At 39.1% G+C, this 72,089-nt stretch overlaps 1 protein-coding gene across 1 annotated transcript; it reads right to left on the bottom strand.

Moving 5' to 3' along the window:
• Nucleotides 1–31,354: 31,354 nt before the first annotated feature.
• Nucleotides 31,355–56,637, bottom strand: Slc5a7 (solute carrier family 5 member 7). Its single transcript, XM_075980255.1, has 9 exons — nucleotides 56,408–56,637; nucleotides 54,966–55,200; nucleotides 51,806–51,919; nucleotides 50,943–51,098; nucleotides 45,856–46,004; nucleotides 42,940–43,083; nucleotides 39,249–39,402; nucleotides 36,648–36,865; nucleotides 31,355–35,137 (listed from the first exon to the last, which is right to left on the bottom strand). Exons 2-9 carry the CDS (start codon nucleotides 55,141–55,143, stop codon nucleotides 34,508–34,510), a joined length of 1,743 nt encoding a protein of 580 aa, XP_075836370.1. The 5' UTR covers nucleotides 55,144–55,200; nucleotides 56,408–56,637; the 3' UTR covers nucleotides 31,355–34,507.
• Nucleotides 56,638–72,089: the final 15,452 nt, after the last annotated feature.

The following is a 72,089-nucleotide window of genomic DNA, read 5'->3' on the forward strand; positions in this document are numbered from 1 at the left end:
GATTTTTGTCTTTATTTTCTATGGGTTTTGTTTGGTGCTGCTTTCATGCATTTGCCTAGTTAGTATCCTGGATGATCCTCTGCTGTGTGAACTTGTTTGTATGAAATTTGCAAGTCATGGAGTCCTATGACCCTGGGTTATGTGGCGGGCTCCAGTAATGGTGATTCACATCCCTCTCTGCATTGGCTTATTTATAAGATGTGCTCAAACAAGACGAAGGAGCCACCTTTCCTAATAACTCGTGTACATCACAGCAGTGTGGCTTGTGCTATTAATAAAGAAGGAGTACTTAATGAGCCTGATTCATTTAGCAGCCTCTCAGGGTGACAGATCATCCGCAGAATATATTAATTGTGTGCATCAAATGGTCTAGGAAGAGCAGCGATGTTATTAAAGAGCTTCTGTCAAAATGACTTCTACTACCAAGTCATAAACCTGAGGCATCGGCAGGAGATACGGTGTATTATAGATCAAGTCTACCTATAGCACTTGCCTTGAGCATTTCCTCTGCTTTATTATTTCACAGTTAGGTCTACTCAGGTGCCTCTTCCAATAGGAAAAGGCGTTGATAGTCCAAGTACTGTCTCTCTTTAACAACACTAGTAAAAGACGAAGGATGTGGGGAGGAAGATCTCATGAGAATGTTAATGTTTAGTTAGATGATCCCTTGTGGCCTGTGCTTTCTATGCTGTTCTTTTCATGGTGTCAAGGATTCTCAATGGCCAGCTTTTCTTTTGCCTTTCCTTGCTATCCTAGAGTTCAAATGAACTCATTTAATCTTTTGCCTGAGGGTTCTATAGTTCCATATAGCAGAAAATGAAAAAAATTATAGGTAGGAGAGGTGATGGCTAAAAATTACATTTATTTATTTATTTATTTTTGCACAATTAAACTTTTCACATTTGCTCTCACTGGATTTTGAGAGAAAGCTTTCAGAATGGATATTCCAATAGACACTACAATAGATAAAATAGATAAGGAAAACAAACCCACGGAGTTAATATATTTAATTAAGATTAAAGTTTACTCAATTTGTAGAACTTCAAATTTTTTTTAAACATTGCTCTTAAAATAACACATATGAATTGGGCGAACATTTCATATCTTAGAGACTGGGCCCCTGGCATTCTCTGCTCTGGCCTTTGCTCCAAGGCTTTCTTCTTCTTTCTCATTTTGAGCTCTTAAACATTCAGTAGTGTATTGTTCAATATCCGCGAGTTTCTGTAATCACTAAAGATTCATTTCCTGTTGATTTTATGTTTCATTATGGCCAGAAAGGATGCCTAGAATTATTTCATTTTTCTGTATTGGTTGAGATCTGCTTGGTGCGTGAGATCCCTGGGCAAGGTCTACTTTAGAGAAATGTGCGTGAGATGCTGAATAGAATGTGAACCTTTCAGTGTTTGGGGGAATATCCTGTAAATACATAGTTCTGGGGAGCTTGCTTGTCTGGGCTGAGGCTCAGGCTTAGTCAGGGGTATTGTTGGTGTATATTAGGGAAGATACTTTAAACTTGTTGGACAATGAAAGAATTGGAGTGCCAGTGGCTTAAATGTTGGCATGGACCTTAAGTGACTTCTCTAAAAACATTGCATATGATAACTTTGTTGTTCCGTACGAAATTGATGATTTGCCCTTTAAGAAAAGACAGGGTCCAGGGATGATTAATTAATGCAATTTGAGACATTAAGAAAAGCCTCCCTGATTCCTTGTGTTTATGACAATTTCTTCTAGAGGTGATCACAAGTAATATATGACCAATACGAACTGATGCTGTGTTTGTAATTTAGGACAGGCAGCAATCCATGCAACCAGAAGTAATTTTCCCCATGAATTCCACTGAGTAGCCTTAGCTGGTGTGCTGGCTAGTTTTGTGTTACCTTGACACAATCTAGGGTCATCATGGAAGAAAGAACCTAAACTGAGAAAATGCCCCCACCAGATTGCCCTGAGGTTTATTTTTTGATCTATGATTGATATGGGAGAACCCAGCTCACTGAAGCTCTAACTGGTGGTCATGAGCTCTACAATATAAGAGGCTGAGCAAGATATGAAGCAGCACTCCTGAATGGCCTGAGCACTTAGGATTCCGTCCTGCTTGAGTTCCTGCCCTGACTTCCTTCAGTGATGTACTATGAAGCCTAAGTTAAGCAAAATAAACAAACCCTTTATTACCCACCAAATTTCTATGGCTATGGTGTTTTATCCCAGCAATAGAAACAAACTGGCTACAAATGACGATAGCCTCTGCCTCCCTATGTGCTGTCTCTTCACCTGGGTCTAGAGAGTTATCAGGAGCACTGAAGGATCACATAGTTAGGAGTTAAGTGATCCCTATGTCAACATAGTATCAGAATTATGGAAACACTAAGGAAAGCAACTTCAACCTGCACTGAGCATGTGTGTCCATCCACCTTGTACACACCCAGTCTGGAGATCCCTGTTCTAAGGTAGAAGTCTCAAGGTTGTTTATTCCAATTAGTATAAAACTGCCTAGAGACTGCAGACATTCTTAGATTCAATTATCACTTCCAAATAGTGACTTCTAAAGGTAGTACTTTTTTTCTTAATTTTCCTTTGTATTTCTGATTTCTCAACTATTTCTCCCCATGGGATTTTTTAACTTGACTTCATGCCAGAGATGACAGTTATCCAATAACAAGATCAAAGTGAGATAGAGGATGACAAGATATTTTGTGGCTTCTCTGTTTAGGAACATAAGCATCTTTTAAATGTTTTTAAATTTTCAAGTAATTAACCAGGATATCAGGGTATACATCAAGAATGAATACTGGCCTTGGAGATGTTCTTGCCTTCACTCTTATTACTAAGGCTTCAGGACATATTTTATGTAAGCTTTATGGCATGTTTTTACAGAATGAGGACAGACTGTACATCTCTGTAACTTGTCAGAGTATTTTTATTAGATAAGAAGTGATAGGCATCAACTCCCAGTCCAGGAACTTCCAATTGCAAGGTTGGAGAACTTTGTTCAGTGAGTGGCAGCTCCCAATGCTGGCAGAACAGGGTTTAAAATAAGGCTCTCTCCCTGGGTTGGGGTGGGAACTGCACAGTGCCATTTTAATACACTGCCTTGATCCGAGTGGGATGGATGTGACTAAGATCCATTTGTGTCTTTAGGATGGCTAGAACCCTCTAATGGTTTGGGCTAGTAGAGAATTGCCAAAGGAAGTGATGCCTGAGAAAAGTGAAATGGGCTTGAGGAAAAAGGTGAAAACACGCTTGGCTCCTTATTACCAAGACGTCCACAACTGTAGAGCCACTGGGTAACCTCAAATTGCCTTTTAGAATGTTCATGGTAGATGTCAGAGAGCAGGGAGGACAAACAGGAATGCCGATGGCATGGGTGAAACATACACTCACAGTTTGTGACATGACATGAAACAAACCAACTCAATATTTGAATTTGATGTAAAATTTATTAAAACATACACGGATGCTATACAATGTTTTCTATAGTCATTTGTAGGATGTGCAAACAGGATAATCACAGTGAAGACAAGTACAAGACAAGGACTTTGAGTGTAACCAACTATACAATAATAATGAATTTCTGGAAATGCTCATGAAAAGTAGCATATGGTTTGCTACAGCCCCAAAGCCTTGCCTCAATTCTCCTATTACCAACTGCTGGTTTTCTAAGACAGGAATCGGGTATTGATGAAGACTACTTGGAAAATACAAGAATTTGGTTTCTGTCTAAGTCTTTCAGCCGAAAATGAAAATATTGTGAAAACATTGTTGTTGTACAAAATTCACATTTTCTTTTCTGTTTATTTTTTCTGGTATTAGGATTGAAGTCAAGACCTTGCTAATGCTTTATTGCTGAGCTCCATTTCCAGGTTCCCAAAGGCATCTTTTAAAGGAACAAGTTGTGTTACAGCACAGAAATGAAAAAAATTATTCCATAAGATGAATCAGATCAAGTAAATAGTCAAAGGACTCCAGTTGTTGAAGTAAAAGGAAAGAAAATATTAAAGTAAAAATTGGAAATGACAAGATGATAATTTATTTGAATCAGTTGGTTTTGCTTTTGTTCTGTAACCAATGAAGCCCTAGATTTAAACAGCTCTTGAAATAAGATTTTCAACCAGCAACAAAGAGATTTCATACAACAAACGGTGCATGTGTTGTGTGGCCTCAGAGGCCGCAATGAACAAGGTGGAGGTCAAATCTGAACTGGAGGAGAAAGAATCTTATTAAATGGAGCTGGGCTTGCATCAGACTCAGCTGTAAGTCAGAATGCCCTTCTCCCCAATGCCACTTTTCTTTCTTCTTCCCACTCAATCGAGGATAAAGAAACTGGGGACAAAATTACCAGCTTTTGGTTAAATGTGTAGACAAACATGTGTCAGAAGGGAGAGAATTACTTCAAAATTGGACTTTTTATCAAATCTTATGTAGATTAAAAGTTCTCTTAGTTAAAGATTTAAAACCTTTTCCTACTGCAACATTATTCAAAATTTTCTGAAACTTAACTCTCCTCCCATTTTCCTCCATCAGAGCCACTGTCCATATGGCTGTCACATCATGAGCTAGACTCCAGTCCTTTTATCACCACAGGCAAACTCATGGGGAGTTATGAGCCTCTGAAGACTGGAATGCATTTGTAGAAGCAAAACAACATATGAAAGCTTCCTGTCTTGGCCCTTGGGAGAGATGTTTATATTTTCCAAAGTTTTGCAATCAGGGTGTGAGGCAGTTTGTTTACTTCGTCAGCTGCCAACCTCCCCGGGAAGATGAGCACAGTGCAGAAGGCGGCCACCAGTAGAAAGAAGACCAGCTGTGTGACGAACAATCAGCACCTGCTGCTGAGACCCAGCCGCTCAGGGAGCCCCAATCATCACCGTGGAGATCGTTGCCCTCTCATTATGGCTGATGCGGTTTGAAATGAGTGTCTGAGGGAAAACAAGCAGCATCCGCAAAGTTTTTATGACCCCAGTAACTAAGATGTCTATTTATCAGTGTTCTTCGGGTAGCTGAGAAAATGAGAGTCAGGAACCTGTAGAGATTTCTCAACAAGGCTTCTTGTAGATTTTACTGAACTGCTGCATAAATGCTCTATAAATAGATCCAAGAGAAAGTACCGCTGTAGACCTAGAGTTGAGACCCTCACATGAGCTGTGAGTTCAGCTCCAGTCTCCAAGAGCAGTATGACGTTTTTACTACTGAGACATCTCTCTAGCTCCCATATTAATTTCCTTTAACTAGAAAGAAAGTTGAAGCATAGTATGTAAGTTCATACTTGTAACCCTGGGACGCAGGGAAGCCAACCACGCATCCACACATCCACGTATCCACATACTCGACAGTAGTTTTGCTTACATGATATTCCAGGCCTGCCATGGCTACTGAGTGAGATCCTATCTCAACTAAAATAACAACAGAACAAACCCAATCAACCAAACAAATCAAATCTAATCCTTCAGAAATCATCCTCCACAAAACAAAGCAAAACAGAAGAGAATTGAGGTACAAATTATTCAGCTCTACAAGTACTTGCATTTGAAAGGAAACAAGTTCTAACATTAAACTAGACTTGTGGTTCCTTTGGGAATAACAATGCTTCCTGGCCAAGAAAATGAAGTTTAAAACCCAGGGTTGACCCAGGTCCCAGGGATCTCTTCCTCTTAAGATCTGTTACATGGATTGTATCCATAAGCTTCAGGAAAGAACTTGATACTTTAATTTGTTTCTCTATCTCGGAGGTAAAAGATGAAAATGTAGAAATATGGTTTCTATTTTATAAGCGATTTTTTACTTCACTGAAGAGGAGTGCTGATTTCTATTGGCTAATATGTATGGATGAGCAAAGAAAGAGAAAATACTGCTCATGTGAAAGGTGACAAAATTGCTTCTCTGTCAGTGTGTGGAAGTCAGTTACCTATAATTTAGTCTAAATCAGTATTCAAGAAGTACTGGTGTGCTAGGCTCAGAGCTCCCTGTCTTTGGCCTTGTTCTGAGAGGAGATATTATTGTCCTCCTTTGAACTGGACACTGTTCTTGGCCCTTTGTCTTTACCAGGTAGTGGACTCTCATCTGGCATTCATGACCTCCTCACTGTTCTGTCCATTCATAGGATAGAGGATGAGGATTCTGCTTTCTTCATGATAAACCAACACACTTCTGAGTATGTGTGGAAAATTAATGTTCTGTTCAATCAAGTAGACAGGTGACTTTTCTCTGAGGACTAATAGTCTCTCAAGACTGCAGAGTGAAAGCTAAGCATCTGGATGCCCAATGCCATGCTTCAGAATCTGGGGATTAAATGCATGACTGTCCCTGACCCCATATGTAGAAGCATTACCAACATGGACAGTTATGTCTATGAAAAGCCTGGGGTTATGAAGTGATTGTGCAGGGTATGTCATGGTGGTTGGTAGGTTATGTACACAACAGTAGATGAGTATCCCAATGGCATCTCTTCACATGCTGGAGAAGCAGAGAACCAGGTAGCTAGCTGCTCAATCCAGGCAGCTCAGCAATCCCAATCTGTCACAGAATATGTATGTAGAGTTGTTGGCATGTAGTCTGCCTTGAAAGGGACAAGAAGCTTGAAGCTACTGTTAACAGAGAGCCACAGCAGCAGCAAGTGACGCTTTCACTCCAGGAGAAGAAGAAAAGGTAGGTTTGTGCTAGTTTCTTCTTCTTCCCGGCTTGTTTTTATCCAGGCCATTTGTTGGAAAGTACTGTATTGAGGGTGGATATTTTCACTTCCAATCACGATCTTGAATGCTAATCTTCTGTGGAAGTGTCTCATAGACATGCAGGTACATTTTACTAGTCTTCAATATCTCTTAATCCAGTTCAATTTCCAAAACCGCCAGCCATCACGAGAAAGACCGTAGGGACTTTGTAAGATTGGAGACCATGATGTGGCTTGATTGACTGGTCTAGGCTTCTCACTTGGCACCGTGTGTTCAGGAAATCCGGAAGCTCAGAGGTAGAGCTGGGCACACTACGGAACTGAGGTGGATTGGTGATAGAAATCTGGTGGGACCCTTCAGGGACAGGAGGATCAGTGCATAGAAACTCGTACTTATTTTTCTATTGATATAGTCAAACTCCCTGTGACCACGGCAATTTATAAAAGAAGGTGTGTATTTGAGGCTTATGGTTTCAGAGTGTTGAATTTATTGGCTAAGCAAAGGCACGGCAGCAGGGATATCTAAGAGTTCACTTCTTCATCCACAATTAGGAGACACACATTGGGAATGATATGAGTCTTTTCAAATCTCGAAGATTGCCCCAGTAACATACCTCTTCAACAAAACCATGCCTCTACTTTCTCCCAAATATTTCTACCAACTGGGAACCAAGTATTCAAACATATGAGCCTATTGGAGGCCAACCTCATTCAAGACGCCATCTAACCTTGGTTACAGCTTATCTGGTAGTGAGTTAAGAAGTAGGTCGGAGTCCTTATGTTCTCACACTTCCCAACATCTCCTCTTGAGAGTCCTATATTCCTGAAATGAGAAAGTGTGTTCTTTACTGTGGAGATTCCTGCTTCATATACAGAAATCAGGATGGCTTTCTTCTACTTTGAAGTAGACCATCTCCTGCCTCTTCTTTAGTTTCACATGCATATTTATGATTATTTTTGCACCATTCACAATACCTAAGATATGGAATAAATCATCAACAGTAGACTGAATACAGGAAATGTGGTCCATATGGTACATATATACAGTGCAGTTTTATTCCACTGCATAGATGAAAGAAGTTATAGCATCTCAAGAAGGTGGGTGAAACTGGAAGTCATAGTATGGAGTAAAATAAAGCAGACTCAGACAAGTAGTCTATTGTGTCTTTCATATATGGACTCGAGACATATCTTAATTCAGTCAAGTTGACAACTAAGACCAAAATAGATCTTGCACCAAAGGCTCTGCTTCAATGGCTCCCATTTATCCTTGCCTACTTCCTTCCATTAGCAGTGTGAGTGAGGGCATTTGTTCATATCAAACACAATCGTACACCATGACGTCTAATTGTTATTTCTGGAAAGATTCCCAAATGAGTAGCCAAGAAAGTTTGTCTCCCCTTAAGCAAGCCACACTTCTTTCTTGAGGGCAGCAGGCCTCCCTCTCTCTGTGTTCATGTGTTCCCACAGCAGGTACACTGTATAGTCATGCATCTGGGCACTTCACTCTTTAGTATAATTATCTATTAGAGATAATAACTCAACATTGGTAAGTGAGGAATTAATGAAATCCTGGCTAGGGAACAGTGTCGAGGGCAAATGGCATCATTGCTGGTACCAGTTTCAGGGCATTCTATGATGGGCTTACAAAGGATTGGCTCACCTTCTTTTTGCTTTCATTTCCGTTACTTTTCTGTCTTCTCATTTTCACACTTATTCTAGTTTGTTGTCTAGACCTGGGATAAACCCCACTATGACAGAAAGCAACTTGAGGAGGAGGGGGTTTATTTGGCTTGCATGTTATAGTCCATTATGATGAGAGGGAATAAACCTAGGTAGGAACTCAAAGCAGGAGCTTGAAGCTGGAACCACTGAGGAGCACTGCTTACTGGCTTGCTCCTTCCGGCTTGCTAAGCTATCCTTTATATAGCTCAAGTCCACTTGCCTTGAGATATATTGCTTACATTGGGCTGGGGCCTCTCATATCAATTAGGAATTGAGAACATGATCACAGGCCAGTCTGATGGAGGCAATTCTTCAGTTGAGGTTTTTCTTTTACCAGGTAACTTTAGTTTGTGTCCTTTTGAGACTAGTTGGTAAAATGCCCTCTCTTCATTTCTGTTTTTATTTTTTTCTGGCTTCAGTTTTATGTTCTGTTTGTCTTCCTCCTTCCTGTTTGGTTGTGTTCTGGAATTCCCCACTTTTCTCTTCTAATTCCCATGCAGAGTTCATCCACAGAAGCACACTCATCTTTGTTTGGCAGAGCTTGTCCCCGAGAGCCAAAAAGGCATAAGGATTTTTATCCCTGACATTAAAGCCAGTGTCGGGGTAGTTATTCATCACCTGCTTCTTGCCACTAGAGTTCAAAATGTCTTGAGAGTATTCTCTTAAAAATAGGCTTGAGAGGTGCCCTCACATCACGGGATGTCTTACAACCCCATATGAAGACATGGGACTTTCTCTAGAGGTGCCAACCAAAGCTATGACACCACGGAACCCTGTAAAAGCAGAAGCCTCCATGTTCTCTATTCCAGGTACCAGCTTGGATTTCTCCAAAGCTTTGTAGGGCAGGGCTCTGAGTGTTTACTTCTCTGATGAATTCTTAATGCAAATGGCCAGCCATCCTGGGGAGCACAGGCTTCAGTACCCACTGAGCGGGACAGCAAACAGCATGTGAGGTGCTGATGTCAAAGGCTATTAATGCAAATGAGAATTAATATTTTGCATCGAGATCTGCTTCCGGACAGGCTAATCACTGTGCCACCTGTTTACAGAAACACACTGCTAATCAGGCAGTGAAATCTTTTTAATTCCTGTGTCTCTCTGTGTACGCTTTTAAGCCTCCAAGAGCATTAAATTAGCCTCAATTAGTAAATCTAATGGATGCTGAAGTGCTGAACCTTTTAATTCCATGGAAAACAGCCCTCTGGGCACAAACATTATTTCAAATGAGATTTTCAGCATTTATTTATTTAATGTGAGGGGGATGCATGCCACCAGTGCGCAGGTGGGGGTCGAAGTACAGCTAGGTTGTGTCTTTCCTTCCACTGTATGGGTCCTAGGGATCCAGTTCAGGAGTTCAGGTCCTCAGACTTGACAGCAAGTTCCTATCCCCATTGAGACATCTCGACATCTCTCTAGCCCAGGATCCGTGTTTTTTTTTTTTTTTTCAGGAGCTGTTTGCTGCATGTCTTGAAAGGCTACTTAGAGGTTGATTATAACCCAGAACACTAATATTGATATTATTTTTGGCATTTTTTAAACTCATTTTTAGAAAAAAAATGGGTATCTTTCAAGGAATTGCAAGTCTAATGTCTGAATTTGAATTTAACCCTTTCCCCTATTGGAGCAACAAAGGAGAAGCAATCTCACTGCATGCACGCACTTTTCATGGCAAGAACAGTTTCCATGCAGATAAAACCATGAAATATAAACAAGCAGCAGTTACGAAACAGCCACCTTTTCCTGGAGACCTCATCAGCACCAGTTCTCCCATTCATTGCAACCCCAAGCTCAGCTTTATTAAAATGCCCTAGGCTTGATTTCAGTGGGTGTTTCCTGTAATAGAACACAATCAGAGTTCTGTGTCACTATGATTTAGATGCCAAATTTATTCTCCTTAATAAAAAGGTGAACAAATCATAGGTAATGAGAAAAAGCATTTTATTGAGTAGCTGCTGGCTATATATTGAATGCTAGACAGCCTTAGGTTTCCACCCATAATTATGCTTCATAGGGCCTGTGACTGATAACTTCAAGTCCTCCTGTGATAATAGTTGGAAGAAAAAAGCTTAATCATGGGGTCTTGTACCTATAAAATACACAATTACCAAGAAATAATCATACGAGTTAAATAACGTGAGCTAAAATTCTAAATAATATTATTTATCCTCATCCTTGCAACCAGTTTAATTGGTAAATAGTTTTCTAACCAGAAGAGACTCTTGGCAAATGATTCAGAAGGTCTTTTTCTATGTGCATTAATAAAATGTGAAGAAGCCCTTCCTATTGGAAGAGGAGGCTGATTATGACTTTTAGTTCGGTGGTGACACTGAGGGTAGTAACTAGATCTACACATTTGATATTGGTCAGCTTCAGGAGAATCATTTTGCACAGGTTGATTCAGTAGTCACCAATGTCTGGGAGACAGAGCAGGGAGACACAGCTTTTTAAAATCCTCCCAATACCATTTATCTAAAGACATCTGTGTAGCAAGCCAGCAGAACCACTTAACAAAAGCATGAACATTACATACCATGTAAGAGGCAGTCAGTCTTGACAATTTGTTAACTCCAAATTTAGTTAAATTCAAAGTTGAAGTTTAACAAGATAAACCTGGCATTTGTTAATGCCCCAGTTTGTAACCATTGCATCTAGAAAGCTATTAACAGCTTCAATAATACTGATCTAATTAATACATTTAACTTCATAAATTTTCGGTAAATTTAATGGTTAATAAACCTATTGGGATTAAATAAAGAAGCAAAAGAATCAATCAAGCAAAATATACTTAATATTAACAAGAATACATTAACAATATATTCAAATACTATCTTATACTAAGGGCAGTATATCTTTACCTCCATAATGGACTCAATCTCTTCCCACAGATACATTTTGCAGGCTTAAAATATTCTCCAAGGTGTGTTGGCTTTTCTTTTCCGAAATTGGGACAGGAAGAGTGCATACAGCAATCTGCTTTCTTGCAGTGCTTGGTGGTGTTACTATGCTCACCTGGTTTTGTGGTGTTGGGCTGTTGGTTGACAGAGCAGATCTGTACTAGTTATATGTGTCAGTCTATACTGCATCTCTGAATTGTGTTAATAAGCCAGAAACATTTGCTGGGCAAGTGCCATGTGATTAAGTTCTTCCTGGTGGCCCTGGTATTGACTCAGTCTTTGGAAGTAACTGATGGAAAGAATCTGGTTACACTTTGAGTGTTTTTCACTGGCTGAGACTGGCATATTATGCCATTTTCTTATAATTTTATTATTAATAAGAATTTTTACCTTGCTCAACTTAGATGTGGTAGGGAGGGCCTTGGACTTGCCACAGGGCAGGGTGTCTTGTCTCTCTTAGGATTGAAGGGGGAGGGGTGAGAGGGTAAGGGGAGGGAGGGGGAGGAGGGAAGGGAGTGGGAATTTGGATTGGTATTTTTTTTAAAGTAACAAAATAAAAGAACAATTTTTAGATCATTGGCTTAGAAGTTAAAGGAACTGAGTTCAGATCTACTTGGATTTACATTCAATTCTTCCATAATGGGCATTTCAAAAATAACTGTTCTATGCAAAAATTACACACTGAATACTATACCACAGACATGGGAAATGTGGGGTTGGAGAAAAAATCAGAAATTTATGATGCATGATTAAGTAAGAATTTAATAAAATTATAGAACTGCTTTGTCATGTTAACAGTCAGGAATGCACAATCACTACAATAGATATAGCATTAAACTTGGAGAAGAAGTCTTGTTTATGGGCTATTATAATAAAGTGGAAGAAGAACTAGGACCAGAAATTGAACAAAAAGTTGACATGAGAAGAGGACCTAGGACCAGCGATAACAGTGTGCCTCGGGTATGTTTCTGCACATCACGGTGTTACAACATTTATGTAAGCGAGTTTGGTCTCTTGCATTTACTCAGGATATCTAGTGGATGAAATCATGGATAATATGACACAAAATTTGCATTATGCTAATATTCCTCTTGAATAGGGGTTACTCTAGAACAGATTCCTATTTTTTAAGGAATCTGAAATATAACTAAGTTGACTGGACTTCCTCAAACCTATCTACCAGTCCTGGAGGCACTGCCTCATTCCTTGACAGTTCCTCCACCTTACCCATCTTTATCAACTCTCTGACTTCTTTGGTCAACCAGTAACTGAGTCTGCTGCATGTGCCTGAGCCATTGTTCTGTACCCGAGGCCCTCACAGTTCTAGGAACTGATGCTGGTCATCCATCTGCCTATGTACTTGAGTTTGAAAATATTACCCCAGCCCTGTGCTTTTCCCCTGGCTCACATAGAGGGTCATCTGTCTGAAGCACCATCATCAAATTGCTTGCACATTAGGACCAACTGGGGAGCTTTGAAAAATCAAATTTCTCACTTGGTGTCCCAAAACAATTACTGGGAATCTCTGGAGTTCATAATTAGGACTTTTAAAAAGCTCATGCAGTGATTCTGATGTACACCTAAGCTTAAAAACCACTGGTTTAAATTGCTGCTGTTCAAACTCAAATGAGAATGATCATATGGCATGTTTCCATTTCAGTAAGTTTGGGTGACCCCTCAAGATCATCGTCATCATCTTTCTCCTCATTCTCCTCATTCTCCTCATTCTCCTCATTCTCCTCATTCTCCTCATTCTCCTCATTCTCCTCATTCTCCTCATTCTCCTCCTCCTCCTCCTCCTCCTCCTCCTCCTCCTCCTCCTCCTCCTCCTCCTCTTCCTCCTCCTCCTCTTCTTCTTCTTCTTCCTCTTCCCCACTGTGTGTGTCTGTGGGTTGTTATTTGTTTGTTTGTGTGTGTGTGTGTGTGTGTGTGTGTATTCATGCGTGGCTAGGTGCATAAGTGTAGATGTGCATATGGAGGCCAGAGGGCAACTTTGGGTGTCTTTCCTCTGGAGCTGTCTACACTGATTTTTGAGACAGGGTCCTTTACTAGTCTGGAGCTTGCCAATTAGGTAGACTTCCTGGGCAGTGAGCCTCAGGGATCTGTTTGCTCCTACCACTTCAACGCTGGGGTTATGAGTGGGCACCACTGTCATTGTGCCTCACTATTTTTTTATGCGGGTGCTGGTATCCAATGCAGGTCCTTATGCTTTTAAAGCAAGGACTCTGCCACCTGAGTGAGCCATGTCCCTATCCCAAGATGCTTCCTTCCTTCCTTTCTTCCTTCCTTCCTTCCTTCCTTCCTTCCTTCCTTCCTTCCTTCCTTCCTTCCTTCCTTCCTTTCTTCTTTTCTTTTCTTTTTGTTTTTCGAGACAGGGTTTCTCTGTGTAGCTTTTGTAGAGCAGGCTGGCCTTGAAGACCCGCCTGCCTCTGCCTCCTGAGTGCTGGAATTAAAGGCAGGCACCATCATCGCCCTGCATGAGGCTTCACTTATAACAAGCTCCCAGGTATTGCAACACTGCTGATTCAAAGTCACATTTTAAAAAGCAAAAGCTTTCCAGATAGTGTCGCAGCATCTGTGACCTTATCTTTGCTTTATCTTCCTTGGCCTTGGAAAATGTATTCCATCATACTTTCTCAGCATGTGGAAATGATTGGTCACCAAGGGCCAGAAGCACCCTAACTCTGAATTCTGAAGCAGAATCAATCTTCTGCTGCTCTCTGGATCAGGTATTGGGCCCTGTTGTTTCTCAGGAACACTGCACTCAAAGACAAGCTTTCCCTATCATGGTGAAGCATACATGAGTGTATAATTTTGTTTTTTCTGCTACTGTCATTACTGCCACAGAAAATTAGTTGTTTTTTTTTTTAACCAATGCCCTGTCCTTGTGCTCATAAATGCTATAGCCATGGACATCACTAAAGAATTTTCATGTATGTGTTAAACTACTTTGGTCATTTTCTTGTTCTGGACAAAAGTGAATATTCCTTAGGCCCTGCTTTGGACAAAGGTCAGGGTTGAATTCTTTTGCCAGGGTGTCTGGTTGAGTCTAGCTAACAGGATCCAGTCCTCCCAGTCTTGGTCTAGGGAGCTCTTTTTGAAAAACTTCTATTCTGCTTTCAAAAAGCCTTCTTTTTGTGTATGAAACTACCAAGAAATACAATTTTTGAAATGATAACAGAAATAATCTTCAATTCCGGCTGTTTGTGGTCAAAACCACATTGTAGACACTTCAAGAAGCCACTTTCATGCATTCCATCCTATGGTTGGCAGTGTGTTCTTGTCCTTTGGTGGTATGAGACCTGAGGTACTACTGATGAGTTTCAGCTAGTAAGTCCCTTACTGTTCAGTGAATCTGGGTTCTAGGCAAAGATTTCACAGGCATAAATAATTAATTCCCATTGTTTCTAGCCAGCTATGCATTTGACAGAATAATCACCTCACCTTGTGTAAGTCCCTCCCTGATGAAATGAATTCAAAGCTCCGTGCTTTCTGGTCTTCCTGATACTCCCATATACACTTGGACTCTTCCAAGGAAAGCACAGAGTGCTCTGCCCTTGACCTAACTATATCTAGTCTTCCCTTCCAAGCTGAAACAAATGCTCTAAAAACACCATTTTCAAATTCCGAAGATTAAATTTCTTATTTCATTGGGTATGTATTTTTCTTTTTCTCATGAATGCCTTTCAAATTCATCCTGGCCTGGAACCTTGGCATGTGTTGAACCTTGACCTTTGCCTGGAAACAGTGCAAGGCAAATTGTTTTACCAAATTCCGCCCTTTCTTGCCATCTGTCTGGGAACTGTTGTTGTACTTGGAGATCACAAACACTGTGCAAAATTACATGAACCAAATACCATCTTCAAAATGAGATTAGCTACTACATTATGCTTGAAGATATAAAGAATGTTTTCTTTTCTTGAACACAAAAGGCTTGTATTTATAGCTTGATGCTAGAGGAACTCATTTCGTCAGCCCTACTGCTGGCATTTATGAATCATAATTTTACTTTTATGTATTGATTTTATGGTCTGCAAACAAGAAAATAAAGCAACAGTGGCAACAACAAATCTGTTTCTTCTCATTCTTTCTGTTACTCTTAGGCTGAGCAAATAACCAAGATCACCTGCAAACTGAGAAGCTATGTTCAGCACCTGTAAAGAGAAAGCAGCCTAAAGTGAGCGTGCTTAATCCTAGACCCCTGTGTTATGTGAAGATCGCCTTCTGTGTGTGTGTGTGTGTGTGTGTGTGTGTGTGTGTGTGTAAGTGTATGCACGTGTGGTGCCCATGCACATTTATGAGAGTAAGTAGACTCTCTATAAAAATACACCCTGCTGAAGAAATTGCATTTAGAAGAGAAGCATTATTTTTATCACCCTGGAGCAATATATTCCAATAAAAAAAAGGGCTGTTTTCTTCCCATGAGCCTTCTTCATCTTAGGCTTTCTTAATAGAAGATGTCATGACTGTTCCCCCACCCGACCCTGTCTCCTGGATAGCACTCACCGAAAGAATTTGTCCTCCATTATGGGAACTTACACAAGCAAACATCTGTGTTCATAGGGTCTCGCCAATAAATGTCTCTGTTGTTTCTTTGCCTGTCTCTAAGATAGGTGCTCAGGCTCTGTGGGTGATGAGTTTATTGGGTATATGCTCTTTTAATCTCTCCCAGACATCATTCTTTCTCTATTTATTATGTCATGCAGAGACTGGTATGGCTGATCAGCCCTTGCTTAGCCTCCTGTCGACTTGGGTTGAGCAGTGTTCTTCTGTGTAGCTTATGTATCAGTTGGGTTAGCATGTCCTTTGAAGTAGAGTCAGAAGGGTTGAAAGTGTACCTCATTAATAAAGTGCTTGTCTAATGATATGATATGAATACCAAAACTAATATCTCAGTTATTGGTGCTGTGCGGAATATTTTGGAAATTTTAGAGGACCTACTTGAAGCTAACAGATCACTGGGTGAAGGTTCTTGTAGGTCTCTGGATTCTATATTGTTTCTGTTTCTTTCTTGGCTTCCTGTAAAGTGAAGACTCCTTGAAGATAGGTTCTTGGTATGATAGCACAAGCCCAAGCACATGGATCCTCCAAACTGTGTGTGTAAAGAAATCTCTGATAAATGTTTATATCATGTATTATGGTGGTAACCATGAGAAACTGAGTAACATATCTGGTATGCAGGATGCCCCAAGTTCATTTTATCTCCCACCATTAAAAAGCAACAACAGACAAAGAGTCAGGGATGGAAACTGTTAGTTCAATGTGCAGGTCACTGTAGGGATAAGTCCCGCCCCTTAGGGGGCTTGTTCGCCTCGGGCTAATGTCTGCCTATAAATTTGGCGAGCGTGCTCCGAGCTGTCTCTTCTACTTTCCTGGTCTCCGCGGGAACGGTGGTTCTGTAAGTCTATTTCTACATTAAAACTATATATATTTTTACAAACTGTCTGCATTCGTTTACGCCGCTACATTTTGGCGCCCAACGTGGGGGCTGGAGAGATGGCTCAGTGGTTAAGAGCATTGCCTGCTCTTCCAAAGGTCATGAGTTCAATTCCCGGCAACCACATGGTGTCACACAATCATAATTCCAACACTTGGAAGGTGAAGGCACGCTGACCTACTTGGTTTTTATTTATTTATTTATTTATTTATTTATTTATTTATTTATTTATTTATTTTTGGTTTTTTTGAGACAGGGTTTCTCTGTAGCTTTGGAGCCTGTCCTGGAACTAGCTCTTGTAGACCAGGCTGGTCTCGAACTCACAGAGATCCGCCTGCCTCTTCTTCCCAAGTGCTGGGATTAAAGGCGTGTGCTACCACTGCCTGGCAGGCCTCAGGTAGTGACGATGGTAGTCGCCGTGCCTACCATGGTGACCATGGGTGACGGGGAATCAGGGTTCGATTCCGGAGAGGGAGCCTGAGAAACGGCTACCACATCCAAGGAAGGCAGCAGGCGCGCAAATGGTCACACTCCTGTTAATAATGGTCTTTTGATCATATTCCAGAGTAGCTGGAAGTTTTAATAATGCTAATAAATACATTTTAATTTATATATGCCTGAATGTGTTATTTTCTCGGCCTTGTCTTCAACAGATGAGATAAAGAAAAGAACAGGATAGGTGAAAATATAAGATAAGCAAGGTCAACTAAAAATAGGAAAATGGAAAAAAGGAAGGAAGGAGAGAGAATGATGTCATAAATTAGATAAAAAAGAACATTAAAAAGAAAACAGATGATGAATGAAATCCAAAAACATAAAAGGTTTAAAAATATAAAATTATTCCTGAAAGTCTGTTAAAAATCACAAAAGGATGGTGGGTGTTAGAAAATGGTGTGCTAGCGACCTGCTCTCTGGGTGTGTTTGCAAGGGTTGGGGTCAGAGGAGTGCCTGAGCTCCGTCTTTCCTGTGATTTTTGCTGTTGCTGAGTCTTTACTTTCTAGTGTCAGATATCTACCAGACCTGCTTTCACTTTAGCGATTTCTGGTCTCTGCTCTTTGTGTCCCGGGATCCTCTGCTGACCATACTTAGTGTGTTAGTCTATGGGCTTCTCTACCTTCCTGGTCTTCCCAGTTAGTGCACCCTGGAGAGGCTAATGTTCTGGCTGGCAGAGGCTTGGGGGCTGTCTCTCAAGTACACTGGAAATGGGAGACCCAAAAAAACACCGTCTTCAGCCTGTCACGGCTAAGCCTGTCTCCACACTTTTAAAATTTATGACATATTGATCCTTCTGTCAGAGCGATGCAGCTGTGGATGTCAGGCTGCCAGCGTGGCTCTGCAGCTCTCAGTCTTCACAGCAGATAGTTGGCTCCGGAAGTTGATCCACTTTTGACCTCAAATTCAAGCTATGAGAATCTAAAGTTATTTTCAGTTTATGACACTGGTCCTAACCGATGCTGAGGAATACTTTGTAAATCTTCTGAAATGTGTCAAACATTTAAAAAAATGCATGCAATGTTGACAAAATGGAAAATGGAACACAGATGAGGTAGAGGACCAGTACTTTCTTCTTTAGAGTAATATTCCAATTTTCAGTAAGTTGCCGTTGTGGGGTAGAGTGGTCAGTACCTTTTTCATAAATCTATAGTCATTGAAATGGTGGATGATGATACCTAAGTGACTGCAGGTTTGTTTTCATAGGGTTATTGCTCTGTAATACTGAGGAATTAAAGAAGTGCGACAGCATGCTCATACACTTGTTTAATGCAATATTCTTACATTTATTTGATGTAAATCATATTTTTATGTTTCCTGGCTATGACTATACCACTGAAAGCGTTTCCATGCAACTTTTATAGCAAAATCGAATTTACAAGTAAATAGTTTTATAATATGACAAAATTAATACAGGCCTGAAAGTTAAGAGTAGTTACAACCAAACCCCCCCCCCCAAAAAAAAACCAACCAACCACCAAAAAAAAAATCCACTTTCTATTTGTCAAATGGCAATCTTATCCTCTATGAAACAAAAGCATTCTGGGAAGAAGTAGCATCTGAATTAAGATGTGTTTGTAAGACTGTTGTTATCTGTTTCAGAGGATTGAATATGAAGATCTGGCAACAGAAAACTATATCTGCTGAACTGTACTAGGAGTCTTGGCTCAGTATGTTGTCTCATCTGGAGATCTGCAGTCAAGGGCAGATGTGGACAAGTCTAAGTAGACTTGGGTAGTGTTACAATCTTGCAGGAATTCAATATATTCGATATATTCTAACTGCTTCTCATCTGGTTTTGTAAAGCTCCTTCCTTGTTTCATTGTGATTTCTCCTGTTTCCTCCTATCATAAGACAAACAGGAAAGTGTGTCTTCTGGCAAATATTTGGTGTGCTTATTGCCTGACTAAGGCCATGCCCTGCTTTCATCTTCTTCATATTCTTTCCTTGACCAGCATGAGGGACCTGCAGAGAAGTTCATCAGAGGTTGGCTATTCTAGGAGTAAACATGTCACTCAGAATTCACCCAGAGCTGCTCTGTGTCACTCAAATGTCCTAGGCGGAGGATATATCCACATGAAAAGAATTTTAATAGTAAATACTTTCATGAAAAAATATTTCTTAATTCCTGAAGCAGGCTAGTTGATAGGGAAACTATAATCTAGTTGACAAATTTAGCAAGGATGAATAATTGTATTAATGAAAATATTAATGAAAATAAAGTAAGACCAAGGAATCCTGATGCCTGGACCCAGAATAAGGCTCTGTGATTAGTGAAGCCTGGAAACAAACGAGATCTTTGCATTTTACAAAAACCTCCTGTGAAACTTTGACATGCATGTCAGGGTAGGAACTCTGGTATGAGACCTTTCAGATTAAGTTAATAGAACATTCTTCCATGAAATTATCATTCTAGATATTAGACATGTATATGTGGATAAATACACATATAACCATATTTATTTATCCATATTTTACACACATAAAATTTTTCATTTATGTAAAACATTTAAGGACAGCATATACTCAAGTATGCATATTTTCTTCTTACTATATGTCAGAGCATGAATAGTATAACTATTAGAATTGGTTAACAACCTTATAAACAGAACTGGGTACCATGCTCCAAATGTTTGCAATATCCTGGATTCAAGCAAGACAATTAATTCTTGAACATTTTCACATTTCTAGGGCCCAAGAGTAGGGTTAGAATCATTCAATACAATGAATATGCAGTTGATGGCTGTAAGTTAGATTCATGAAGGAAAAGAAAACCTGAATGTAGCACTTAAAGCTGATCAGTTTAGTTCACAGTTTACCTAGGCAGCTGTTCCCTGTGGTTGAACAGTTGGTGCTGAGTTATAATGTGCTGGGTCAAAGTGCTGTGATGAGCCTGGGTTATAGCCCCTTAACAGAGACGGGTGTGCACCCACCAGTTCCTGCTTTCCATTTTACATTCTAAATTATAGTAGCACAGTTATAGTCTATTTTCATTAAAGCTAAAAGAAATCCATTTTTTTCTCTTCAGGGGGGAAAGTAGAGAAACAACGAAAGAGCTTCAACCTATGTAATGCTATGTACTTTGCGAACCCCTTATTTGAAATGTTTTATTCTTACAACATCACATTTTAAAGCTAGTGGAAGCAAATAGACTGAGTGGTACTCCTAGTGTTCAAAAGATATAATTGAAATAAATTATGAGGAAGATTAATTTATTTAAAGGCGTTAAAAATTTAACTCAGAAAAAAAAAATTAACTCAGAGGAAACCATGCTATCTCATAGCTATAGGCATTTTGTCTCGGTTTTCATTTTCTAGCAAGTGCTTTAGGACACCCAGAACAAATAGTAGTAATTCATCTCTCAAAAGAAGGCGAGCTCTCCACCATTCCATTCATGTGATGCTAGGAAGGCCTGGAGAACAGGTCTGAGGTGGGTAAGGGCAGCCAGTCAGGGCATTAAGGTTGCTCTTTAAGATGATGGACTAACTTGTGATTGCATAGTAAAGACAGTGTAATAACTCTGTAAATGCCACTAAACTACACAATGAGTGAAGGCAATCACTGGAATATTAGAACAAAGCAGATAATTTGAAAAGGGGGCCCTTCAATATCCCAAGTAAGCCACAAACTAATTAATAGGTTTTTAATTCAAGGACATTTGTAAACTTTCCAACCCTTATCTCTTTGTAGGGTTTCTCATGCTAAGGTTTTAAAGACAATACTTGTGCAATACCCTTACCTACCAATAGGTTTGGAAAGCAAGAGTCCTTGTTCTGAATATAAAAATCACAACATTTGATTGACAGTTATAGCCTTTTGTTAGATTGACATTGATGGAGGTGTCATGGAAACAAAAGAAAGATAAGCATTTCTGGAAGAAGAAAGCTCTCTATTCAGATCTGTCTCCAATGTCAATTAGACAAGGGCCACACATACCTGAAATTGGTATTTTAAACCTTCAAGTCCTCACAGGCTTAGATAATGTGACTAGTTAAAACAGTAAAGTGTTTGAATTCTCCACCTTTAAATCTTTTTATTTTTCTGTTTTCACTCCTATCCTGTATTCCTCCATTTCAACACTTCAGATTTTACAGTGTTAATCCAAAAGATTCAAGGCGAAAGACAACCTACTGAAATCATCATGGCCAAATTGATTAAAGGAAGCAATTAATTAAAGATAGAGTTTTATACCTGCACATAGGCTGTCTCTCCCTAAAAGCTGGGTTCAAGAGATCAGCACTGGATGTGAGAAAGGCAAAGCTTTTATAGCTCAGGATAGGAGGTTACCAAATGGGGAATTTAGTAGGCAAAATACAGTTATAGAAGCAGAACATAAGCATAGCAAATTAGTCATAATGACTTCCTGAAACAAAGACATGATTGCAAGGCAATATAACAAGGTAGTCATAATAACAGGTAGTCAAAACAAGGTAGTCATAACAACCTTTTGAAACAAACAAAGGGTTTCAAGATGGTTTTGAAGCATAGACATGGCTGCAATTTCCTGGAACAGGAAATATATAACCATTTGTATTTAAGATTATAGGTGGGACATAACTCAATCCTTGAGAAAAGGAAGTTTAATCATAAATAGGAATGAGCTTAGTTTGTCTTTACTATAAGACAGCTTTTAAACTTAAAATGGAAACAGTTGGTTCACCAATCACCTCAAACTTTTAAACCCATTTCCATAATCTATCTCTCTCTCTCTCTCTCTCTCTCTCTCTCTCTCTCTCTCTCTCTCTCGCCAATCTGTCTAATATAGCCCTTCCCTCTAAACATCAGAGCATATTAACTTATAATATAAACTTGTGCTGTTTAAATTGAGATTTTGTCTCTAGATGGGATTTAGCCTTCCTATTCCAGAATAATGTGTTGTTTTCCAAATCCCTGTTCTGGGTCAGGGGGGCCTCCTGACTTTGTGACTACATAAAAGAGAGCAAAATGGTACAATTCTTTCCTCATCCTGGAACTGGAACATTCCTCAGGAAGTTATTCTTCTGCAACTTTGAGAGAAAATTCCTGCTGTGACTGCAACTACTCTATCAGCTACAGACAGACTCATCTTCCTTAAATTAAGACCAGGAAATTCCTTCCCCATTTTGGGCCTACCGGCTTATGCTGTAGGTACGCTTTCCTTCTATATTCATATGAACCTACCTAACTAAGGTCTTTTAAAGAGAAGGGTGCAGCAGCATACATTAGATCTACAAAGTAGTGGGTTATATAAGGATTTGGAATTCCCTGATGAGGGGAATAGGCTCACTTTACTACAGGACTGAGTTCACCTTGAAGAGAATACAACTATGTGGTTTCTTCCCATTTTGGCTAAGGAAGGTCATTGAGATGGAAGCAACCATGTAATTTGGTTATCATCTTTGCTAATGATACCATAACGAAGGTTGACAAATATCGTGTTATTTCATTACCATTGTGGCTAGTGTCACCACATGGTACAAACCAAAATGTTGAAATCTGATAAAATTTCATGTCCCACTGAGTCTTCTGGGGATCACCACACCCCTTTTATGTTTGACTAAGAAAAAACTATCAGACCTCCAAGTGTTTAGTTTTTAATGTTGATGTTTTATTTTGTTTTAATGTTGATATGGTTTTTACTTGACACATTTTTTGCCCTCTAGAGGGGACCTAAAAGTTTTCCTGGCCAAGCGTTGCCAGCACAGGCAGATTAACAAATAAAGCTTCGAGCTTCAAAGGTGCTAACTGTTATATTAATTTAAGAAGAAGCAACTGTAGAGATTGAAGGCAGAAAGAGAGATGTGGTCTGACCTTAGGTGATGCTATGTTTATTCCTGGTGAAGGGGTATTTTGTAAAATACTTGTTCAGATGGCTAAAATGCCTACAGAGGAAGATGAGAGGTGGCCCTTTATAGAGGTGGAAATGATTTTTAGTAGACTCCAGGATATTAAGTCCGAGAAACCCAGGACAAAAGGATAATTGAGGTGCCTATTATAGCAAAGCTATGCTGGCCAGGTCTTTCAAGATCACTCAGTACCTGAGGCTTCTCCTACCCTAAACTTCTCCCTTCCAGGGGTCAGGTTTTTGTCTCCCTTTCCCCAGCCTGATCCTTATATTTTCCAGCCATTTTGACTACTGGCTACACTGGTATCTTAGCCTCTTGACCCTGGGCACCTCTCTTGGTCCATATCTCCCCCTCCCCCGGGAGCCCCCTTCTCTCATCTCATAATGTGGTTTAGTCTGCCAGCCATGTTCAGCTTGGATTCTTCCTTCTTCCTATTTTCTCCTTTATATCTGCAATTAAAATATTCTTCTTACTTCAGGAGTAACCATGTTCTGCTTCTTTTATTTCATTTGTTCATTCACAAGGGAAGCTGAGAACCCTTCAGCAAGAAACTAATTTTCCTAACTCTAGGAGAATATAAAAAATGCAGGGCAGGGTGTTTATAACTGTCATTTTTTTTCCTCTGAGGAGGGTCTTTGTCAGAGGATATAGTTATAGATCCACTGAAGGGGGGGGGGGTCCTCTGGTTATGTAGCAGGGGGAAGGTTGTAACGACTCACTGGGAGGGATCAAGTGATTGCTGTCCTTACTCCTGAGAAGACTTGGAAAATATTGTTAGAGAGCTGTAAGAGGTAAACAAATGATATTTTACAGAGTAAAACAGAGTTTTTTCAGGACGGCTGAGGAATAGTGAGGAACAGAGGCAGGAGAAATGGAGTGGGCTGGTGAGAGAAAGTGAGCATAGAGTTCAGGATGACAGTGACTAGTCTGGATGCCAGAATTACTGAAGCGAAATGAGATAGCAGAAGCATCAGTGAGCTGCAAAGCATAGAAGGAAGGGAACAGGAGAAAATAGACAACTAATGTAAAGAATTGTATTTGGCCTGGGATAAAGGGGATGGAAATCTTTTTTAGCCAGATTTTCTTCACAGCATCTAAAAGGTCTTTTTTTTTCTTCAAATATAGATGTAGGATTAGAGCAACTGGAAGAGCTTATGTGGAACATTTTGTTTGGGTATAGCATACAGTTCAGTAAGTAAAACATTTTAGAAACAAGGTAAAATCATAAATATGATGATAATAAGGAAGAAAGAAATAAACAAGGGGGGGAAGCCAGAGTAGGAGGGAACCCAAAGCCTATATATAGGAAGAAGGCTGCGGTTGATTTTTTTTTTCTGGACCCTGTCTCTAGGCTCCATTTCAAGCCAGATAGGGGTTGTTGGTTTGGAAGCAGCAAGTTTGTGGAGACACAAATCTCAACCAAGTTACATATAGGATATATTATAGCAAATTGAGATTATCTATACATTCTGTTTAAATCACACTCAATGAATTTACAAATTGTAAAACACAGAACGTTCAAGTTTCAACAAAACTTTAAAGATAGTAATGAAAACCAAGGTGGGGGGAACTCAGAGAGTTAAACACTTTGACATTTGTAACCTCTGTGAGAAATAGTTTCCTTCTCAATTGTTCTCAAGATGCAAAGTGTCTTTTTCTAGGCTGTTCTGTTTTTCCCCCTTCCCTATTACAGAGTCAGGTGGATGTCCTAACCTCAGGACAGAGACTTAGGAGGAGAATTTTAAATAACCATTTTTGGGACTAGGCCAGATGGGCCAAAATATAACCCTGAAGTCAGCCTTCTCAGTAGAGTAGAACAGCGTGAAACAATACTTCAATATTATCCATCCCTAAAATACATTTGAATGTCTGCAAGACTGAACCCAGTGATCTACATATCCATAATCAGTTTATGTGAGTCTCCAGATGGAAGTAATCAACCTGGAATGATTTTACCTCTTAGATGTTGCAGATACAAGCAGGATTTTTCTAGCCTTAAAGAGGCAGAAACACAAATAGACGAAAAGCTTAAAGAAAAGAGGCATAGGCAAAGAGTCCCATGAAGATACAAGTTTGGAGGGAAAGCGGAAGTGGTGGTATTCTGGCTCTAGATATGGTTTTAAGCCAGAGTCTTGCAAAAGATTTAAGTGAACTAAAAGTTTTATGGTGGAGACAGGCCTTGGACCATGCTGCCATCTCATATTATGGAGTTACCTAAATTAATTTAGGCATTGGAAATCAAAATTTCCAAATTTGGATTGAGTACAGATTTGTATTGAAATACTAAGGAGAGTTGCTGGCTGCCATTCTCCTAATTAGAGGAATGTCTTTTGGTATGGCAAGTTTGGAACCCACGACTTGTCCCAGGACTAAGGAACAGACAGGGGTCAATGTCCAGATGTTTTGAGCATCCTTGTGATGGCTTACCACTCATGGGGAGTGGCACTATTAGGAAGCATGGCCTTGTTGCAGTAGGTGTGGCTTCATTGGAGGAAGTGTGCCATTGGGAGTTGCTCTTTAGGACTTCAGAAGAAGCTCAAGGAAGACTCAGTGACTCATGCTTTCTTCCTGCTGCCTGTGGATCCAGAAGAAGAATTCGCAGCTCCCTGTCTAGTACTAAGGTCAGCTCTCTGAGTCTGCATCTGTGAGTTCAACTGACTGTGAATGGAGAACCTGGAAAAATGGTATTTGCATCAAACAGGAAGGCACTTTTGTCATTGTTTCCTAAACATCAGAGTGTAATAACTATTTCTATTGCATTTGCCTGGCATTGGCTATTGTAATTAATCTGGAGCTGGTCAAATAGAGAAAGAGAATACATAGGCTAATTGCAAACATTATCTTTTTACACAAAGGCTTGGCGTGTTATGAATTTCTGTATCCAAAGAGCGGTCAACATAAGGAGTCTGAGACCTAGTTCCTCATAGACACTGAGGGACAACTATATATACAGAAAAGCAAATTACCTTACCCATCAGCTCCTGTGCTCATCCTGGTAGGTTTAAATCAGTCTCTTGAGCCATATAGATGATTTGCTGTTTTCTTCTTAATTTCGCATTCATTTATTTTTCTGTGTGCCTATGTGAGTTTGAGGGCTCACAATGCTCTAGTGCATGCATGGAGATCAGAGGACAATTTGGGAAGTGGGTGCTCTCCTTCCACTGTGTGGGTCCAAGGATTGAACTCAGGTCATCAGGCTTGTCAGCAAGCACATTGATCAGCTAAGACATCCTGTGTGTACTTCCCTCTTTCTCTTTTTGAGAATCTTGCTTCTTGTCTCTCCAGGTAATTCCATCTTTTGCATGCACAAGGCCATAGCCCTAGTTCAGTCCACTCTCCTTTGTCTCTTATTCCCTTTTATATCTGCTTCCAATAAAAATTGCAACTTTAATTTCTTCCTCTTTATCCAATCATTTCATGACCTTTCCCAAATTTTGCCACCCAACCCATGGAGTAACTAAGACGACATTATGACTGAAAAAGTAAGATGGTGGTAAGACTGGGAGGGTGCTGTAGCCCGAGTCTAACCACGAGTTACATGCAGCAGTTAAGGAAAAGGTTGGTAACTCAAAAATTTATTGCAAGGTAGGTTTCTATCTTTAGAACCTTGGAGTCACCAACACAGATAAGAAACTGGTTTTAATAATGATAACATGAAATGCCTAGACCATTGGTTTTCTAAGGGTGTAGGCTTCCTGTTTCTCTCCTGAGGTCATCCTCTTCCCATTCCCCCACTGACTCACTGTTCTCTGTACTTTGCAAGGTTTCACTGCTGTTCTATTTTGAACTCTGACATTTGGGGCAGAAATATTTTAAAGATTATTTATAACATTTTTAGAAAATTACTTGAAATCAAGAAACAACAATTTATCACTTGATATCAAATAATTAGGAGACCAAGCAGAATTGAGAGCAATATCTCCTAATAACAGGAGCTAAAATAAGAGAATTAGTTTCTACAGAATCTGCTAATGGACTAGTCAGATGAATGATAAAACCTGCTTTCAAATTGAATACTGTTTTTGAAAGCTTTTAACTTTTAAAGCTTGAATTATGAAGAAGAATGCATTCAAATTATGGATTTTAGTGGTTTTCTTTTTGATAGCCATGTTTCTGAATAACTATGGTATCAGAGTTGTTTTGCATGTAATAAACAGAAAAAACAAGTTGAGCCAAAGATGGTCCTGACTAGCCTTGAATTTTGAATTTTTGGTCCTGCTATCTCTGCCTCCTTCAGCAAATCCTACCAGCATGTGTCACCACAGCCAACAAAGCAAAAAGATGTGGATAAAGGGGATTGCTATGTGATTCATTGTGTCACACTGACAAGCGTCCATGACAAGACATTTTTTCATCCTTTTTTTTCACTTTTATTTTTCTTAAATTTTATTTATTTATTTATTTGCAGGCTGTTTTGGGGAGAAGATAGGTGGAATTGGGAGGCATGATAAGAAAGACACAATAAATAAATAAAAAAAACTTAAAAAAATGAGAGGGTCCTAACTGTACTTTCCCCTTCCTGATACATTCTTATATCTCTGTTTTCAAAAGTGAACATTCTGGATCTTTGAAGTTCTCTCCAAAATGTAAAATGTGGGAAAATCTTTGCTAATCCTTTAACTATGTTAGGTGGAGTAAAATGACAAGAAATCTGCCATAAAATGGGGCTGATAAAGGTTAGATCTCTCCTAAGGGCTGGATGTGAATTTGATGTTGATTCAGACACATGGCATCCACTATGCACTTTGTCTCTGTGAACACAAACAAATGGTTTGGAGCAGCAACATTCTCTCCTGGGCTCAGCCCCATTGTTCTCTGCACTTAGTCACAGCTCATAGTTGATGCCGATGGCTATCTATGTGTGGGGCATTTTAACCTACATAGAATTAGACAATTTACAATATTTCTTGACGTTGGTTTCTTTTTAAAATTTCAAGTAATATTGTTTGTTTGCCATTGCCACTTGCCCCAACCCTTACCACACATATGCTTTAAAGGCCAGATTTGGTTAGTTGTCATATTTTAAATTTACAATATCAATCTCATATCACTTTAGCATCTCTATAAAATTCTTTAAGTAGGATATGGTTATGCATACATATAATCCTAGCTCTTGGAAGACAGGAGCAGGAGGCCATCCTCAGCTACATAGTGAATTAGAAGCCAGCCTGGGCTATGTGTGACCCATGTCTCCAATAAAAAAATACATTTTAAAATAATTTATGCTCTCAGCAATACACATAGCAATTAAACTAACCTTTTCATTGCCATTTCTCAAGTTCCAAGGGCCCTTTTCAGTTTTATATCTTCTTTTGCACCCGAAGTATTCTTGACTCAGCAGATGGTACTGAAGATTGTCTACCATATGAATTTGTGTATATTTTATAGTTTATTAATAAGAGATACATACCATCATTCCCAGCAAGTCTGAAACCCACACAAGTATGTCAGTGATAAAGAAATACAGCTGTCAATGTATGTGTCTTCTTTTGTGGTCCCAGCCTTAATAGCTGCCAAGTTATGCTATATCCAACGAAATAGGATAAAACCAAACTAAAGAGAGCCTTCTAGAACATCAAGATGCTCAAATCAAAAGTACTGCATAGCTGAAATAGACCTCTAGAGTTTCAATAATCCTAACAATCTCCTTGTGACAATAAGCACGAACGATAAGTCTTGTTTCCTATGGGTTAATTCAGCTGCATCTTGTGCTGTTTGAGCCTGTTTGTAGTTACTTCTTTGGCTGTACCCACTACTACAAAGTTCTTTCATTAAATCCAAATTGTCCTTGGTTTATGTGTTTCATTGCTTCCAGATAAGAAATGGTTAAATCAGGCCTAAAGTTTGGCTCCAAGATAAATCACACAGTACCTTTTAAAAATAAGTCACTATAGTTTAGATTTCCAACTAAAATTCAAAACAAAATCATCATGATTTATTATTTATTTTGGAGAATCTAAATCTTGTTTGAGAGACTACAAGCAACATAAGACAGCATGGTTGTTTTCATTGCACTGTGATGTATTTCATTTGTTGATGGTAAAATCTGGACTTCCTCTAGCTTTCGAAGATTCTCTAAAATTTTCACCCTATCCCAAATAATAGTGATTGAAACTGGTATTTCACACAGGCTAGGCAAGCATGGTACCATGTCAACTATATGCCCAGCCAGCTTTTAAAAATTCTCCTCTTGCAGAAAAATCTTGTCTTGAAAAAACAAAAACAACAACAACAAAAATTTCTCCTCTTGTAGACCAGCAGTTTTCAACCTGTATGTAGGTCATGACACTTGGAGGATGAACCCTTTCATAGAGGTCACCTTTAGGTATGTTTTCAATGATAAACAGCTCTATTTACATAGATAGATGATTTTCAAACACTGCAAAAAACCTACAGAATATGGTAATTAATATGTTTAATGACATAAGGCTTTTCATGATAGTGAGACAAGTCTGCTCCTGGAAGCACCAATTTACTTCAGAGAAGATAATGGGCACTGAAGAGACTGCATACGGAGTTTTCTTTTTTTATGGCAAAAACTAGCCTTTGGGTGAAAAACTGCCTTGACTTAATTACTGACAGTATACTCTCCAAACTGAACCAGAAGGACACAAAAGAAAGCAACTGCTAGACTTTGCCAAGAAAAAATAGGACAGTCTTTCAAAATTGCCTGCTTCTCAAAAAAGTCTATCAGATATATTAGGATGGTAGGCCAAAGAAAGATGCCACAATATTACAGAAGAACTTTAGGTGACTGTCCAGGCAGCCAGTTGTTAGATAACCCTGCTGTTAGATAACATTTCACCTTTCTGAGGATTTTGTTGGATTTTGAAGACTAAATAATCAGACTTAATTATGATAAAATATAAATTAAATATAAAACTTCAGACTGACAAAGATAAAACAGATAATAGGCTATTTTCCCTAATTTTGGCAAGTACAAATGGACTAGATATTATAATTGTAATTTTTACTTGAGAACTGATTTTGTCATATATAATTTTTCTATGTTAAAGTTAAAACCTTCTTCTTTCATTTGACAATAGGGCGGAAATGTAGACTATTCCTTTACACTGTGTGAATATATGTCACTGTGATTGGTTTAATAAAGAATTTGACTGGTCAATAGCTGAACAGAAGAAGGTTAGCTGGGAAAGCCAAATTGAGAATGCTTGGAGAGTCATAAGCAGATGCAGAGAGAAGTAAGATAGGCATGCTGTACTGAGAAAAGATACCAAGCCACATGGTAAAGCATAGATTAAAAATATACGTTGACATAACTATAAGAGTGAGCTAGGAACAAATCTGAGCTATTGACTAAACATTTGTAGTAATAATAAAAACGACCACCTAAAAATAAACATTTGCATTATGATTCATAACAGTAGCAAAAATACAGTTAAGACATAGCAACAAAAATAATTTTATGGTTGGGGGTCACCACAACATGAGGAACTGTATTAAGGTGTCACAGCATTAGGAAAGTTGAGAACTATTGATTTAAATAGCAACTTATTAAGTTGCCTAGAGTGGTTTCGGGGTCATTCTGTAGCCTAGGCAGGTTTTGTTTTTCAGATTTCCTGCCTTAGCCCCCTGAAAAAGTGGGAATTTAGGCCATGCAACCAGTTTGACTCTCCTTTTATGCTTCCTGTATTTTAATTTCTAATAATTCCCATTGTAATGTGTTCGAGATAAAGCAGAATTGTATGCCAATTATGGATATATGGAAGAATATCTTCCATTGGTACATGAACATGCCCTGTTTTCCTGTCAGATGTACTTTTCCTTCTTCCATAAACTTTTATATCCTTGTACATGTACATGTACATTCTACTTGTCTACAGGCATAATCCTTCTGTTTAAGGCCTAAGAGGTCAAAGTTCTGAGGCTCGATATAATTTAGATTTGAAGACGACCTGAAAGGGTTAAACAAGAAACAGGAGATGGTCCTTGGAACACACTCAGAACTAGTTGGACATTGTGTGTTGGCTCAGTGTCCTGTATCAGGAAACAGACAACTTGTTTATTTTTTTTAAAGATAAGTATTTTTATATTAATGGAATGGGCAGTTTGTTGATGTATTTAACTCAAAGGAAGGGCCTAGGTATAATGTTTAATCTATGAAAATGTACATCTTATTATGAGATAAAATGCATAAGTTGCCCCAAAACTTTATAAGTTTCAGTTTTTCTACTTGACATTTAAGTATCTTTCTATACATTGTTTATTTCACTTCCATTGTGTAGTTGTCTTTAAGTACCATTTATATGTAAAGAGAGACTCCCCCCCAAAACATTGAATCTAGACATGCTATCCTGGATTGCAACGGCATAATTTAATACATTATCATTATGTTTATACACATACATATATACTTGGAAATCTACTTATTTTGAGTATAACTTTGTATAATATTTTGATACATAAAAATATAGGTTTTGGAACCATTATATGCATTTGTCTATGCAGTAGCAAACATACATTATGACAAACTTATAATAAATTATATATGATACAAGAGTAAATTTTGTAGAAGGATAAAAAGGAAAATGAATTATGTTTAAAATATAATGCTAATTCATTATTTACAAATAAAAATTTCTATACACAGTATAATAAATTCACTCATTTCAAGCTTACATTCATATGATATTCACATAAAATTCATTACTTATTTGTTGCAATGAAATTGGATTTGGCACTGAGCATTGGAACAGCTTGTTGACATATCACTCCAGCTACAAGGCTCTGAACATGTGGAGGAATGCAATTTACCTAAGATATGTGTTACAATCACTGGTAAAGTATGGGAGTGAAACTCCTCTCTTGTTCTGATATTATTCAAGGGTATTCCCTCCCAAGTGACAGGGAAACACCTGGGTTATTGTGATTTCACTGAAGATGGACATGAAAATGAGGTACACTGGAATAACATACAGATGTCTCCATGCCAAAACAGAGCAGACCTTCTGCACCTTGAAGCTTCTTCCCTTGCTTGGAAATCGGAGAGAATTCATGCCAGAATACATGACTAATGTCTTAGAATTCTTCACTCATTCTTTTGGTATTTTAACGTGTTAAATATCATCTTGTTTACCTTCAGCAAATTTTATGGGTATGCAAGTTTTGATACCTGTTTTGACAGTATATAATTACAGCTTCAAAACCAAAACAAAAATCTACCATTTATTAGTTTATGCTATTTCAGTTTAATATTTTGGATGAGGCAAGTGTTTCTCTCCTAATTACCGTTAATATTATTTTCTTCTAATTAAATAAGGTTATTTGGACAATTGTTGACTAAGAATACTACAGAATGTAATGTCTGTGAAAAGAGCATGCTTTGCTGTGGGCTCTGCAGTATGAGTGAGGCTTCATGATGTGCGCAATGGAAGCACATAGCCCGCCCATCTGAAGGGAGATCACGTGATGCTGAGATGCTCAAAATTCATTCCTGTCTGTGTTGGGAGACCTGGTGGGTCTGAAATACCATGTTCCCCAAAATGCACCCCTGTGGTTAACATTTTTTCATGTCAAGTTTTCTCTTTCTTTGTGCTTTCCTTGACTCTTTCCTTACCCCACATTTGAGAATCTCAGATTCCATACTGGCAAGCACGCCACTGTTACTGAATTGATTCTGAAAAAACCTGGTAGATGAAGGAATCATCTGTTCCTTAAGTACATACATGATTCAATATAGAGGCTCAAGTTTTGAAACAACAAGGAGACATAGGACATTACAATATGCAAAATCATTTCACTTTACATTCTGAAAATTACCCTGTGATTTTAAGCCACATTTTTAAACAAAGGATGTCCACCTGTTGGTACTTTGAAACAGTTCCAATTGCAAACTGTAGAAAAGAATTCTAGAGCTCAGAGCACATGGTTTGTACTTGATGTCAAATATTACAGACAGGAGCAAAATTGCATTTAATCATTGACCTCTTGAAAGTCATGTGCACACCAGATATTAAAAATGATTGCTTTTTTTCTCTTCAGCACTTGTTTTACCTTTTCATTTTCTATTACATTTTGAAATTCAATATATACACTTGTGGGGATCTGTCTGGTCCCTAAAAGTGGCTTATGTGGAACAGGGCCCAGAACTGAAGCTTAATTTTAATATATTCTATTAATGAATTTCTACAAATGAGTGTGGTTTGTTTTTCAGTCCCTTGGTGAGTTGTTTTGGAACTGCTGGTAATAAACACACAGTGAACACATGCTATTGCAGCAATCACCACAGGTGACTAGACAATGTAACAGGGGTTAGACAATGGCCTTTCTTAATATATGGCTCAACTTTGCCTCCAATACTGACTTAGAAAATAAGCCAAGGCCTTATATTTGTAAGGGGTGACACCACTTCATATACCAGAGCTAGAAATATGCTTTTTCCCCTCTCCCCATATTCTTAATCTTCTTATAAACTTATTGCTGTAATGCTGTCCAATAACCATTCATGCTTTGCTTTGGATACTTTCTTTGAGCATATAGCAATTGCTGACACCCTCAAAGAATTCAGTGCTTTCTTTCCATCCCAATGTGGGCCCTATTTTCCATCAGTTACACATGAAAATGTCACTATTACATAAAATTTTGTTTGTGTTGTTTGTGCTTAGAATAATATATGGTATCACTGAAGAAAAAAAACCCAACAGATTGTGGGGCTGATGAGCCCTTATCTAACATGTGCAAGACCGTGTGATAGATCTCCAGCACCACCAAATAAATAAATAAATAAATAAATAAATAAATAAATAAATAAAATCTGAAGCGAGAAAGAGAAAAGAGAGAGGGAGAGGTAGGGAAGAGTGGGGGAAAGAAGGGAAAGAAAAAATGGAGGAAGAGCAGAGAGAGGGAGAGAGGGAGGGAGGGATAGAGAGGGAGAGCATGTTCATGCAGAAGAACAGGAACGGCTAAGAGAATGCACATTGAAAACTAAGCAAATGCCACATTCAGATCATGGAAAAGCAGGCTAATCTATACATGGAGAGAGGTGAACTGGTCAACTCACTGAATAATTTACAGTAGTGACTGAGAATAAACACAGTATACGTGTTGTAGAAATTAACCTAATGTCCAGTGCATTAGCAAGCAAAGATGATGAGAACCATTCAGACTGCTTTCCATGGGCTCGCTAATATATATTTCCTCTTTCCATAATAGAGATACGTAATATCTGGCCATTTCTTTGGCTAGGACTTTATTCATTTTTATATTCCATAACAAAGCTATTCAAACGTAAAAGTGCTATGATGAGAAATAAAGCCATTGTTTTCACACTGGATTTCTTCTCTCTGTGCAATTGCTATTTTTTTCTGAACTCGTCCATTATAACTTTTTATTTCTGCAAAGCTTCCACCCCCAAATGTTTATATTTTAATATTTGTTAGATGTATTCCAAACCTTCTTTCCAAGACCATCCTACAGCAACGCTCTGTTCTGTATACATTGGATGGGGTCATTGTACGTTATCTTCAGTCCCAGATCCCTCTGGGCTGGAATCAACATCAAGAAGGGCCTCTTTGTTGGTGAAAGTTGAGCTGAGAGTTAGACTCTGTCGAGGCTTCACAGGCGCGAGTTCATTTAATTTGATGTTTTCATTTCTGACTAGAATAGTCTTGTCCATGTTCTCCTCACTGTGCCTCGAAACGACCGCATCAAATACATCTAGTTTCGGAGGCAAGGTTCCACTTTCAAATAGATATTTGGCTAGATAAGAAACACAAATGTTGGTCAGGAATGAGGTAACCATGGAGAGGGTCTTAAAGGGGAATCTCTGGTTGTATATACCACTCTTGTCCATGTAATACCCAGGGTAGAAGATTAGGGGCTGCAAGTATAGATATGGCTCTCCTCCAGTAATTCTCAGGAAAAGTCCAAAGATGTAACCTGCAACAGCCCCATAAGTGTTGGTTCCTTTGATGAAGAGTACACAGAGCAGCTGTGGGAAGATGATGATGTAGACTAGGTCAGAACTCAGGTACCAGAGCCCATACACAGTCTTTGTCAGCAAGGCCATGGCTGTCGCAGATGCTCCAAACACAAACACAGTGATCCTCATGACCCACACGATTTCTTTGTCTGATGCCTGGGAGGAATCAATGCAGAGTCAACTTTACAAACAATGTGCTGGCTCTTTAAGAGACGAACAGGATAAATGTCTACGGTTTAACACTGATCTTATACAGTGCCTCATGTCCAAAGCTGGTGTAACCCATGGCAATTGGGTACAAGGGTTTCTTGTACCATATAAATGAAGTGACATCATGGAACCTTTCTCTGAATGTACCGGGGTAAGCTGAGAGGAGCTAGGATCAGATGTCACACATCAAATAAGGCAAGGTAAGATCTCACCCACACGAGGCACTAACAGTACAGACACCCTTAAGGCTTTTATCTGTAAGAGCCCTACCATTTGTAAAGGTAACTGTTTTTTTGGTGCCTTAAATCAGGTGTTTCTAGGGGAATTTCCTTGAAAAACAAACCTAATGGGCCATTTTTAAAAATTGCCTTTGTAGGTACATGTGTGTGTGTGCAAACGCACATGCTACTGTGCACGTGAGGAGGTCAGAGGGCAATCTGCAAGAGTCAGTTCTGACAATGCGGATTCCACGGATGGAACTTGGGTCACCAAGCTTGGTGGCAAGTTCATTTTCTCTACTGAGCCATCTCGTTGGTTCCAGTGAACTTATTTTGCTGACTATGGCCTAGGAAATGGGTGAGAATCCAAATTTTACATGATAGAGGAAAAGCTCTTGAGAGGGAGGAGTTCATTGTCCTCTAAGGACCACTGAAGCAAACTGGCCTAGATCCATTTGGCTCTGTAAGGAAAATCAAATTGAAAGGCTACTGTATGTCAAGGGTATCCTTTGGAAGTCAAAGACCACAGCAATTGTTAGAAGTGTGAAGTAGCTCACCTTGACTTATGGCTACCAGAACTTTCTCACATCCTAGCGTATTTAACCAGATTAAATGCTTCCTAAAACGCTTGAAGATACATTTGCTTTTGACAAAAAGACAAGAAATTTAACCTAGTAATATGATAATCTCTTTGGAAATAGTTACACTAATATATTCCCTTTCATGTGAAAATGAGCAATAATATGCATTGCTGTGATTCACTATATTTAAGTATGTGTGTTTAGCCAATATAAAAGCTGGATTGCAATACAGACTCAATATGTATACACAGATTGATTATCCTTTATCCAAAATGCTCGAGAGCAGAAGTGTTTCATACCAAGAGGCATTTATTTTTGTATTTTGGAATATTTGCATGTTCATAACAAGATACGTAGGAATGAAACTCAAGTTTAAAAACAGAAGCTAATTTACATTTCATATGTACCCTGTAGGTATGGCAGGAAGGCGATTTGTAAGACTGTGTTTAGTAAATTTGTGACTGGAACAAGGTTTCCTAGTATGGGGCCTCTCACCTGTGACATACTGCTGGTTTTTAAAACTTTCCAAACTTACCAGAAGCATTTCAGCCTGCCATACTATAAAAATCACACATAATATCCAATAACAGAGTGAATGCAGTGGCAATGATGAAAAAAGTAATGACAGATAATGACTGGTTAGAAGGCTGGACTTACATTTTGCCTGAAGGAAAGCTGGTAGATATTCCGAGCAAACATGGAACTTGCTGACAGGATGGAAGAGTCAGCTGAGGACATGACAGCGGCTGAAACAGCACCAAGCCCAAAGAAGGAAATGTACGCAGGGCAGAGGTACTGTAGTACGATCGGGAGGATCATGTCTCCTTCCTCCTTGGCCTTGGGATCTGGAAACCCATAGGCGGTCTGGTTCCAGTCTGTGGAGCAGAAACAATGGTCACCACTGAGAGTCCCTGTGTGGTCTGCTGAGGAGGGAAGTCCCTATGCTGGTCCTATAAGATGGCTGACCCGCCTGGCTCCTGTGAGTGTTGATAGCATTGAGGCTGAGTCACACCTGCTGGGCCCTTTGTACGCAGTAGTGCATAAGCAGAATCTCAGACAACCAACTTTCCGTAAACCACACATTTCCTTCGGACCATTTGGAGTTGAGTGGAAGCCTAAAGTTCATTCTGTAAGGCCCAGGGACCTGTGCACACAAAGAGATCACAGCTGATTTTTTTTTTCATCACTCACCCTTTCCCTGGAGATTGTGTAACAGCCTTGGAGCTGCCTTTTTGTCAGTTTTCTCCTCAGCAATTCCATCTTACATAGGGATTTCTTTAGGAGAAATAGGGGGCACATTATGCTAAGGACAGCCCCTTTTCATTAATGGAGTTTGGAATTTTTGGAGGTCTTTGAACTTGGTCTAATAGATGACTTGAAACATAAGTTTATCTTTGAATATATAGCTTCGACTTTGTTATTTATTTGTGTGTATGAGTGTGTGTGCATGTGTGTGTGTGTGTGTGTGTGTGTGTGTATACATGTGTGTCCAAGCATTTGTAGCACTCAAGTGCTACAGCATATGAATATGGAAGTCAAAAGACAATTTGTGGAAGTTAATTTGCTCTTTCCACCATGGGTTCCAAAGATGGAACTTGGGTTTTCAAGTCCAGTGGCAAGTAATTTTTACCCTTGGGCCATCTCACTGTCCTTGTGTTATCTGTTTGGTTGCAGCCTGTGTTGAAGGAGACAAGGGGCCTGGCTATATACATTAGTTAGCTTCTTTGATATTTGGTGGTCTCCTTGATGTAATGTCAGGACCAAGAAGAAGTGGTTTCCTTGGAGGCTGCCACTCCCCCACTTTCCATTAGAGTCACCACTAAAGCCATGCTTATATGCTGAGGGCTAAAGCTGCAACTGAGAAGTTAAGTCACTAGAGATCGTAACCAATAATATACACTCAATCCTAGAAAACAGTAAGCCATATGCTGGTTTTGTTGCCCAGCTTACACGTGCATGCCAACACACACACAGGAGGTGGTGGATTGGTCTGTTCTTGTGAAACAAACCATATTTTTTTTTTACAGAAGCAGACACCTTTGCCAAATGCTTTAACATTCAGCTCTTGTTTTATATTGTGTATGAACATGGAAGGGGAAGATTATGCTGCAAATCATGATTTAAAACTCCTGTTTTAAAAACTAAAATATAAATAAACCAAAATAACTCAATAAATGGCATTACTTTTATAAGAGACAACAGGGTAGATGATAAACCCTTTCTAATCTGTTTCAATTACCTGTACTTAGAGAATGCTCCTCAATATGGGTTAATATTATGTATTTTCATTCCACATGCTAAAAGCTGCCTCCCAATTACACTTAAAACAGCTGTAACTTAGTTCTGAAGTTCATAAAATGCTCCACTAACCACAGATCTCAGTTTCTGTCATTATTTTATGATCTTATGTTTATATCTCCCCTGGCTCTTTGAAACCCCAGTCCTTAAGGTAGTGTTATTGCTATTAGGCAGGGAAGTGAGTAGGATGCAAAGGTAGAGCCCTCCTGACCATGGTCAGTGCCCTTACAGGAGGTTCTAGCTTCCTCTGTCTACCATGGAAGAAACATAAGAGACAGGAATGATCAAGTTCAAGAAAATTAAAGGCAAGACTTCAGAAACGTTGCATAGAGGCCAACAGGGAAATAAACATTTTATATTGCTCTTTTTTGTTGCCATAGTATTTAGTCCATATTAACCAATATATTTACCTCTTAGTTTCTGCAGGGAAAATATATATCCCTCTTGGTTATCAAACTATTGAAAATAGAAAAGGTAAATTCTCAAGTTCACAGTGGTCCATGGAGACCAGGAGGATTGTCTCCTAAGCCAGTGGGTTGCAATTTCTGCTTTTCTCTGGTTTACCAGGGAGGCTGTAGAAAGTCTTCAGTGTCCATTTCTGCCATTTATAGTTAAACTCACCATGGAGTAGCCAAAATGGAGTGGTACTTTTACGTCCCACTGCTTACCTCAGGTTATACTGTGAGCATCACAGTTGATCTCCTGTTTGGCAGAACACAATTGCTAACATAACAAAGTTGTTTTTTTTTCCCCAAATGTTTCATCATTGACTAAGCAACAAAAGCCAGGTAGAGATCATGGAACTAGAATTCCCTTTGTTGAATGCTATAACAAAGGCATGGTAGGATCATGCAGAAAAAATTAATTTCAGTGTAGGGGTAAGCGGGCTATACGGAAGAGAGGCCAGCCTTTAGGGATTTGGGACATGACCTTGCAAATGAGACAAAGGTGCAAGCTTACCTGTGGAGGCTCCAATGGCTCCTATGCATATGGACGGTAGTGCCATCACCAGACACCCAAAAGCTGCCAGGAAGGACAGCACCTGAGCGTACGTGGCTGAGGACGAAGAGAGAACCCTCTGGAAGTAAGCTTGCCATGGGATTCCACCCAGCATCTGCAGGAGAGCCCAGGGATTCAGAGTAAGCCAAACAAAGGAGGAGGCAAATGAAAGGGTTCTTTTCTAGGAGCTTTGTAACACCACATCAATCAGAGGCATTTAGAATGCTTTTAGTAGAGTGGTGAAGTATGGAGCACACTCCACAGACCACAAATCCTAACTGCGGCAACTGTGTTTGCCGAGTCGTGAGGTTTTGACCCCTTCCACATTTGCCAGTTTAAATTCTGGTCTTCTGGGTAAAGGAATCGTATCACTATTGTGGTCTGGGTGAATTCACTGTACCATGAAAATGGAGTCAGCATGAATCTAGTTAGTGTCCTTTTTAATAAAATAAACAAAAGAGCAATAAAAAACTTAAGGGAGGTTGATTGCCTTTTCTACCAAGTAGGGATGCAGCAAAAACGTGCTATCTGTGAAAGACCAGCCCACACCAAACACAGTCTGCCAGTGCCTCAATCCTGGGCTTCATAGTCAGACATGAAAAACAAGTTCTGTTGGTTCTAAGACATCTAAGTCATGCTAGCTTCTTAAAATACCCAGAGGATATCAGTCCTACCTGTAACTGTAGATTTTCCTGTTATATATTTATGTATTTATATATTTACTTTTGATTTTTTGATACAAGGTTTCTCTGTGTAGCCCTGACTGTCCTGGAACTCACTCTGTAGACCAGGCTGACCTCGAACTCACAGAGATCCACCTGCCTTTGCCTCCCAAGTGCTAGAATTAAAGGCATGTGCCACTGCTGCCCAGCTAATAGTTATTTATTTAAAAAAAGAAAACAAATATTGGATTCCTTGCATTATTTCCTTTTGAGACTACACTAGACAGTCTTTCCTGTTCCTTAATTTATCTGCTTTGCTTCCTTAAAATTATCCAGAAGTCTTCAGTTTATATTGGGACAGAAACTCCAACCATCATAAAAAAAAAAACCTTAGGGGAAGGTTGAAGTGGGGGAGGAGAGAGACAGGGAGGGGAGCAGAGAAAAATTTAGAGCTCAATAAAAATCAATAAAATTTTTTTCCTTGAAGACACAGAATAAAAAATATATTGACGACATTGAGCTGCAGTATAATTGTCTATAAGGCATCTGCATGGAAACAAAACTAAGAAACAATTATTTGGGCTTGAGAGACAAGGAGATAAGTAGATGCCTATGTATCCATCAATAAAGTCTGCAGAGATGACATCTAAGTTGGGCATATAGGAAGATGAGAGTCCCGTGAAGAGATATGAATATGAAACACATAAAACACCATGATACTCAGGCACCATGGGACCACTGCATACATCACTATAATACCCAGACACTGTGGGAAAACTGCATATAAGGTATTAGTAGAGTTCAGGGTATAGAGTAATGGTCAGAGAGAAACTTGGGACATTATTGACTTTCCCTTGAAGTATTGATACTTCTCTTGCTGTCAGACAGGTAGAAAGTTAGTATTCAGTATGTAGTATCTGATGAGGGAATAGGTAAAGGAGCTTCCTATGACACCTTGTGCCTTTCCTTCAGAGATTTAACTCTAGCATGGCTGTCTTATTTCTCTTTACTTTGTCTTACTAAGCACAGTTCCTGATATACTAAATCCAAAGTAATTTTCTTTCCTGTAAATTCATACATATTCAGAAGTCAAAGCAAATAGTTAAAAATAAATTCCAAAATATATAATTTAATTTTTAAAAATCTATATTCTTTTTAAATTTGTTTTTATGTATACAGTGTGCGGTCTGTATGTTCTGCTTGCACACCAGAAGAGGGCATCAGATCTCATTACAGATGGTCATGAGCTGCCATGTGGTTGTTGAAACTGAACTCAGGACCTCTGGAAGAGCAGTTAGTGCTCCTAACCTCTGAGTCATCTCCAACCCATATCTATAATCTTCCAAAAACATTTTTTCTTTCTTTCTAAATCTATACATTAGTATGTCGTTAGTATTCCATGTCCATGTTATATGAATTTATGTACTTTTAGAAACATTAGAACCATCCTGAACATCCATAGTGTATAAGTAAAGTAAAATCTACTTATGCTTTCTAAAAGACAAGTTTATATGCTGCAAACCTGACCCCAGTTAGATGGTATTTGGAACTAAATTGAGTTTTGGGGGGCATAATCAGATGATAAGAGTGAATATGTTCCAAAAGGGATTGGTGACCTTTGAATTATATACTTATTCTTTACAACAAGGGAAGGCATAGTGAGAAGTTAGCAGCCTAGAACCTGAGAAGAATCCTTGACAGAACCTACCTATGTTGGCTGTCTGACTTCAGACTCTATTACTCGAGTACTGAAAAGTAAATTTCTATAAGTGGTACTTTGTTGTGGTAGCCCTTATTGCTGAATACAGAGTGCAATTTGGAAAATGAGTGTAGAAGAATAACAATAGGGAAAGAAGGTAAGAAGGCTTTAGGTCTAATGTAGAGCTAATTAGGGGTGGTGGGGCTGACAAAGGCTTCCAGTGCCATTAGCAGAACTTAGGAATCATGTTAGCATAGAGATGTATAGAAAACAACCAGAAGGTCATAGACCATTTGTATTCCAATCCAAAGTTTACTTCTCTGGTCTCTCCTTCCATTCAACATATATTCGTTTTCTACTTGTCAAACAATTGAGATCATGAATCTGACTAAAGAACTGAATATAATGTTTTATTTTATCAATGAGCCTCATGAGGACTTCAATGTGGTATGGGGGAAAGGACCATGAGATTGTGATGCTCTGCTTTAATTCCTAGCTCAGGCACATTTTGATAGACAACAAGTTGCTCGCTTCTGCTTTTCATCATCTCCGTGTACTTATAAACACATTAGCAGGCAGATGTCATTTTATATCTTACTCTTTATATTCAGATTCACAAAGTATTCCAGGAAAAAGAAAGCCAAGGGATTTCTTCTCAAGCTTTGGTAGAGAAGATTCTACTGGAAACTTCCTTTTCCCCATGTTTTCCTGTTTTTTACCGGGGAATCCTTTACCAGAAAAGACACACCCAACTTGAATGTTGAAGAGTTGTTCATTTTCAGTAAAGTGCCACACACATAAACTCATAAAATATTATCAGTCCTCTACAAAGGAAAAAAAATAACTGATTTCCTCTCCACTGTCTACAAGAAATTACCAATTTCTCTCCTTGAAATTTAATGCAATGTGTTATCTTCATACATTATCTCCTTAGCAGATTCATAAAGTCTGGTAGAATTTACATGGTTCTTCCCTCTTCCTCGGCCTGCACTCTGCCATTATTTCCCCTATGCCCTTCTGTGCCAGGGCTGTCATACCAGGGTTCTTTATGTTTCAAGCCACTTCTGTCTCTTGAGGACTCCTCCTTTGGAACTACTTCCTAGTGATGCTTCCCAACTTACCTCATGCACTGAGAGCCAAGGCATGTGGCTCCAGCCTTCCAAGACAGGAATCAATTCAGATAAGGCCAAGCATTGGCAGGTGAAGCTTAGAATAGACATGTGAAATCTTGAACATGCCTTTGATTTTATGAACAATTAGGTCACATTTCTCAGATCAGAGTATCTCTTACCAACAACAGAAAATTGTCAAGCCAGGTGTAAACTTCAATCGGTTCGATGCTTCCCAGCCAGGGACTCTGGTATTTGGCATGCACAGCAGTGAATCCGATGTCGGTGACTGCAGGATGTGACAGGGCAAAGGGGACACTGATCCACTGGAACAAAGAGAGACATTGGAGCATTGGCTATGAGCTTAACTGTCCTGGACATGCACAAGTCCTGTTCCTAGTTCATCTTTCTCAGAGCTGGCACAGCTTGAGAGTTGTTCTTTCTCAGACAGAGAAAGGCCTGGAATTATGTTTTCTATAGGATGCCATGGAACACGAATTTAGAAAGAAAATGAAAAAAACACATTGACCACTCATGTGTTTGACTGTATAGAATTGTATAAACCATAGAAGCAATCAGCTTATTTGTGAAAGAAAACATTCCTTCACACAGAACAAAAACGACCAACAAACACAATTCTGCATGCTTTGTTGCTGAGCAGTAGCGTGTGGTAGGGCCTGTGGGTTATGAGCGTTTTCAGCTTATACTGATTTCACTCCACATAGCCTGCCGTAAGCTGGATAGTGTCTGTGTGCTCCTTCTTGTCTCATTTCCCCCTGACTTCTTCAGCTCTGCCCTTCTCTGTCAGTGTACGGGCACACCCTTGAATCACCTCTTTCCTGATCATATTAATGAATGAATATCTTTGACCATTTCACAGAAAACAAAAGTATGTAGTAGTGTGAGTGTGTGTTTGTGTGTGTTCAGATTTGCTGGGCAACAAGGTTTGCAGGCAGAGGAGTGGCTTCTGAAAATAAGAGGCAAAGACTCACGAAGAAAACCTTGAGCTTCAAGCTAAATGAATTTACGTTTGTTTTGTAGGTAATTGGAAACTAGAGGACATTCTCTGAAGGTTGACAAATATTTCAGTTTAATATCATGGACACTACTGGTGAGTTTCAAAACACAGAAGCAAATGGGAGTGCCACAGGTAGGCTCTTATACCTCTGACAAAGGTCTTAAAGCTAGCAGTGACACTGGAAATTGAGAGGTGTTAGTAAGACCGGGGAGGCTGAGTCAACAGCCCCTGGGTTAGAACACAAAACAGGCGCCAGAGCTAAAACTAAGCGAACCAAGTGTTCAGTTTCAGATTTCCAAGGATGGTTAAAAAACCCACAGAATTACATAGTCTGAGAAGGAATGGTTAAAGTATAAATTGATTATATATGTATGTATGTATGTATGAATAGGAATTAAATTTGGGAAAATAAACTATATTTAGACAGCCAATTCTATAGTACTTTAAGAAACCCATAATTATGTAGTATTCCTTAGTGAATAATACACACACATGATCTAATTTAACTAAGGAATAAAAGACTAGTTAACATCCATAACTTATCCACTTAGTTATGCTTTATGGCCAAAAAATTTCCAATATATATCCCAACATAGGTTTGCCCTTCTCTTCCTATGCCAACACAATTGATTCATGAGTCTGTGTGTCTTATGTTCTGGTCTCATACAAAGCAGTGACGCAGGATATACATCATTGGTAGATAGATTCATTCCCCTGGGGTTGGGCTTCTTAGGATAACAAACGCATCAATTATGAGAGCTTCCCTCACCACCCTGACCTCACCTCTGACACTCCCTAAGAAGTGCCTGTGTGTTCTCAGCTTCCTTTGTGGATGGCTATGATAATGCTGAGTAAGAAGTAGAATTGTGGACATCCACTTAAAAAAAAACCAGTAATGCCTGAGAAAATTAAATATTCTCCGTTTAATTTTAAAATGTGTGAATGACATCTTACAACACAAACAATGTCTAAAAGAAGGAGGGGAAATGCAGTTTTTGTGAATATATAGGAATTAATATTTATAGTATAAGTCGGATGACAGTCAATGGATTTCTCTGTGACATTTTTACTGATGATGCAAAGTCACATTAAAAAGTTATGGGAGTCATTTTTCATCTCCAAACATGGAAGGTAAAAGCTAAAATAGTCAGTGGAGATTTTTACTATAAGAAAAGCAATTAAGAGAAAAGAAAAGAAAATCAAGGATCTTTTGATCCTGATTGGGAAAATAAGTACACATGCTTTCTCTGCGGCTCTGCACAAGGACAGTGGGCATGATGCTTGCATCTAATGAGACTGTGCACATGGACCCACGTCAGCCCTTGACCCAGAATGGACACACATTTCTAGTTACATGCCTTTTATATGAATTAGGTCTTGTATAGAGTCATAAATGGAATTGTTGCTTTGCATTTTAAGACTTAAAGATATCAAGCTAAAAAAGCAGATAAGGATAACCTTAGTAAGCCCAGAAGTACTTTCACTGCCGTCCCAATACTAGTCATTCTTTACAGTGATAGGATTCCTACTTAATAAGACATGCATGTGATCTAATTTACAGAGGAATACAAAAATAGTAAATCTTGCTAACACTGTATGTAAGTAAACCCCTCATTTTTAGATGCCTGCCACAGTGTCTTTGTTCTGCCAGTCTCCCTGTGGTAAATAACAGAAGACAAGAAGAGTATTTTGCCCATATTAGCAATGAATTAATTTTGCTCATGAGATGAAAGTGTTGCCACTGAATACAAAAGAGGCTCACAAGCACGCCTGATCCAAACTAACAGGGGTGGAGAGCAGAACCCAGGGATTTGTAGGTGTTAGGGCATACCTTTCTGTCAAATGCTGACAAAAATAACCAGGGGTTTGATCTAACAAGTTCATAGAAAAAATTAGTATTTAGATAGCATTAAATCTACTGTGTATTTTTCATGATAGAAAAATCATATATCCACTGATTTTTTCTGAGTCATGTTAAATATTATATTTTAGAAGGAAATGAGGCAGGCAAGCAAAAAGGGAAGGAGGGAGGAAGGGAGGAAGAAAGAAGGAGATAAAATATGAGGGCAGGGTCACTTACCAGTCCTATAAAAATACAGAACAGTTGAACAACATCAGTATATGCCACAGAGTAGAGCCCGCCCACTAGGGTGTAAAGGATGGCAATGAGGGCAGAGACAATGACCGACGCATTCACATCCACATCAATGATGACGCTGATGGTGGCCCCTAGAAGAAAAAGACCAGGCAGCTCAGTGGTCAGGGAACACAGGTGACTCTGCTTCTAAAGTGAAGTCACAGCAGGTATGTTAATTCTATGTCCTAAGAAACTATGCAACTCCCTATAGATAGCAGGATATACTTGAAGTTGGTGTTTTGCTAGACAGTCTATGCAAGACATATCTGAAACATATGACAACAGAACAACTAGAAATATAGATAAACATAACTCCATTTTCAGACTTGTAATGCTTTGACTATATGAAATTCTGACTTAATTAAACATGTACAGCAGCCCTCCTTACATCCATACAAGGTCTTTCTGAGAGGCATGAGCACTCATTTCCATAATTTGCGATGAATATTTATTTCCATTTTGCTGTCTGCTAGCCCAGAATAATGCACAAATCTTACAAGATACCAAAGAACTGAGTCAAACTTACAGGGGAAAATAATAAAATTGGTAAATGTAATTATCAATTTCTTTTTTTCCCCAAAGTCTCCATAGATCTCATTAAATCGTAAGCATGTGGTTTCTACCCATAATATACTGAAGAATCTTGGCTTTGAGAAATCATAGTTTTGAGACTGGAGAGATGGATCAGTCTCAAAAAGCACGTATTTTTCTCACAGAGGACCCTGATTCAGTTCACCCAAATGGTGGCTCACAACCATCCACATCTCCAGGTCCACGAGATCTGACAATCTCTTCTGATCTCCATCAGCACCAGGCACAGAGTGCACATACATCCATGTAGGCAAAATATCCATACACACAAAATAAACAAGTCTAAAAGAAAAAAGAGGAAGTGATTGTTTGAGTAGCTTTAATCTTCAATATTTGTTTTTGTTTTCTTGCCTTACGGCATTGCTTTTGTTGCCTGTCTTCCCACTGAGAATTTTGTGAATGGGCAGTTTGGAACACTGCTTCCTCTTCCTACTCCTCAATAGGCATGCTCATAGTGTATACCACCTACCAGGGAGAAACATCCATTATTTAAAGGGCAACTCAGGCTGTTCTAAACCAAAACTACAAAATACGTTTTTAGCTTTGAGTACATTACGATTTCCTCGAATAAAAAGAACAATATAATAAAGAGCAATGGTCCAAACATTCAAGAGGTCAATTATTTATCAGGGTTTTAAATAAATGATAGAATTAATGTATGCACAGGGTACTTTTTCTTTTTCAAGTTTGTTTTTTCATGTTGGAATTTTAGTTACAAATCTCTGTCATTCTTTTCATGGTGTTTTCTGCTTTCATAAAATTTACAGTTTAATTATAGGCAAAGTTCACAGCAATAGTCTTTGGAAATACTATTCTGGTTGAAACTCAGTGACTTTGGAGAGGTCACCTGCCTTTCTATCACAATATACTTGGGTTCAATTTTTTTCTGAAAATACTTTATTATGATTATATCGATCGTAGTGAGGAAAAGCTGCATCTCCTGACCTGCTGGTGTAAAGTTATAAAACAAGTCATTGAATTTAGCTACTATAAATATAAGCACACATTTAATTCATGCAGCCTAAGGTGTCTTCAACAGTTTGGTTTATTCCAGACTGAAAATGATAATCAGATATAGCCTGACAACAACAGGCTGGCATTAACTGGTATTGGCTGGTATTGGCTGATATCACAGTTCAGTATGATTCAACAACTTCATGTCAAGTGTAAGCAAGGGAAAAGATGTAGTAGAAGCCACAGGTCCCATAGGACTTTGGGGATGTCAGTGTTAGCCATTCACTGACTGCTGGACTGCACCATGAGACAGCACGTTTTATTTAATACAGTGCACAAAACATGAGAAGGATAAATGCTCGAGTCATATCTGCAAGAGGTTATTCCGGAAAGAAAAGTGAGAATGGACCAGACAAAGAAGAGACGGTGTGGATGAAATCTATAAATAAAACTGTCCTCCAGGGGCTCTGTGAAGCTGCTCCCACCTGGAACGTACACCGAGAACAATCTCTTCTGTAGTTGTATTACCTTAAATAAATGTCTGTTGTAATTACAGAGAAAAGAGTCTCCTATGTTTTTATTCCCCATGCTCATTCGTACTAGTTGACAATGAACACAAATAGAGTTTATACTTGATCTTAAGTGTCCCAAGATTATTTCTTACAAGCACTACTTTTGAAATATATCCAGCAATTATAATCAAAGAATAAAGACAATAACTTTATAATAGACATGAGCTTCTAAAGCATAGTTTTCTTCCAGGAGCAACAATGTGCGTGTAGATATTGGTTGCTTGTAGTGTATGTGTGCATGTGTTACTTTGCATGTGTGTTTATACTGAGAGACTGTTCACACTTTTTCTATATACATGAAATATATATGCGGACATAGGCAAATATTAGCAGAAATAATTCTATTGCAGTACAGAGTTTATCTACTGTATTTTGTATTTGTAAAATGCCGTAGAAACTTCAGCTCATTAGTTCTATTTGCCTTTCAGAACTATTATTCGGGAGGTTTATTCAGTCAGAGTGAGCATTTTGTATTTTGTTGTCTAGCCCACTCCTTTCTGCCGTACCTCGGCAGGTAGTCTGTTCTTAAACCCGAAATTCCCAGTGCCAAAACATGTGGCAAACAAACTCCCCTTGTTTCTCCACTAATGAGAGTGAGGTTGGGGGAGACTGTTCTTTTTTAACATTGTGTCATTAAGTTCTAAGTTGAAGACTGCTGTCTAGCACAGGGGTGTGGCATTTTCCACTGAGTGACAGGTGTCTTTTATGAACTTGCAAATTGTCTTCCTTTCCTCACTTCTTTCCTTCCATAGTTAGCTACCAAAACCATGACCTTAGATTATAGAGGAATTTGTGAGGCTAAGGAGACAAAGTTGGTGTGAACTGATCTCAGATGGTACAGAGGCTACCTAAGATAATATTGGAACCAGGGGACAAGCTGGTCTGGCGTATATAAAATGGGAGGAAACTCCTTTTGTTCTAACCACCTAGCGCCTGGCTGTAGACTTTAGCCTTGCTCTTGCATTTGGAGAAGAGGTAGGGAATGCTGTGTAGGAGGGGGCCTGGATGTGGCCTCCTGACCCCATTGAAGAGGGCTGTAGGAGGCCAGCTCTGCAGCTGTTCCCCAGCTCCACATGCAGTGGGCTGGGACAGGCCTGCCTTTGATCTAAAGGAAGCAGACTGAGACTGGAGATCTTCCACAGTCCCACTGAAAACACGGGAGATGAGTCCAAAGACACCCTGGCAACCAGATTTGTAAAGTACCAGAAGCAAGATGGTAAAGTCACCGTTCTGGAGGAGACATGACACAGGGGCATGAGGAGAGGAGAAAAGCAAAGATTCTGTCAAGACTACAGATTCTGTGGAAGTTTTGGCTTTTAGAAGAAAAGAGGAAGACAGAGCTTGAATTTACAAGGAGTTGGCTACCAGAGAAGGGCAGCCCTGCAAGCATGGAGTCCCCTGCACGGACTCCAGTGAGGAAAGTCTGGCTGAGGAGAGCAAGAGGGAGAGGTACAGAGGTGAGAAGGATGATCAACACTCAGGAGGACTGGACACTGAAGAGCGGTCCTAGAGCTGATGAGACTGACAGAATGAAGGGGGCCGGATGCAAAGGATGCGGCACATAGCTTCTCCAGGCTCTGCATCTCCAGTTGCCTCAGCAGCCTTACTGAGGCTTTTCATGTTTCAGCAACTGGTCACGGTTGTTTTCACCTCAAAATCTGCACCTCAAGAATAGATATGGGTGAAGAGAAGCTGGGGATTGAACACTTTCCATGACTTAACCAAAACCCACCTAAACTTGAGGGAGAATCCTTGCTGTGTACTGTCATTCTCAGTGTTACCGTTAACTAGCCATAGCATCACGCTTTCACAAAACCTTATATTGGCATGTCAAGTTAGATGGTGTTGCTGAAAGCCTGCCTGTTCTGCCCACAGGCTGTAAGATCCCATTTCTCTGCAAATGTTATTTACGCTTGGAACTCACACGTTGTTTTATATTAGCTTTTAATAGGACATATCTTACATAACAAGATTACTGCTTTGAAAAATCTTTATAAAATTTAGGTTTGCCTGTGTTTATCAGTCTTAGCATAGTAATCATCAGAAGAGAAAACGGGAAGAGATAATTTCACAGAAGTGAAAACAGTTACTGGGGATGAATAAAGGCAAAAATAATTCGTTTAGATTTATTTCCCTTAATTGTCCTCCTGGACAATTTTTTTTTAAAGTTCTCATCCAAATCGTATCATTTAGTTGTGCTTAATTAACTTTATTAAGTTGTGCTCAATTCAAGGAAGTCAGGAACATGAGGGGTTGGTTCACCCACTGAGACAGTGTGCCTGATCCAATGGGAGCTCACCAAATCCAGCTAGACTGGGACTGAACGAGCATGGGACCAAACTGGACCCTCTGAATGTGGCTGACAATTGGGGCAGACTGAAAAGCCAATGATAATGGCACTGGGGTTTGTCTCTACTGCATGTACTTGTTTTTTTGGATCCTATTCTATTTGGATGCACATCTTCCTAAGCCTGGATGGAAGGGGGAGGGCCTTGAACTTCCCACAGGGCAGGGCACCTTGCCCTCTCTCAGGACTAGAGAGGGAGGGGGAGGGTGTGTGGAGGAGCAGGAGGGAAGTGGAAGGAGGGGAGGAAGTGGAAATTTTGAATGGTATTATTTATAAAGTAACAAAAAATGTTGTGCTCAATAATTGTGTTTTAAATCATAAATATCTTACAAGAGCAACTCATGAACTTTGTAACTCATGGTCACACTGTAATGTTGTGATTCAGGTTCAAAATAAATGTAGCTGAGTCCAGGTTTCACCTCTACAGCCATACCTTTCTAAGCATAGAGATTTGATAGGAATAAATATGGATCCCGACACGGTTTTAAAGGTTTGTTTTTTTAAAGAGTCCAAACCCTAAGTTCAGGAGTTGGAGACTCAGTAGAACCATTGTCTTTAGTCCTTACCTAATGCAGAGAAAATTGCTGCAGCCCAGAACATCTCTCCCATTAGTGCAGGAATGAACAGCAGCCCGCCCATACGCTTTCCATAGATCTGCTGAAATGGGTCTAGCATGGTCACATATCCCTTGGAACGCATAGGCTTTGCGAAGAACAGACCACCTAGAACAAATCAACCAAGTGCTTGTGAGAACAGAGTCGTGATAGATACCTTTTTTACTATGTATCTTTCTCCCCCTAGGAAAATGAATTTTTAAGATATCTATATGTACTAAGAATCCCAATTTACATGTCCTATGAAGATGGTACTAAGAAATATTTAGCAACCGAATGTAAATTCTGCAGTACATCTAACAGTGCTGTGTCCAGTGGGTAAACAGGGAATGTGAAATGGAAGACATGGACCAGGTCGGTGTGCCTTAGAAGACTTCAATGCATTTCTGTCACACAATCCAACATTTAGGCACATTAAGCAAAACTCCAATAAAAGCAGTTTTTGTGTGTGTAGCAAAATGAGGAACTCTCATATAATATTGAAACGTTTTAATAGTTTCACTTACCCAAAGGAACAAAGGGACAATGGAGCTGATTAGGTTTTAATGATATAGCCATACTACTTTTTGAAGGAAATAAATCACAGTTGTTTAAGAAATTCACTGTTCTAGTGGCCACAGGTTCAAAGAGGTTTTTTTACACAGTGCATAACCAGGAGATTAATAATCTAAGCAGTGGTGTTCTGCTACATAACAATTTCTGGTAATTGCTACTTAGAAATTTTCCCCACAATAGTTGCTCATGCCATTTTGACTTATTATTTATACTTCATTCTGAGAACTGTGTGAGTCACTGGGATCTCAACACCCACTTACCTAGGATCAGACTCAGAGAATACCCTATGGGTGCCTGAGCCCATGCAAGACCGCAGCCTGGGCCATAAACTGCTTCAGCTGTCCCGTTGATGTAACCTCCTCCAACCCAGGTGGCTGAAATAGAACCAACAGTTGGGTTACACACTCTCTTCACCTGCTGTGCCCTGGGCCGAACCACTCAACACAGTGGCCACAGGATTCAGGTGACCGTATAAGCTCTGCAATGCAGTATTCTGACAGGTAGCTCTTTTTTTCAGATATATAAAAGTTCTGTAGCACAATTACTAGATGAGAGGAGTTAAATAACCAAAGAAAGCTGGCTTGGGCTAAGGAAACTCGAGCCAGTTTTCCTCATAACAAATTTGATTCTTTATTTTTTTCAAACTAATATTTTTTTAATTCTTTGAGAATTTAATATGATGAATTTTTTATCATGTTCAGCCATAATACTGTCCCCTAATATTTCCCAGACCCATACTTTATTCTTACTGGAAAAATCAAAGTCAATAGAACTCCAAGATTTTGTAGTTTATGTACTTCTACGAGTATAAGAGAAAGATTCAAAGTGATCCCTGTGCACAATGTATGTGGAATGATGACGATCTCAGGCTCTTAATACTCTTATCAGACAGGAGACTGACCATCCCATAAAGAATGCAATGTAGAAGAATATATCTCTATGTATAGAAATCCTGTCCATACCACTAAGATGTGATTGTTTTCTTGCCAGAATTCATCCCCCTTTAAGTACAACAGGCAAAAAAAAGAGTGTATTGGGACTAAGGCTGTGTGTGTGTGTGTGTGTGTGTGTAAAACAGGAATTAAAGAAAAAAGAGGCCTTGAATTTCAAAGAGAGACTGGAGGGGGACATGGGAATGTTTGCAGTGAGGAAAGTGAAGGGAAAAATGATGTAATTGTACGATTTCATCACAATCTCAAAAATAAAAGAAAAATCAACAAAAGAAGACTTTACTGATTAAGAAATTTTAGGCACATTTAATGGGAAATTTAGGTGCTGAATCCTGAAGTGGGCAGGAAATGTGGAGTAGCCACTTCCATCTTCACACAAGCTTTTACACCTGGTGTGCAGACATTAAACACTACCGTTCATTGATTTTCTCATGCTAAATCCCATTGAAAATTTAAAGTTTTTCTTCTCTACCCAGCACACCGAGTACTTAACGAGGATCGGACGAAATCTATGCTTAACTGCTTCAAAACCTGTGACTTCATCCTCGAGCTAAGATGGCTGAAACCAATAACATGCCAGCAATACCTGGCGCAGAATGAAAATGGCTCCCTGGTCTTGCAGCACAAATTGCTTTTGACTGCATGGCTTTGCAGTCCCTCATCCAAAAATCAAATCTGTGCCTGGGTGGTTGCATTTATTATGATACAGAACTGAAAACTTTGTCATTTACTATGATTAAAAGCAGCCTTTCCATTTGTTACTGATTTAGTCTTTTCTGGGCCACAATTCATTCCCACATTTACATATGTTTGTGTCAAATAATGAGCAAGAACACAAATTCTTTTAAAGTATATGTTTTAAAAGAATCTACATTTCATTCTCTATTTTTTATGAAATGCATGGAAGCAGTCTGAATCTAGTGAGGCTTAAATAACATGGTTCAGATTTTAAATGAATGGTCATATTGACAAGGGTCTTCTGAGCTTGGAGAAAAGACTGTTACCACGTCAGCTAGACTATGATAATACTTTATAAGAAACAGTCTCATTTGACTATTTTTTATATACTTTAATGGTGTGCTATGTTTTAAAAAATCTGCATGTGATGAAAGAATGTATTCAACAACACTGCATGACTATATGAAATAGATTATTATAGAGTAGCAGAATATTATAATGATCAGCAAAGAATAAAATGATTGGACATTTAGCAGCTCATTTTTTCTTGTGACTTTTGGGAAACAATATGTTCTTTAAAGAGACGTAGTATATCAGTGAGAGAGCTGCACACAGCACAGCATGGAGGATCCCGAGTGTGGTCACCCAGACTTGGCCCTGATCTTTGCTAACTAATCTAGTTTGCAGAGTCCCTTGATTCTGCAACCTTTTCACAGTGCCTGCTGGAAAGAGCACATGAATCCATCTAAACTATATAAGTGAAAGTCTGAATTCACAATGGAAATACTTGGCAAATAAGAATCTACAGTCCATACAGAATACTGTAGATTTCAGACAACCAAAATGAAGGCTTTCAGAACATGGAGACCATCTTCACAGCACAGATAGGTTCCTAGCTGACACACAGTATGAATTGTTTGTCAATAGCCCTTCTGTACAGAAATGGGTATTTCATTTGGATACAGTTTTTAGTAAGATATTTTTCTAATGAGGTGTCAAGAGTTCCAGCTAGAGTAGATTATATTGCAGGTGTTAAATATTCACTAAACAAGGCCCAGATATAAATGTTGCCAATCATTTAAGAGTTTATATTGTTTTCACAATTATGTTCAGTGACCACGACAAATATGAAGAAATGACTCTGAGATCAAAGGAAGAAAGATCAAGGGCCTCTCCTAACACAAAGAAAATTGCAAAGGAAGAGAAATGCAGATGCTGGCCAGGGGATTCCTTTGAGGACACACCCTGATTTTTTCCTTTTTATAGCAAGGATCCTGGAAACCTTTCTTTTCACATTGTAAATAGTTTCCTTTCAGGAAAATGGTTATTACATGAGAAGGTAGGCTTCTAACAGACATTAGTTAGACTAGAATTGTAGTGTCTACAAAATGGCTTGTTAGAGCTAAACTATCACAACTAGTTAATGTTCATTCATCATTTAAGAGAACTCAATCACAAACCCACGCTTGTATTAGTGGGTCCGTGGAGACACCATGGTATTAAATCACAGATTCACAACTTGAAAGACCATGGCTTCGCTTTCCTGTTCCCCTTTGTTTTCACCGCTGCCACCCACCCACCAAGCAAGAAAGACTGTATTTGCTTCACTAACATTTAATCCAGTGATTTATTGTACATTTATCTTTGTCAAGTATTATTGAGATTAAACTTTTTTCTTTCAAGTTAAATATGAAATTACTTGGGCTAAAAGAACTCCAAAGGACAAGCAGCAATGTCTGTCTTCTCACTCAGAGCACAAGCCAGCATGAGCAGGAAGCATGGCAGCACCTACCTGTCATGGTAAAGCCACCGACCAACAAACCAATATCTCGACCCCCGACTATGATGGCTTCGCTCCGCTCTTCTGCATTGCCGCTGTTTTTGGTTTTCCATGCAGCCCATATTCCAACCAGAAATATAATGAGGTAGAACAGGATGATAGCTACCAGTCCTTCTACATGAAAAGCCATTTTTTTATTTAAGGTAAGGAGCAGATTCTTCCACAGTGGGCTACTTCATCAAGCCTTCTGCAGAAAATACAGCAATGCATTATTAAGCAGCCAAGCACTGTGCCTACCCAGGCTGCCAAGAATAAGCAGCTGGCTCCAGCCATCCCTTAAAAAAAAAAAAGCTTGCATTGAAATTCCCATGAGACTAGTCTTAGCCAACAAGTGTCCAGTAGTCAGATCTGCTTCTACTTATCAAGTTAATGTTTGGAATTTTGAAGAAGCAGGAAAAAAGGGTGAACACAAATACAATTATAATATTTTTATTTTCATAAATTCTTTCAAGTTAAAATCAAGTCTCATTTGTATTTTATCTCTGGTCTTCTGTCAACAGATTGCTTGCAATGATTATGCCTGTATTTGTCCTTTGAAACGAAATCGATATTTTATAACTGTTTATTAATTTAAGTATGTCCTAAAGAAATACTCCAAGAACATTCACTTTGTGTGTGTGTGTGTGTGTTCATTATTCATCCTCTACTTATCTTTTCAGAGGACTTCAGGAAGCAGGTCCAAAAGTGATCCAACATGCTGGTGTGTGTGCTGGGGGAGGACTAGAAAAATCCATTTAAAATGCATCGCTTGTGTTTTAATTTACTATAATAACTAAGTATGCTTTCGTTGTTTAAATGACGACCCTCTACCATCTCAATCTTCCTTTGTCCTTAGTTTATAGCATGCCCCCACCTGTCCTCCCGCCGCCCCTTCCTGGTCTCTATGAGAAAAGGATTTTAAATAAAGAAATGAATAAATCACAGTCACGAAAACGAAGAGCGAAACGGAGAGGACTGCTGTCAAGTTCTGAATTAAAGCTTCATCTTACGAAATTTTTGTTCTTTCATTCCGCGCACTACCTCGGTTATTTCCTACGCCCAGTTCACAAGCTTAAGTTTCTGATGGGAGTCTGCACTTTACAAGTGGGTGGTGAGGCGCTGGGTGCAAGCACTCACCTCCGGGATGCCAGCGAGCTCCGGAGCGCCTGGGATTCGGTGGGCTCCGCCTTTGTGATCGCAAAGTCACCAAACTCCCCCTCCACCTGAGCTCCCTGGTGCTCAGCTCCCCGGGACCCCGCGCCCGCCCAGGCTTTCCAGAACCAAGTATCTGCAGCCGCTGGCACCCGGAGAGCCACAAGTGCCTTTCAGCTGAGCGGAGGCTGCCTCTCCACCAGAGTTCCTTTCTCCTCTCAGTCCCCGAGGGCGCGGCTGCAGCTAGCTCTCCCGGCTCTTACCTGGGCGTCACCCTGTAGCTGCTCTGGGGTCCGGGCGTCCCCTGATCTCCGGAGCAGCCAGCAAGGGAGGGAGGAGCGGGGTGAGTGGGAGGGGGGATAGGTGGGGAGCTCGACGAGGGCTGCGAGGGTCAAGGTGATCAATCTGGGTATTGGGAAAAGTCTCTTTATAAGGGAGGCGGACGGGGGCGATCGTCAGAGCTCTGGAGACGGACGTCAGAGCAAAGTGGTGCTGGGCGGGAGCTGCGCACTGTGCCCTTAGCGTGGCGCCGGGTGCAAGAAAGAAGCCTGGCTCACAGCCAGCACTTGCCCAACTCCCTGTTCACCTATCCCAAGTCAAGTCATGGGCTCCCCTAGAATGGAGGGCTCCAGACCCTAAAGTCATTCCCAAGTCTAACTACCCACTCTTCTTATCTCCCTGAGGTGCCAAAGATAGGGATGGACTCAGAGGAGGCTTCCCAGACAGGCTTTAGGGTGTCTCCATGAAAGCTCTGATCTGGGCAGTGTACCCCTGTCACTAGTGGGCCTCAGTGGAGTGATTTCAAGCCCTTGTTGATGGGCTTCATGTAGAAGACATTTTCAGAAGGTTTAGACCAGTCAGCTCTTTCCTTTTTGGTTTATAATCATACTCCCTTCACTTAAAAAATGGGGTTACAATGGAAGTCTCTTATAATTGCAAAGTTGTTTAAAAAACAAAGTTGGTGTGTAGACCCTGGAAACATGGTTCCTTGCCAAGCAAGCCAGTTGCTTGTTTGTTTAAATATTCTGTTCTAGCTTTACAAAAAAAAAAAAGCATTCAGCCTAACACTTCAAATGCATTTATAGCTTTACTACATACCGATGCATCTGGTATTTTGTGACTGATTGTTTATATGTCTCTTGTACCTCTCTGTAATGTCTGTACATACTGTAGACAGAGATATCTGGACATCGTTTTAAATGTATGTGTGTTGCAGGAGGGGAGTTACAGAGAGGGTATGAGAAAAAGAACAAAAGATTGAAAGCCACCAAGTCTCAGCCCTGGGGCCACGTTCTCACTTCTCTCTCCATTCCAGCAAGCCAGTCTATTAAACTCTGAACGAGTACACATGAGAGCTAATGGGGTGAACTCAAGCTGCTGCCCACCTCTCTGGGCCACGATGCAGATCAGCCCCCGTGCTAGAGAGGATTTAGAGAGGGTCTTTCAAAAGTCCATGCCCCCTTCCTTTGTTCTTTGTGTAAACACTAAATACCCCCAGCTGCCTTACATGGGTGAGAAAAGTTCACTGACATCCAGAGCATAGTGAGGGCAGGGCAGAGGGGACCGTTGTCACAACTAAGGTCTGTGGTCAGTTAACCGTGTTTCTGGGACAGACCTCCTTTGAGCTCAGAAAAGACGTTTTAAAGCATTTTAAAGGAACTGACAGAAGACAGGCATGAAATTCCATATAATCACTCAATGTTCTCAGTGGGATCCATTCATTCATTTGTTGTTTTATTTCTGGTTCTGGACTTAGGCCACAGATTAAACCCCAATTTTCCTTCTGGAATGTTCTTTAAGGTGATGACACACATAGTTCAGTTGCTGCAGGACAGGCGGCAGGAATTCAGTGCCTGAAACAGTGTGCCAGTTCGTGGGGTATAAGGTCAGGGAGTGTGACTCAGGCCCAGGGAGACAGGAAAAGTGGCTGTCCTCAGAGAACATCACCAGGCCTTAGGAATAAGAATCCGGAGTGCAGCCAGGGCTCACACTCTAGGGGAGGTGAGGCTAGGGGACCTAATTAACTCTGAGAAGCCAGGCATGCCAAAATATAGACTAACAGCCAGATTTCAGTAGTGAGGGCGACCTTGAAAACAGGGGGCTGGAGAAGCCTGACGGATAGAAACTGTCCTTCATGACGAAGAGCACCGTTGGAAATGACAATGCCTGATGATGTATTGAGTCTAGCTCTGGGCAGACATGTCCTCATCTGCCCAGTCATGTGAGCACCATTGTCTGACCGGAGAATGACGTTGCACACGCACTTCCGGTGCAGCATCTTCTTCAGGACATCCGTTTGTCTTTTGTTTTCACTATATACCTCTTCTCTACTTTCCTGAGAGCACGTTGCTCATACCTGGATCAAGGGAAACACATGCCAGTGGGAGATCAATTCCAGATTTAGGAACTGGAAAGCAGGTTTGCATTACAAATCATTTATTTAGTTATCACACATTTCCTATGTTCCCTTTTGTTCCAAACAGTGTTCTAAGAACTGAGGATACATGGAGAAAATGATATATAGCACCCTGCCCCAAACAACAACTTATCCTTAAGAGGAAAATAAAAGGAATCCAGATAAAAGCCTCTTAATTTCAGTGCTGGGGAGGACACAGCATTTCTCTCCACACGCAGTTTTTAAGCGCAGCACAGATATGTCTTCATGACTGACACATTGTTCTCGGAGGAGGGGCCGCTTTGTTCACTCAGCAGAGGCTGCTTTGTGCTAAGATTGTGAGAGGTGCTGGATCCTTGTCCTCAGTCAGTTTCAAGTAGCTAACCTTGGCACACACAGCATCATTCAAGGATAGGGGGCATCAGAAGCACTTATATTAAAAAACTGATTTCTTTTCTTCTTTATTTTTTTTTTGAGAATCAAAGGCTATGCCTTGAAGTGCACATTTGAACATGATGAGAATATTAATCCAGATGCATTAGTGAGGTTCAGTGTGGCCCTTTCCCACAAGTCTGTAACTTCCTGGGCTTCCCATACACCTTTAGCTTGACCCTCTTGCAAGTTTTAATTTACTACCTTTTCAATTGTAATTGGTCAATCATTTTAAACCACAGTGAATATTGCAATCACAGGATGCTTTAGAAATTGTACAAGAGTAATTATTCAGATTCTGGAAGTCCTAGACAAAAATTTGGGAGTATGTTTTCTTGTGAACCATCCCCAGCATGGTGTTCTGGTTGAGAATGGCCCCCATAGACTCATACACTTGAATGCTTGGTCCCCAGTTGGCATAGGAAGGATTAGGAGGTATGACTGTGTTGGAGGAGGTGTTCCATTGGAAGTGAGCGTTGAGGTTTCAGAAGCCCACCGCTGGCCCAGTCTTGTTCTTTCTCTACCTGTAACTTGTGAATCTGATGTGAGTCTCAGCTACTGCCTCAGTACGGGTTCAACTCAATACTTTTTAATTTTTACAATGGCATGAAAAACATTCATATTTAGCAGAGATTTGAATTCCCAACTTGGATATTTCCATGGGCTACTGATATGTCACAGACACTCCTTCCTGATGGCCATCAGGACACCAAGGCTTCCACCGGTACAGGAGCAAATAACCAGCACTCTATGCTTACTGTATTCACTAAATCATGAGGGTATTCAACCCCCCACCCCCCCCCCCCCCGATAAAATGGGCTTTCTGTTAGATGACGTTGCTCAACTAGATTCCGAGTATGTTATTTTAAGCTACAATGCGCAATGGGTTAAGTGCTTGAAATTTCAAATTTATGATATTTTCAACTTCCAGTGGGTTTACTGGGATGGAAGTCCAAGGTAAGTCATAGGTTATCTGCCCAATATTTAAAAGCACTTAATGTAATGAATATTTTCCTTTTGGTGCTCAATAACAGCTAGTAAGCAGAAGACATTTTGGCAGCCTATTAGTGTTCTTAGATTTGTTGTTTAAATTACCGATGCCCTGGCCTTGGATGACAACTTATATTGCATACATGGTAGACAAATTCAGCCTTTGCCTTCTTAATGGTTTTATATATATAATATATGTATGTAAACACATATGTATATATTACATATATGTGTGTGTATATGTATGTATAAACTTCAAAGTGTTTTATGGTCCTCTTAACCAATTGCCTACCAGATCCATTTTGTGTCTAGGAGTGGGATTTGAGATTTCTAAAGCCCATGCCAGGGCTCTTTCTTTCTTTCTTTTTTTTCTTTCCTTCTTTCTTTCTTTCTTTCTTTCTTTCTTTCTTTCTTTCTTTCCTTCCTTCCTTCCTTCCTTCCTTCCTTCCTTCCTTCCTTCCTTCTTTCTTTCTTTCTTTCTTTCTTTCTTTCTTTCTTTCTTTCTTTCTTTCTTCTTTCTTTCTCTACCCGCCGCCTGAGATCATGATGTACAGTTCTCAGAAATTTATCTGGTGCCACGATGATGACAGATTAAACCTCTGAAATTGTTAGCAAATCCCCAGTTAAATGCTTTTTTAAAAAAGAGAATTGTCCTTTTCATGGTGTCTCTTCCCAGCCACAGAATAGTAGCTAAGACACAGTCTTTGCCAAAAATTTCATCTCCAATTAAGTGAGCCACTTCCTTTGCCACTAATTCTCCTCTTTGTTTCAGACTCATTCCAGATATCGATAAGAGCCTTTTGTGGGCTTCATCAATGTCAAGCTGGGTTACCCTTCATGGTACTTCTGTTATGAAGCAACATGTCTCCATTACTTTATGAACATGAAAACAGGGGGGTTGTTGTGTTTCATTCTTTATATATTAGGCTCTTAGTACAGCACCTGGAATGAAATAGTGAAAACTAACAGAATCAAATTATTTCATTTCCACAGACGCAAAAATGTTAGACCTAGAATTTGGGAAAAACTAGAAAATTATTTAACTGAAGCTAAATGAGAAAATGATGTTTGGAAAAGGCAAAATGAGCCATTAGAATAGTTTTGTGATTACATACCATTGAGGACATCATTGTGAATTCAAGTGAAGAATATCTTTATTTCATTATTTTAAAGGCGTGAATTGTGTTTTGCCTGATAGCAAATGTGCATTTGTGCATATGTGTCTATGTGTGAATACACGTATATATACACCTCGTGTGTGTGTGTGTGTGTGTGTGTGTGTGTGTGTGTGCCGGGTATGAATGCTGGGTATCATCCTCAGTCATTCTCCATCATATGTTTTAGACAGGATCACTCACTAAACCTGGAACTTACCCATTCTGGAAGACTAGCTAACCAGTAATCTTAGTAACCCTCCTATTGCTGAGAACTTAGGTACCCACTGTCACATGTAGCTCTTTCCATGGGTTCTTGACATGCAGGTCTACATGATTCTGCATCAGTTCATCTTGATGTCTGAGTCATCTGTCCAACCCTGACAGCTAATGTTTTATAGGGTTTCTCAAATGCCAAATAGCTAAAACATAAAAATAGAGATACAAATTGCTTTCAAAAATTTCTTGGGCAAATAACCCATTCACCAGAGAAAGGAGGCCATTATTGACCAAAGTAATAACTACACCCAAGTTCAGCTTGGTGAATCAATGGTTTTTATACTGGTGACTAACAGAAACATAAAAGGGCTACATTTGGGAACAAAGAAAATTCAAAAGGAACTACATCACTAAAAAGCCCACCCTATCATTTTTATTGCTTCATATTTCCTATTGTATGCTTATACCTAGTGATCTTCATTCATTCATGATTTTATGGGCATTTACTTGTTTACACTTTTAAGCTATTCTGAATAATTTGCCAAATATTTATATATTTTTCTCTGTATAAATGTCTATTTCCATTTCCTTTGGATAGAAACCCAAATGTGAGGTGGATTGTATTGTATGTTATGGATTTTAGAGCTTTTAAAATAATGCCAAACTCTTTTGGGGGGATCATTTTGCATCCCTGTAAGCATTGCATGAAAAACACATTTTTTTACAGCCCTTGCCCTCACTGTTTTGCTGTTTGTCTTTTTGGAATTATATCCACATCAGTACTGTGCAATAGTATTTTTGTGAGACTTTAGTATGCATTGCTCAGAGGATACACCCCAAAAAGCATCTTTTCCTGGGTTTACTCTCAAGCCTTTGCTGAAACATCTCTTCAAACATTCAAGTATTTTTTCAGTTAATACTTGTAATTGAAATTCTTACATAATATAATTTTAGATTCATTCCGTTATTGTGTATGATATGCAAAGATCCCATTGTTTGCTGGTTTATTGCTCTGATCACATCTAGAACAACTAGGATATGCACTGTGGTGTCACCATCTCTGAATTATGGCAGTGACACCAGTCAAGGTGTAACCCTACACAGATTTACTCTTTCCTACCTGTTCTTATCTGTGTATACTAATATAATCTAACTAGCCTCACTCAGCTTACCCTTTCCTACTTGTTATATTTATGCATACTCAGAGTAGGCCCTCTGAGCCCCATCTCCATCCATACCTACTGCTGATGGGCCCATTCTTTTGCACACCAAGTACAAGCACCTGAAGTTGCTGTAGGTTTGTAATTGCAAAGGTTATCTTGTCCTGAAGCTGGCACCTAGAGCTCTTCTCTCTACCTTCCAACTCTTATGTCCTTCCTCTACCTCTGCAGTGTTCATTAAATCTTGGAGGGATTGAGACAAAATCTGACCTTTCACTTATTTTCACATATTATGTAGGTATGAGTTTCTGTATCGACCCCTGTTCTTCTTTGACTTCTTTGACTGAAGCTGAGCAACATTTGGGTTCTCTATGGTAAACTGTATTTCTGTCACACTCATACCCCAGTTATATATAAGATTAATATAAAAAGTTTCTTTTGGGGTAAAAGCCTGAGAGTGCTCATATCCCACTTTTTGTTATATACACTCATACATACACATACACACATACACAAGTACATACATACATACATACATACATTGCATACATACATGGACACAACATGCACATATGCATACAGATACACATTCATATACACAGACATACACATTTACACAGACACATACACACATGTAGCTACACATGATCATACAGAATCATACATTAACATGGACACACAAATATATACAAAGATGCATGTGCAAATACAAACACATACATACACATATACACAGATAAATGCAAAGATTCACATACACCTACACACATACATAGACACACACATATTGACAAACATGGAGACATACAAAAGCACACTTATAAATACACACAAACACACACACACATACACACACATATACCCACAGATATTCACAGAAACACATACGCAGACACACACATGTATACCCACAGACATCTAAAAACACACACAGACACAGAAACACAAATACAAACAAACACACATAGAAGCACATACACAGACAAACATAGGATAACATATCTACACCTTTTAACTGATTTAAAGTTTTGCTTGAGGACTGCGGTTTATTTTACTTAGTTTAAGGCAAAAATGGTGATGTTATGGGATACCTGAACAGAAAAACTCCTGAGATGCCTCACTAAGTGATATGAAGTCTTTATTTACCACCACCAGGGATGTTCCAGGCAACATAGTGGGAAACAGCCTTGATCTCCAGTTTGAGTGCTTAAAGGCAAAACCTGTAACTGACATATACAAGAGGCAGCTGTGGACTTCTGCAGCAAGCAAGCCTTGTTTACAGAGGTAGAGAGATAGCAGTTCAATAGTCAGGCATTTCTCATAGTCTTGAGGTCAGGGACACATTGTATAAGAATTTATGGATGCTCCAAAGAACCAGATACCAGTTTACCCAATTACCAATTTTAGCACCTAACAGCAGTCTTAGGAATACTTTCACAAGATGTCATAACTATAGTTCATTAGTCCACTATAATAACAGATACAAGCACTTTGGAAACAATTATTTAATTCTTTTTTTTCTTAAAAATCATAGCAAGTCAATAAATATACAATGTATTTGGCTATGGTATAAGAAAAGATGATGGGAATTGGACAAAGCATGTGTTTACTATTTAATGTTTAAGATTAATACCCAAAACTTTTTCTTACATAAACTATTTCTAGCCTTCTTACAAAAATTGCATTTTCTCGATGCTTTTATAGTAAAAGATTATAATTTTCTTTTTCATTTAAAATATAAGCACAAAATTGACTTTTTATAATTTATAAGAATATTGGTTTCTCTCCAAGTGTATGTGAATGTACTGTTATTGTTCATGTAACTATTACTTTAAAGAAAGAAGGCTTTTGCTTGTCAAAAGTAGAATAGTATTTTCCTTGATTCTCTCCTAATTAAAATTAAATTAGCCTTTTGTTAGAGACTATTTATTTATGTGTGTGTCTTTTATTGATCATGTAAGATTTCATTTACAGAGAGCACAGTTTTCTGTGATATATAATGGATGAGTTGTCAAATGAATAAAACAAGTAGTTTCTAAAACAAAATAGTGAGTGAGATGCCTGAACACAATATGGCATTGATTGGGAATGTGGTATTGGAGTTTTTAAGAGTTTATATTTCAGACAAGTTCTAAGTTTACAGAAAAAGAAAAAGACAGAAAATCATAGGAATTGCCTCGTTCTCTGTGTTCCAACCATCTATCACTTCCCCTTGCTCAATGTTTCCCACCTAAGTCGTATGTTTCTTGTAACTGATGAAACCATATTGATTTATTATCATCTAAACCTCACAGCAACGTTAGCATTCATTCTCGATGTGTTGTGCATTCTTGTCTTTAGAAAAAGGTTTCATTATTTCTTTGGTCCCATATAGAGCTGTTTCAATACTACGAATGTCCTAGATGTGCTACCTATTAATCACGCCTTCCCCCTAACCACTCTTTAGCCCTAATGTCTTCATTGTTGCCATAGTTTCTCCTACGGAATATCAGACAGTTGCCATTGTCACACATAGACTTTTACACTGTCTGCTACCACTGAACGCTATGTATTTGATATCCTTCCATGTATTTTCATGGCTTGGGAACTCATCTCATTACATTATGTTGATCACTTGTTTTATCCTGGGTCATGAAGCTGAAAAACATTAAGCCTCTGAATTTCTTGGCCCTTCAATATTGAGTTTTCTACTCTGGATCTTTGGCCTCCTAATACAAATTTTAGACTGTGTTGATATTCATAACACCACCTATGTGTTTTCCTTGTTTTGGACACTGTAATTTAATTACAACATTTTATCTTCTTTCTCCATACCCCCCCCCATATACCCTGTCCTGCTCTTATTAAAATTATTGGTCTCTTTTTTATCAATTGTTACTGTATGCATGAATGTATTTGTCTACATATTATATATTACCAAATACTTGAATCCATAGAATGTTGCACACACACACACACACACACACACACACACACACACACATATATATATGTATATTCAGAGTTAGCCATTTTCTTTTATCTATCTAAATTTATAAATAAGCCAGGTAGCCAACTAGTAGTTTGGAGACATTGAAATTTCCTGTCTGTTAGCATGGAATCTCCACACACACCCCCCATTTGTTAATTTCTTCTTTCATTTCCTTTTCACATTGTAGTAGTTTTCCTTATACTTCTTTGGGAATTAAAAATATATGAGTATTTATATTTATTAGATAATAATTTAAATGTTATGATGCTTTAAATATCAAATTCTATCTCTTTGTTGTTGATATAGAAATGCTAAATTTTTGTATATTAACTTTGTATCATTCAATTTTTCTTTAACTGATTTTTAGTTTGTGGATCTTTCTTAATAAACTTTCAAATTATTTTACAAATATTACTCTGTCCTCTGGAATCAAAAACAGTTTGATTATCTTCTCACTCTGTATATTGTTTAATAGCTTTTTTATTGCATTGTCTGAGTCTTCTAACATAATACTAAAGCACAATGGTGAGAACGCAGTTCCTTGCCTCTGACAAATTACATTAAATTTGGTTTAAAGCTTCTTCAATCCTTTGATTTTTTTTGTAATGAACTACACTAACTTATGTGTAAATAAGCTACAACCTAACTTGATAGTCTTATAACAAAAAGCCAACCACAACAGTTATGCTTCAACTAACTACAGATTGCAAACTGGTCAGAACCTTCCTGTTTAAGGGGAATGCCCCTTCTACCATCTTCAAATAAAGAAAATGATCAGTTATAACCAATGAGTGTGTTTCTATATTTGCCTTTCTGTATATAGATCCTTTCTGCCCGTTCTGTTGGCTGGACCTCTTTGAATTTTCACTGAATTGACATACTGTATGATTGATCAAATAAATTCTGCTAAGTATAATTTGTCTTCGGTTTCTACACAGTGTTTCTGAACTTAAATAGAAAGCTTGTAGTTTCTGAGCATTGAGTATAATACTAACTAGAGAATAACAGTAGCTATTTTTATAAAAGTTTGCCTCTATTATCAGGTTACTGAGTTTTTGCTGTTCTAAAAATAAATAAATATTGTTATCCTCAAATAATTTTTCTGTCTATGGTGGGGCTACATGGCTTCTCCTAACTCCGTCCTTCTTTCTCCCAGAATTCAGTTTAGTTTTTCCCACCTACCTCTGTTCTACCCTATTATGGGCTCAAGACAGTTTTTTTATTTATCAATGGTAATCATAGCATACAGAGGGAAATCCCACATCAAAATCCTACTCTTATTTTTGTAGAAAATGGAATTACTTAGCAAGCTACTAAAGCTTTTCAGTGTTGTCAGTGTTGCTGATAGATGATTGCTCAGCGTTCCCACCAGAAAAGAATATGAAGCCAAAGTGAATGTATATTTTTGTCTGCAATGCTTGTCCACTGTGAAATGGATCATTACAACTTCTCCTCATTTATTTGAAATTTCCCCCATTTTAGCAGAAGAACTTGTTTGATTGTTCAGTCCCAAATGACTGTGGTGATTTCAGAATCGTGGGATCAATATTAAAAATAAATTAAGTAATCTTAAGGCAGGGCCATTATTAAATCCTTAGTATTTTTCTATAGTAGGATAAAGATCCCTGTTCTAGCTACTCATAAGACGTACATTATATACTTAAGGAAATCAAAATCCAGCTAAGATGACTATATAAGAAGGAAACATGATTTACTTTTACCATCTTGTCCACATGAATCATTAGTAGTTATTTACTTTTTGAAGGGAAGAGTTAATTAAAAGAAAATGTATCAGCCAATTTCTTATTTACTGTTGTGGCAGCCAAAAATAAATAAATGTTCCTAGTTTAGTGATGGAAGGATGCTGAGCCATTCGTTAAGTTATCCCAAGAAAATGAAAACACTTTTGCTGAATGTGGTAATGTAATCTACTGTCTCAATGAATGCACGTTGAGTTCCTACTCTCTATAAGTCTATGTGTGTAATAACTTTAACCTTTTCACTTGCCATGTAAACTGTATAACAAAACTACAACTCAGAGATGAGCAGTTTCATGTTGTCAATCCAGTGAGGATAGCAGACTGGTTTTTTTTTTCTCTTTAATTTTCCACAAAGAGTCAGAGCTTCCTATTCTTGTAACACATGGGCTATAGAACTTCCAAGTAATTGTATATTTCTAATTCTTGGCCAAATAGTATCACTGAACCTTTCTTTCTCCCATAAATTTTCCTATTTGAGAATACATTCCATATAAAAACAGAACTGGGCTTGGTGCCATAAACCTGTAGTTTCAGCTACTTGGGAGAACTCTGTGGCAGGAGAATCAAAAATTGAAGGCTTACCTGTACTTCAATCAAAATAAAACAATCCATGACAAGGCTAGAGAACTGGTTCAAAGGTAGTAAGCTTTTCTAGAGTGCCCACCACATATAAGTCCCTCTCAATCTCAAGGTCTAGAAGAGTCAAACAAACAGAAAAAAAGAAAGAAAAACCACAGGAGATTATGGTATTACTTATAGAAAGGATTTTTGTTTGGGAAAGTAAATGATTCAGTAACTTTATTCAATTTTTGCCCCATGCTCTAACATTGACTTCTTTGGAAGTAAAGTGACATTTCATAGCCCAGAGTCAGTATGCAGACATATTTTGCTTAGGTTAAAAACCTGGTAAACCCAAACATTTTAAAAATCAAATTTCAGATAGAAATTAAAATTCCTGGAAGGCTGAAACAATGATATGTTGACATTCTTTAGAGAAACAGAACCGATAGAACACACACACACACACACACACACACACACACACACATGCACACAAACACAAACACAGAATTTATTTTAATGGCTTACAAACAATAGGGGCTTGGGTAGGCTAAAAATGGCCATCGGCATATTGGAGAGAATATGAACTTGGTAGTTTTCTCAGTCCATGAAGTTGAATGGCTCAATAATCCCACTATGGTGCTGAAGGCCTGTAGAAATCCTGTGGAGAGTTGTTCATCTTTCCTGTGTACTGGAAAACCCAGAAGCTGGATTCTGGTATCAGTGAAGGATTATATCTCTAGCAGCAGCAACAGCACTCACCAGCAAGGAGAGCAGGCAGCCAGGCTAACAGCTTGAATTTGGCTTTGAACAACTTTTTAACACTTTTCTCAGTATTTTAAAAATATTTATTTTTATGTCTTATCTTCATGTGTGCCTGTGTACTTTGTGTGTGCCTGGTGGTCAGGTGGTCACCGAGGCTAGAAGAATGCATCATAGCCTCCTCAGAACTGGAGATGCAGGTGGTTGTAAGCTACCTTATATGGATTTTAGGAACCCAAGCTGGGTCCTCTACAATGGCCAACGAGCAACAGTTGTTTTTAACTTCTAAGCCATCTCTCTAGTCTCCTCTTTAGAATATTTTACTTATTCCTTGACAATTTCATACAAGCATATTCCCCAAACTCTCCTTTTTCCCTGGCCCCGAAAGCATACACCTCCCAGACTCATGTCCTCCTCTTGTCTTCCCCATAACGCCCGAGTCTGAATGGTGCTGCTTACATTTACATGAGCACAGACCAATCCACTGGAGTAAGGGTAGCCTAAGCCACACCCCTAAGCAAAAACCACTTTTTCTCTCCATCTTATGTAAGATTACTATTGTTGTAATGAAACACCATGACTGAGACAACTTGCGGAGGAACAGGTTTATTTATTGTCTTACACTTCTAGATCATGAAAGGAAGTCAGGACAGGAACTCAAAGATGGTAGGAACCTGGAGGCAGAAGCTGATACAGAGGTCATGGAGGGTGCTCTTTACTGGTTTGCTCCGCAAGGCTTGTTCAAGCTGCTTTCTTATAGAAATCCCCAGCCCAGGGATGGTACCACTCACAAACGGCTGCCTCTCAGGTCAATCACTAATTAAGAAAATGCCATCCGGGCTTCCATACCTGATAGGAACAATTTATTTGTTGTAGTTGCTTACTCTCAGATGTCTCTAGTTTGTGTTAGGTTGACATAGAACTATCCAGCACACTCCCCCACATCCACTGACGGTCAGTAGCTCCTCAGCTAGGAGTGGATCAGAGTCCTTTCCCCATTCAAGTTCGAGTAGTGTCTAGTTTGACACGATACAGGCTTTGTACAGATACCTATAGCTCATGGGAGTTCCTGAGCACAACGGCCATAGTATGTCTAGAAGACAGCATTTCACAGCATTCCTCCAAGATTCTGTCTCATATTCTTTCCTCAACATTTCGTCAGTAACTTTCTCTAAACTTAGGAGATGTTGCTACACTTTTCCCATTTAGCACTGAGTGCAACAGTCATGAATTGTCAGCACTTTGACTAATCGCTCTTTGCCCTGAGTACTGCCCACTGCAAAAAAAGAAGATCCTTCGTACAAGGTTGAGAGTAGTATTAATCTATGGTTATAAATGCAAATATTTAGAAGGCAATTTGGTAACATGTGTTTGGTCCTCTTTACTTCTGGCAGCCTACCAAAGGGTATCATCCACTCTGGGAGAGGGTCCTCACTGCTCAGTAAATCTTTTCTGAAAGATACCTTCGCACGCTTGCCCAAAGATTCACTGCTCAGAGGACTGCAGATCAAGATCAAGTTGACAAAATTAAACATCAGAGCTTGCCAGGATGGCTGTTGGTCTCCACAGGTGAATGGTGAGGTAGACTACATAACCATTGCCTGACTTGTTTGTGGCTATAGACCTCACCAGCTGCTCTTAGTTTCTGGTACTCTTCCGTTTTGTTTTGTTTATTGCATAGTGGGGGGCAGGTGGTGATTTCAATAGTTTTCTGTTTTCTCTGACATAATAACGGGCAAGACAGCTTTAGAGAAAAATTGTATTTCGGTTCGGTGCTCAGGGAATACTGTCTATTAGGGACAGAGAATCAGGTTTGTGGGAGTGGTCCCTAGCTTTGGGAGTGAGCATAACCTTCCTAGTGGAGGCCGAAAAGAGAGTGCTCAACCAGGCTGTGGCTAGGCTGTAACTTTAAGTCCTTCAATGGCTCCCTCCTTTCAGCTAGGCTCTGTTTCCTGAAAGCTTATCAGCCTTCTAAGTCAGTGCCATCTTGAGGACCAAATGTTCGAACCACATGAGCTTGTGGGGGCATCTGTATTTAAATAACACCCAAAGGAAAGATAACATTAATTTCTCTGCAAAACTGGAAAAAAGGCAAAAAAGAATCAATCATTTTATAATTTCTCTTTTGTTTAAGACATTATCTGATGGAACTCCACCCATGTGTAAGTGTGTGACATCTGTTATATTTGGAAATTTTGTTCAGATTAATGTGTGTGCATGTGTGTGTTCTGTTGGTTAACTTCAGCACAATTGAGATTCCATAGCAAGCTGTCAGACATTGATTGTATCAGAAACCGAGACCTGGAGCAAAGGGGACATTATACTGTTAGAAAAAGGTACTTGGTCCTGAAAATTCTTGCTGTGTGTTTCCCAAAACATTTTACATTAGTTAAATATGGCTGCTTTTTATCATGGACTTGGACACACTCCTCTAATTGTTAGTACAAAAATACACTAATTTTTGATGAGCTATTCTCTTCAAAAAACAACACTTACCATTCAAAGTTGCTTTCATTTAAACCTGTACCAATTTGCTAATACTTGTTGATATTATACATTAAATAACCTAATGCTTGATTTACTAAGGAAGATAAGTATATTTCAACTGAAGAAAACTAACCCTGGTAAGAGTTATAGATAAAATCTAGTTGAGAGGAAAACTTATATCAGAAAAAAGAGACCAATTCATCTCTTGTTATTTGAACATCAGTCATAGGCAATAATCTTACCAGTAGTGGATTTATAACACTACCAGGGACAGATTTTTTTTCTTTTAAATGTGAGCATCTGTCTTTTCAAGCAGGCTTTACCGTCACTAACTTTCAACAGCTTCATTATACACACCGGGGATTCACAAAATGATGGGTTTCTGCTTCTTAATCCTGCCTGAACGAGCTCACAGCAGAGAAGTCAATTCATAAGTCACAATGGCTGTGGCCTTAGCTGTTGTTCTAAGAATTTACAGCCCTAAATGATAGCTGTGTGGAGAGTGTGGTAATCCTCAAGGTGATGGTGGATTTGTTGGCGTGCTGATACAGATGAAGCTAGAGAGTCTCCAGCAAGCAGAGTAGAGCAAAGGAAAAATTCTACAGCTTAATTTGGAGACTAGTTTGTAAGTAATGATACAGGAAATCAGAAAAGGAAGTCCTCAAGAAAATAGGCAGTCATCTGCTTGCCCTGCAACATGCCCTCCAGTTTCTTTCCTTCATCTGTTTTTTTTTTTTTTTTAAGTTAGCTCTGCTTAGAAAATGATCAACAAAATCAATTGCAATGATGTGGGACCGGTTGGGGGAAAGCAAATGCTTGGTGTATTGCCTCTTTTGTTTTGGCTGTGGCTGGATTCCTTTTTACCAGAGATAGTCCTTTTCCATTGAGAACACAGGCTAATACATGTTTAAATTGTCTAACTGAAGTATCATCTGTTATACACACAACTGGCAAATATTAACCATCATACAACATCTTTGTAATTTATTGTAGAAAATTTTTTTTTCTCGGAGTACTCCAATCAGCCCTGAGAGTGGTTTCTTTATATACCTCT

This window comes from Microtus pennsylvanicus, chromosome 7, assembly GCF_037038515.1.
Source record: "Microtus pennsylvanicus isolate mMicPen1 chromosome 7, mMicPen1.hap1, whole genome shotgun sequence".
Lineage (NCBI taxonomy): Eukaryota > Metazoa > Chordata > Mammalia > Rodentia > Cricetidae > Microtus > Microtus pennsylvanicus.

What these genes read in the sequence shown, in the direction of transcription:
- Slc5a7 (XM_075980255.1), bottom strand. Translation starts at nt 55,143, where the DNA reads ATGGCTTTTCATGTAGAAGGACTGGTAGCTATCATCCTGTTCTACCTC. An exon ending in CGGTGGCTTTACCATGACAG is followed by an intron (nt 51,920 to 54,965) that starts GTAGGTGCTGCC and finishes GTTCTATTTCAG; the next exon opens with CCACCTGGGTTGGAGGAGGT. An exon ending in AGCCATTGGAGCCTCCACAG is followed by an intron (nt 36,866 to 39,248) that starts GTAAGCTTGCAC and finishes TCTGCTCCACAG; the next exon opens with ACTGGAACCAGACCGCCTAT.